Source organism: Euphorbia lathyris, chromosome 5 (assembly GCF_963576675.1).
Source record: "Euphorbia lathyris chromosome 5, ddEupLath1.1, whole genome shotgun sequence".
Lineage (NCBI taxonomy): Eukaryota > Viridiplantae > Streptophyta > Magnoliopsida > Malpighiales > Euphorbiaceae > Euphorbia > Euphorbia lathyris.
In genome coordinates this window covers 6,523,969-6,596,057 of record NC_088914.1, presented here as the reverse complement: position 1 = coordinate 6,596,057, position 72,089 = coordinate 6,523,969, and the positions used below count along the sequence as shown (strand labels likewise).

The following is a 72,089-nucleotide window of genomic DNA, read 5'->3' as shown; positions in this document are numbered from 1 at the left end:
AATTATAGTGTACTGGTAAAATGTAAATTTATATTTGTAACTTTTAATTTTGTTATAAAAAATTAACAAACAATTTCTTAAAAACAAACAGTGATATGCGTTGTCGTAAAGTATTAAACATATATATATATACACTTTACAATTGTAATGGATGATTTATTTTTATCAATTGTTTGATAATGCTTTACAAGAAATCAAATATATATATATATAATGATGGAGCGGCCTGGGCCGGGCCAATTGGGGTTTTTAAAATAAATCCCAAATCCATCCCATTTTATGTGCGGGCTTGTACGGGTTCGGATCGGGTCAAATGATGAATATATATGTCCAAGCTCAATCCATAATGAACGGGCTTGGGCGGGTTGGGCGGGCCAGCAGATCTATGAACAGGTCTAGTTGTTAGTTACAACTTGTTCGAAAAGTAGTTTGAGTTCATGCAATTGAAGTTGTTCTCAAGTTAAGGTTGTTCAGGTTGTTTATACTTCTCCATGAAAATATTAGGAGCAGAAGCCTTGTCACTCCTAATAATTTTCATTTTTCTTAGACAACAAATAAATAATTGGATTTTGAGGAAAAAAATTATTAGAAAAAGCCAACAATTATATGATTTATGCCATGTGTTAATCATTTTTCCAGAGAAAAAAATATCTATATAAGGGAGACACGTGTTAGTCACATGTGCGACGTATGGCTCTCAAACATAGGTAAATTACATTATGACCACTGACCTTTGCTTATTTTTACACTTTCTAGTTTTGTGCTGACTAAATTCCAATTAACCACTCAAAATAACATTTAAAAACCTTTAATTGAAATTAAAGAATGGCTTAATACATTATTTGTCCTCTGAATTTGTCCAAAAAACTTGATTGACTCCCTGAACTTTCAAAGTATTCCGATAGCCCCGTAAACTTGCATAAAATGTAATCAATTGATCACTCGGTTGTAAAAAAGTAAGTTAAATGCGAAAGATGTATTCCACATGTATTAGAATGTTATTACATAATTTAAAAATAAAGTAAAAATAAAATTATTACTTGCTCAACTATAAACTTTGTATTCTCTAATATTACAACTGCAATGTCCCGATCTTAATTGTTTTACTTTTTTTAAAAACGCGTGCAATACATTTTTCGCATTTAACTTATTTTTTTTTGCAACCGAATGATCAATTGATTACATTTTTTGCAAGTTCAGGAAGCTAACTAAACATCTTATGCAAATTCAGAGGGCTACCAGGACACTTTAAAAGTTTAGGGAACCAATCAAGCTTTTTGGACAAGTTAAGGGGACAAATGATGTATTAAAGCATCTCCAACAACCTCTTAAATTGGCTCTTAAGTTAAAATTTGAGGAGATAGAATTAAAAATCAGCTCCAACAGCCTCTTAGTGGCTCCTCAAATCACTAAGAGCATCTCCATCCTCTCTATTAATAGAGAGCCTCTCTCCACCTCTTAGTGCCTCCTAACTTTATTTTTTATTAATAATTTATTATTGATGAGTCTCTCTCCTCACACTATTGGTAATGTAACAATAAATAATAATTTTAATAATAAAATAATAAATAAGGAGTGAATATAATGAGCATTGTTGGAGATGATATATCTTAGCCACTCTTAAATCACTAAGAGTCAATTATTTATATTATTTTTAGAGAGTTCACTAAGAGTCTCTTGGAGATGCTCTTAAACCTTAAAGAATTAAAGTTATTAATGACTCAAAATGTTCAAAAAATTAAAGTTGTCTATATATAATATAAAACAGTAACGATGGAGCGGAGGTGTCACTTCCTCATTTTTTACTGATAAAAAATATAATATAAAATATAATATATTAACTTTAGTTATATTATTATATTTATTTATAAAAAGATTATTTTATCCGTACTATATTTAAGAGTTCTACAGAATTTAAATTAATCCCTAAAATCTCTCTAATTCTCTGCATATCTATATCTAAAAGTTCTACATAATTTAAATTAATCCCTAAAATCTCTCTAATTCTCTACATATCTATATCTAAAAGTTCTACAGAATCTACATAATTTAAATTAATCCCTAAAATCTCTCTAATTCTCTACATATCTATATCTAAAAGTTCTACAGAATCTAAATTAATCCATGAAATCTCTCTAATTCTCTGCATATCTATATATAATATAAAACAGTAACGATGGAGCTGAGGTGTAACTTCCTCATTTTTTACTGATAAAAAATATAATATAAAATATAATATATTAACTTTAGTTATATTATTATATTTATTTATAAAAAGAGTATTTTATCCGTACTATATCTAAGAGTTCTACATAATTTAAATTAATCCCTAAAATCTCTCTAATTCTCTGCATATCCATATCTAAAAGTTCTACATAATTTAAATTAATCCCTAAAATCTCTATAATTCTCTGCATATCTATATCTAAAAGTTCTACAGAATCTAAATTAATCCCTGAAATCTTCGTATTCTCTACATATCTATATCTATATATAATATAAAACAGTAACGATGGAGCTGAGGTGTCACTTTCTCCTTTTTTACTGATAAAAAATATAATATAAAATATAATATATTAACTTTAGTTATATTATTATATTTATTTATAAAAAGATTATTTTATCCGTACAATATCTAAGAGTTCTACATAATTTAAATTAATCCCTAAAATCTCTCTAATTCTCTGCATATCTATATATAATATAAAACAGTAACGATGGAGTTGGGGTGTCACTTCATTATTTTTTACTGATAAAAAATATAATATAATTATATATAATATAAAACAGTAACGATGGAGTTGTGGTGTCACTTCCTCATTTTTTACTGATAAAAAATATAATATATTAACTTTAGTTATATTATTATATTTATTTATAAAAAGATTATTTTATCCGTACTATATCTAAGAGTTATACAGAATTTAAATTAATCCCTAAAATCTCTCTAATTCTCTGCATATCTATATCTAAAAGTTCTACATAATTTAAATTAATCCTTGTTTGGCTCTTTCGTGGGAAATTGCGGGCGTGCCAGATAATTATAGTATTATCAAACTATGGAATGAAATTGAGTGCGCTTTCTAACTTCTAATTATCAAAACGATTGTAAGAATTAAAGAGACTGGAAATTCTTAAAGATTCGATTATCAAAACGATACCGACCTTACAGAAAATGATTGAACAACAAATAAAATAAAGATTGTACTGGGAAATGAATAGACTTTAGATCTGAAAATTAAATCTAAGGGAACAACTAGGAATTGTAAAACTGCTGAAGTCTAGAGATAATTTGCTAGAGTTTTGGCTTGTATGTGTTGAGTTGTTGAGTTGGTTGATTGGGCTTGTTTCATCGTGATTTCTTCCTTTAATAGTCGTTGGAGGTAACTTCCTGCTTGTTTTCACAAGTCACGTTCTCCACATTCAAGTCACGTCTTGAATAACTGCTCCACTTGACTTTCACGATGGATTCCTTATGACGCTTTCTAGTTTTCCTGCATTCTAATTGGCTTACAAAAATACACCTTAAAATATTAACTGGCCTTCTGATGTCCTTTTGATTTACCTTAAGTTTCCTCTGAGGTTCACCTTAGGAAATTGGTTTACCCCGATGTTCACTCTTGAAAAAAAATCTACTTAGACATAAGTTAGGCCAATTAATAAATTAAAAATATATAAAAGCCAAAAACTTAATTTATGGTGCAAACAATTGCCCCCCACAAGCATAGATTTGAGAGACGAAAATTTATGTTTGGATCCCGTAACAAAATCTTTTAGACTTCAGAAAATTTAAAAAAAATAAAATAAAATAAAAATAAAAATAAAATAAAATAAAAATGCAAACCAAAAAATATAAAATAAAATAAATATGAAATTTAAATGAAATAAAAAACTAGAATTTTAGTTGCCGTTGAAACAATTCACAAAATATAAATAAAATTGAATAAAACTAAAAAGATAAGATCAGACTAATTGTCCTAATCCTAACAAAACAAAAGACGGAACCAACTTTTAATAAGATTGGAATACTTAAATAAAGAATAATAAAATAAAGATAAAGATAAAAAACTAAAAAAGAGCTATACTGTAAAACAAAAACTATCAAAGATTCCCATTTAAAATAAAAATTGACTAAAAAAAAAAACTACGATAGGATAAAAGTAAGTTTTAAAACAATCATAAAAAACTAATTCAATCCTAATTGAAAAACAACTCTTTTTTGAGTAAGTAAATGCCCTATCGTAAACCTCTATTTATAAATAATAAAACTATTACCTTAGGCTTCAATCTGTTCCATTCCTTGAGAAGTTGAAGTTGCAGGAGCAAATACTTCCCAAAATATCATGAGTGATAAGAAAAGGAGACGTGATGACGAAACTGAGCAGATGAAAATCAAAGTCTCAGTGCTTCCAAAGGCGTATGTTGCATCAAAGGAATGGAAGAGCTCGACTTAAAAGGAGAGGACGGGCACCGGAACTGAAGGCTCGGGCTCGGGCAGTCAATCATGCTGCTTCAAGCTATGGAGATGACAGGAAAAAAAAAATGGAGTAACAGCCACCCGTTTGAGATTGAGCAGAGGCAGAGTTCAATTTAAGCAACGCGGTTCGAAGCCCCTTTATCACAGCTCTTTCAAACTGTTAGAATGCAGTGCTGCCCTGATTCCTAAAAGTGTAAGGAGCGGATAGAACACCAGAGCTTGATGTTCCTCAAGACTCTCACTCTTGAAGATGTTCCTGGCCATGATTTAATTCACTTTGTTTGCAACTGATCTTTGAATGAAGAGCTTGCTTGGCATGACTTTCTTCAATTGGATTTTAAGAAGAGTGCAGAAATTTCACGAGACCAACTGTTTCCTTGGGTTAACATTTTCCATTGTGCTTCTCATCTCCTTCGCTGAATTTTGTTTTAGCAGAACATTGTCTTTGCTTTTTTTTTTGCAGGTTCTTCCCTCTCAATAGCAGCAGACTGCTGATTCTTGATCAAGTCGTCCCTGGGGCTGCTGTGTATATTACATGTACAGTCCCTATTGTGACGGGAAAGCTTGCTAGTATCCAAAATTAAAGGATGGATCAATCATTGATCGGGTTCCTTTAATCACGGTACTACCAAGTTGTACGTGCATCACCAACTCCTATTGACAAAGTTTCCATCATCCGGCTTGCTTGTACGTGGGATTAGAGCCCCTGATCAGACGTCCATAATCAGTCCCTGTTCTGACGAAGGGTTTGTCGGTGCCAAGAAGTAGAGGCCTCTGAAGTGCACAACTAGTTCCTATTCTGATAAAAAGTTTCATGGTGAGAAGGATTAGAGGCCGGATCAGTTAACTGAACTGATCGGTTTCCTCTAATCACAATGCTGCCAAGTTGTCCGTGTTGCACTACCAAGTATTGGAGTATGAACAAGTATGAACAAATCTGTTAATGAGGTTGATGTGTAGATCGGTGCACTATCGATCCCTATTCTGACTCTGACGATGGGTTTGCCAGTGCCAAGGAGCAGAAGTCAAATCAATCAATTCAATGGAGAAATAGAACTTGTCAATGAAGCTGTTGTAGACATCAGTGCACTACCAATTCCTATTCTGACGATGGGCTTGCCGTTGCCAAGGAGTAGAGGCTGAATCAATCAATTCAATGGAGAAAATCAACATGATTCCATCAAGGGAAAGGTAAATTCTCCTCAGAGAGATTTCTTTGTTAGATAGACTTGATAGACGTTGCTTGATGAATAAATTGCGGCCTTGAGGCCTGCTATTATTTTATTGCAAACAGAATAGCGGCTATAAGCCAGCTTTACAATTTTCAAATTGAAATTGCTTTGCATTACATCAAATACATATTGCCTACATCCTATGGCTGATGCTCCCTCAGTTCCCAAAGGGTGGGATAGAATTTCTTGAGGTACTTTCCATTGATGAACCTCTTATGTGGTTCCCCTTGCAAGCTGGCTAACCAATAAGAATTTCCTTTTAGAACTTGGAAGACTTTGAATGGTCCTTCCCAATTTGGAGACCATTTTCCATATGCTCTATCTTTAGTCCCAACTGGTAAGATGAGTTTCCAAACCATGTCTCCTTCTTCAAAGGTCTTTTTCTTCACCCTCTTATTGTATGCTTTGGTTACTTTCTTTTTCTGGGCGATCATTCGATCAAGTGCTTGTATTATAGCTTCATCAGATCCTTCAAGTTCCATCATCATAGCTTCTGTGTATTCTGCTGGAGTGAGTTCATTTTGTCTGGCTACTCTCAGGGACGTCACTACTACCTCCATAGGAAGCACGACATCATGTCCATATGTTAATGAGAAAGGACTGACGCCTGTGGCACTCCTTTTTGATGTTCTGTATGCCCATAAAGTTTCTGAAAGTAAGACGTGCCATTCCCTGGGATTATCTTCGATCATCTTTTCAAGGATGTTGATGAGAACTTTGTTGGAGGCCTCAGCTTGACCATTAGCTTGTGGATAATGAGGAGTAGAGTGCAACAACTTGATTCCATAATCTTCCATGAAGTCCTTCATGTCATCTCCGGTGAACATGGTTCCTTGGTCTGTGGTAATTGACTGAGGGATCCCGTACCTGTGAATGATGTTCTCCTTGATGAACTTCACAACATCTCTCTAGTCCACTTTCTTCATTGGTAAGGCTTCCACCCATTTTGTGAAGTAGTCTGTTGCCACGATCATAAAGCTGTGCCCTTTTGATGATGCAGGATAAATTTTCCCTATCAAATCAATTGCCCATCCTCTGAAGGGCCATGGCTTGACGACTGCGTACATCTCATCTGCAGGAACTCTTTGAATCTGCCCATATCTTTGGCATTGGCGGCATCCTTTTGCATAAGACATACAATCCTTCAGCATAGATGGCCAGAAGTACCCATGTCTCCTGATGAGCCACTTCATCTTGATGCCTACCTGATGAGCTCCACATACTCCTTCGTGGACTTGTTTCATAACTTCCATGCTGTCTGGAAATCCTAAGCATTTCAGCAAAAGTCCATCTACATTTTTGCGGTACAAGTCACCTTCCATCAACAAGAAGTTCAATGCTCTAATCTTGAGGGAATAAGGTACTCGTCTTCCTGGGTTCGACAAATACTCCTTGATGGGACTCCTCCAGTCACTAGCTAGATTGACATCTGTATTGAATGTCTCCACTTGAATTCCCCTCTCCATGATGGAAGGATGTCTGAGCTTCTTGATCATTATCAACTTATGGGTGAGTTCTTCCGACATTTTCAAACCAGAGGCTATTTGAGCTAGCTCATTAGCCTCCCAGTTCATCTCTCTTGGAACATGAAGAAAGGAAAAGTCATTGAATTCCTCCAGTAGTTGAACAGCGGCTGTATAATATGGAGCCAAGCTGAGACTAGTGCATTTATATTCTCCTGATAGTTGCCTCGGAACGAGTTGGGAATCCCCTTGGATCAAGACTTCATCTGCTCCTAACTCCCTCAAGATCTCTAGGCCAATGACCGCAGCTTCATATTCAGCCTGATTGTTCGTACATTTGAAATCCAGGTTGAAAGACATTGTTGTTTTGGTTCCCATGGGGGATATAATGACTACTCCTGCTCCTGCACATGTCTCGGTGCTAGATCCATCAAATTTCAAAATCCAACGGGATTTTTCAACACTGAAGATTGGTAGATCTTGATCTATTTCATCCTTCACATCAAGACAAGGGTGATCTGCAAGGAAATCTGCAAGTGCTTGCCCCTTCACTGATTTTTGAGGATAGTACACCAGAGTAAACTCTACCAAAGCCAGCGACCACTTTCCAATCCTCCCAGTTATGAGCGGCTTATTCAACATGTACTTGATCAAGTCAGTTTGAGATACCACCAACACCCTTGCCCCAATCATATAATGCCGCAGTTTGGTACAAGCAAAATACAATTGATGACCCGCAAGGCTAAACCGGGTCATATTCATTTCGCAGGCCCAGCCCACACTTAGACCTATGGTCTAAGATCGGATGAGACCCGAATAAAGGAAGCGGGCGCAGCGAGTAACCGCCCCGAATAAGCGGAAACGGGTGAAGCGAGTAACCGCCCCGAATTCCTAAACGGAGCATCAAGACTCCCACTCAGAACCACGTTCGTTGCCATGAAAGCCACGAAAGGGACATGGCCTAAAAAGGGGGAACCGCCCTCAGAACGTGGCCCACTAAGGAGTAACCGCCCTCGGCGGTTACCTAAAAAACACCTATAAAAGGCCTTAAGAACGAGGGAAAAAGGTACGCTCATAATTTTCCCCGCAATACTATTGTCAAATTACCAACCTTCTTACAAAAACTGACTTGATCGTCGGAGAATTTTCCCGGAGATCCTGTCTCCGGTTCTGTTTTGCAGGTAACTCTGGCAGAGAATATCAAATCGGATCCGGCAAGTTATCATTGGTGCGGTGAAGGTGGACCTTTTTTACCAACATTTGGTTAAAGGTACACGAAGAACATGTCAGAACCATCACGAACGACCGGCGTTACCACTAGATCAACCAGTATGAACTCCAGGGGACCACGGATTGCGAATTCGCAACCTGCAAGTACACAGCCTGTGGTGCCTAGCTCATCGGGTCCTTCGGGACAATTGAGTCCCTTATTGGAAGTCCAAGTGCAAACTGAGATGGAAATGTCCAATAGTGATTTCGTGCAGATGGCAGGACAAGTCTTGGCTTCGAACATGAGCCAGGCGACTGGAGATCGAATGATTAATTTACTAACTGCCCTCGCCGAACACAATACCGCCGTGGCGGCTGCTCCTCAAGAACCTGTAGTTATCTCAACACAATCACCGACTATCCCTGTTATATCGGCCCTCCCGCAGCCATCTCAGGCGCCAAATCAAGTGGGCCAAAGTAGTCGCACAAACCCACACAGCCACCCGAGCAACTACTCGCACCCAGATCTCATTACGACGATACATCCGACCTGGCACTCTTCCGCTACAGCAAGTGGAACCTTTTCCTCACAGACATTCGGAGTTGATGACTCCTGGGCGAGAGCACACATGGAACTTTGATCCTATAACGGGACAGCGGTTAGTCCCCCAACAGGCACACGTCTCAACACCGATGGACGGGTGGATGCCACCCAGAATTCACCAGCAGCGGATGGAAGAAGTCCGACGAATACCCGATATTGACTTAGAAGATCAATTACGAAGCATGATGGAGCGAATGGGGTACTCGCCTAGGCCGAGAGCAGAGGTCCAGAGCGATTCACCTTTTGCCCCTTCGTTGCAGGAATTCATTCCAGATCACAGAATCAAAGCGCCCGCGATACCTAAATACTATGGGGATCCAAATTCTGATCCTGAGGCTCATGTCAGGAACTACAGAGAACTAATGGATATTGCAAGAGCGAGTGAAAGCATCATTTGTAGGTTATTCTCGACAACTTTGGGCGGAGCCGCATCTGATTGGTTTCGATCTTTACCCGCAGAATCTATTCACAATTGGCATCAATATAGTCGGGATTTCTGTGCGAAATTTATGGGCTGTAAAGTAGCGGATGTGACGGATAGGCAGCTGAAGGAGATCAAACAGAGGAACTATAATTCCCTCAGGGAATTTGTTGTCGCATTCAACGATATTCTGGTGCGATTGCAAAACCCGGATATCGTGAGCATCCGCAACATCATGGCAGATGGAACCACAGATTGGAGTATGCGGGAGGAAATCATCCGCAACAAGCTGCGCACAGTGGCCGAACTCATGAAAATAGCAAAGGAATTCATGGAAGTGGATGATGTCAACAGGGAACATAGGGCTCAAACCCGGCGATAAAGAGATGCCGCTAGATCCACTTCGGACAATCGACGCCAGACCCAGTCCAAAAGTAATTTTGTTCGAAGAGGCGATCGCCCCTTTCAAAGTGGCGGATATCAGGCACCATTAAACACGACTCGCCAGGAGGTGTTACTTTGGATCGAAAAGAGCCCCCTGAAGAAGGATGTGCGGTTCCCCGAGGTAAAAGGTCGAACCAGTTTGGGGTGACATCCTAACAAATATTGCAGGTTCCACAGATTGAACGGCCACGACACGAACGATTGCTATGAATTGAAGAAGGAGATTGAAAGGCTGATCGAAAGGGGCAAGCTGAATCAATTTGTACGAAAGGAGACTAGTGACGAGAAAGCAACGTTACCACATGAAGAAGAGGCAAGGCCCGAAAAGAAGCAGAAAAAAGGAGTGATAAACGTGATAGCCGGCGGGATCTATGAGCCTCCAACAAAAAGAGCTCGCCGTGAACAGCGAAAAAGCAACACTCATAGGGGGGATGCCCTCAATTACTCATTCGCGCGAATCACGGAGCCGCATGCGGATGCTTTGGTGATTACAATGGCTGTAGAAGGATGGGACATCAAGCGGGTCCTTATTGATACTGGCAGTTCTTGTAATGTTATTACTCGGACTGCATTCAACAAGTTGGGAATTAATGACGAGCGATTGGAACATACATTCATGGATGTAACAGGTTTTGGGGGTCAATCCTCTCAAACAAGTGGACAGATGGTGTTGGAGGCAGAAATGGGCGATAAAAAGCTAAAATGGCGAGGTGATTTAGAATTCGCAATTGTTGATCTCTCATTGGCCTACAACATAATTCTGGGACGCCCATTCCTATCAGAAACGGAGTCACTCATCTCAATGAAGCATTTAACATTACATTTACCAACACACCAAGGGCGAGTCATAGTTGAAGGTGATCAACTTGTATCTCAACAGGCCTATACATTGTCACTTGAACCAAAGCCAGACGAGGAAGATAGGGTAGAGGAGAAGTTGCCAGCGGAAGCATTGGGAGAAACGGAACTATTCGCCATCTCAAGCGACAAAAATGTGCGAATAGCGACGGGCCTCCCCAAAGAAACGAAGAAAGCCATTGCCGAGGTGCTGGTCCAATGTGAGTCGGCATTTGCCGCCCCAAATGAAATACTGAAAGGAATAAGTCCAGACGTAGCAACCCATCATTTGAATGTAGACAAAGGTGCAACCCCAGTGCGACAGAAAAAGAGAGGACATGCTCCTGAGCGGCAAAAGGTGATTGAAAAAGCAGTGGCGGATTTGCTAAAGTCAGATGCAATTCGAGAAGTCACCTATCCGGAGTGGTTAGCCAATGTGGTGCTAGTCAAAAAGCCAAATGGAACGTACAGAATGTGCATCGACTTCAAAGATCTGAACAAGGCATGTCCGAAGGATATGTATCCGCTTCCTAACATTGATATATTGGTAGATGGAACTGCAGGATATGAAGCTTTATCATTCACCGACGTGAAATCGAGTTACCATCAGATACCCATGGAGAAGGCGGATGAAATCAAAACATCGTTCATAACTCACCAGACGACTTATTGCTTCAAGGTGATGCCCTTTGGATTGAAAAATGCGGGAGCAACATACCAGAGGATGATGAACAAGATATTTTCAGACAAATCCGGCGAGAACTTCTCGATCTACATTGATGACATGATCATCAAAAGCAAGAAAATGCAAGACCACCCGCAGGATATCAAAGAAATCCTGGAAGTGCTAATCAAATATGGCCTCAAATTGAACCCAGAGAAATGCGCATTCGGAGCAAGAGCGGGAAAGTTCCTGGGTTTCATTGTTAGCGGCAAGGGAGTTGAGGCGAATCCCGAGAAGGTTAAAGCAGTAATGGAGATGAAAACACCGAGGAGCATAAGAGAAGTACAGAGACTAAATGGGCGGTTGGTGGCATTAGGGCGATTCATATCATGCTCAGCTAGGAGATGTCTACCTTTCTACAATGCCATCAAAAAATCCAAGTCCTTTGAATGGACGCCGGATTGTCAAGAAGCATTCGAGGGGATAAAACGATTACTGTGTTATCCGCCCTTAATGAGTAGGCCGGAGGATGGAGAAGATTTATTTCTCTACGTATCCGTCACCAATATGGCAATATGCACTGTGATGGTGCGAGAAGAAGAAGGGCAACAATATCCAGTGTACTACGTGAGCAAAGTCCTGAAGGATGCAGAACTCCGGTATTCGAAGTTGGACAAAATGGCCCTCGCAGTGATAACCACGACGGCTAGATTAAAACCATACTTTCAGGCGCATACTATCATTGTGAGAACTGGCATCCCAATGCGAAAGGTATTGCAGAAACCTGACGCATCCGGCCGGTTGATGGAATGGTCAATTCGCCTGGGAGAATTCGATATTCGCTATGAAGGGAGACCAGCGCTAAAGAGCCAAGTACTCGCCGATTTCGTGAACGAATTCACCTGGGATGACGATGAATGTCCGAAGGCACAAAAAGAAGAGTGGAGCATGTACACAGATGGGGCATTATCTACAGATGGAGCTGGGCTGGGAGTCGTCATCAAGGGCCCGGAGGTTATTCGCCTGTGTTATGCAGCAAAATTAACTTTCAAAACTACCAATAATGCCGCAGAGTATGAAGCAATGATATGCGGATTAAAGTTGCTCAATGAACTCACCCCAGAAAGAGTGGTAATCTACAGCGATTCCAAACTCATGATAAACCAGATCACAAAAAATTATCTGGTGAAACAGGAGGAGCTGTAAAATACCATCAGGTAGTCGGCAGATTGACACAAGAGTTAACGCACAAGGGAGTCGTTTGGGAGATGGTGCATGTTCCGCGAGGCCAAAATGCAAAGGCTGACGAATTGGCAAAAGCAGCGGCAAGTAGAGAACCATGGAGTCAAAAGGCATGCAATTTGGAAATAAAATCGGCACTAGCATTCGAGGTCGATCAGATTATGGTCATCGAAGAACTGGAAGACGATGAAGATTGGCGGATGCCCATTCGCCAATATCTGGAGCAGGGAGATTTACCGGTTGATAAGAGCTTAGCCAGAAAGCTAATTAGGCAGTCAGCTCGATACTCAATTCGGGATGGAACTTTGTATCGGAAATCGTACACATGTCCATGGTTGAAATGCATTAGTCGCAACGAAGGAGACTACGTGCTGCGAGAATTACATGAAGGAATTTGTGGCGCGCACGAAGCTTCGGCGGCGTTGGTAAGAAAGGTCAAACTGATGGGATACTACTGGCCCAAGGTGGTGGAAGATTCCCAGAAGATGGTTGCGGAATGTCATAATTGTCAAATACATGCGAATGAAAAGCATGTTCCCGGAGCCGAACAAATCGCTATAATGACGGCGTGGCCATTCGCAACATGGGGAATCGATATAGTGGGTCCATTCCCAGAAACGACAAAGAAAAGGAAGTACTTGATAGTCGCAGTTGACCACTTCAGCAAATGGGTAGAAGCGGAGGCAGTAACCGCACAAACACCTGAGCGAATGATCGAGTTCTTACGAGAGAACATTATCATGCGATTTGGAATCCCGCAAAAGCTTATAACCGACAATGGCACCCAGTTCAACTGTGCCAAGTTCAAAGCATACTACGAAAGTATGGGGATCAAAAATCATTTTTCTTCCGTAAACCATCCCCAATCGAATGGTATGACGGAGGTTACCAACAGGGCCATGATTCAAGGCATCAAGAAGCGGCTAGGAGACAAAAAAACAGGTTGGGCGGATGAGATACCCCATATGTTGTGGGCATACAGAACCTCTGTTAAGGCAGCAACAGGCGAAACACCTTTCTCGCTAGTTTATGGAGCCGAAGCAGTCCTACCTGTTGAAATCAAGTCGCCCACAGATCGGATAATTTATTATTGCGACACATAAAATCCTATCAACATTAGAGATGCTTTGGATTCTGTGGAGGAACGAAGAGAAAAAGCTTACATGCGAATGGCAGTATACCGCAATAGAATCAAGAAATATCATGACAGAAGAATGCGAAAAGTAATAATCAACGAGAACGACTTGGTCTTGAAAAAAGCGGATAAAATACAATCCAGAGATGGCAAAGGCAAGCTGGGCGTCAACTGGATCGGACCATACAAAGTATCCAAGAAGCTGGGACCAGCCACTTTTGAAATAGAAGAAATGAGCGGAAAGAAGCTCCCGCGCACCTGGAATCTAGAGAATCTACGCCTATATAAAAAGGCCGAGTAGTTCGAGGAAATGACGAGTACTCTTTTTCCTTTTATGAGTTTTTTCCATTGGGTTTTCTGATAAAAGGTTTTAATGAGGCTTTGATCCCACACAGTTGGTGTACCTATGTAATAAACCTTTTCTCTTTATCAATAAAGGTATTCAATTATTACATTTATTCAATATGTTACGCCCGAATGCGGATTGTTCTTAAAAACACATAAATGTGTTGCCTATTAAAGAAAGGCGGATGCATGATTACGCATCACTCGCAAAACCCTTAGGGTTAAACTCAAAAAACACATAAATGTGTTGCCTATTAAAGAAAGGCGGATGCATGATTACGCATCACTCGCAAAACCCTTAGGGTTAAACTCAAAAAACACATAAATGTGTTGTCTATTAAAGAAAGGCGGATGCATGATTACGCATCACTCGCAAAACCCTTAGGGTTAAACTCAAAAAACACATAAATGTGTTGCCTATTAAAGAAAGGCGGATGCATGATTACGCATCACTCGCAAAACCTTATGATTAACCTTATGATTATATTATTTTCGAAAGAAAAATAATAGAGTAAGGCATAAAATTAAGCGAATAAACGAGTACTCAAAAATTGCAAAAAGGGTTTGACCACCCTAGCGAAAGCAAAAATTACTATGAAGAATTACAAGTATGAAGTCGGCAAAAGGCAAGGATCATACATGAAAATAAAGTGACAATAATCGCACGTATAGGCAAAGCGGCAAGTGAAAGAAAATTAATATATACGGGCAGTTTGTTACATACAAAAAGTCCAAATATAAATTAAACTATGCTACAGCTTCCTCTCCTTCACCCCTATTGCTTTCCTCGCCTCCAGCGACTCCCTCATCTCCTCCAGTGGGCGGATCTACTTCAAGCGAATCCTCAACCCTCGAATCAATAACTGCTTCAGAGGGCGGTACCTCTTGCTCAGGCTGAGAGATGTCCTGCGGTGCCCCTTCTTCCGCATTCTGGGTAGGGACCTCGCCGATAATTGGAGATTCCTGAAAACTCTTCCAATCTAAGAGGAGTACCTCATCCATATCAGCATCCTCGGCTTCCAGCTTGTCCCACTTCTCAGTTAAATCCTTTTCAGGGATGGGAACCTTGGGGCGGTTAAGTACGAGACCCTGATGTCCATGCTCATAAGCGGCATGAATCCGCTCCCCATACCAGTAGATGCGGGCACCGTCTTCAGCCAGAATTTCCTCAGCCCTCTTCTTTTGTGTCTCCTTGGAGTCAGCTAGATCATCGAGGGCCTTTCGCAGCTCATCGGACTTAGCCTGAAGAGATTTAAGAGCCTCCTCCTTCTCGCTCACAGCCTTCTGAAGGGCGCCTTCTAGGACCTTCACCTTCCCTTGGACATCATCATAAAGCGACTTCTGAGTCGCCAATTCAGTACCAAGACCTTCCAACTCCTTGGCTCGCTCGGCATCCCTTCGGAGAATGCCCTCAGCGAAATTGATAATCTGCATATAAGACGGCTCACGAATAAAAAAGGGCGAATAGAAATAGGCGGTTACAATGGATGCAAGATCCTTGAAAGAGAATGACAAGCAACAATATACCTCTACAGAACGCTTCTCGATCCCCTCCACAGAGGTAGGGAGCGGTACTTGTTCGCGCACACGGGAAGTAGAGGGAAGCCGCCCGAGGACATTGCATATGGAAGAGACAATGTCCTTGCAAGAAAAACTCACGGCCATGCCAAAGGTCCTAGTCCACCATCCGCTGATGTCGGGAATTGGCTGCAAAGGCGTAAAGAAAAATATCAAGAGAACAGCAGATAGCTCATGAGAAAAAAAGTAGCAATATAGAAAGAGGGAATAGATCAGGATACCTCATGAATTGGGGTACTGCTCTTTCCTTTGGATGAGGCGGATACGGGTGTACCGCCAACAGTAAGGGACACGGAGGTGTTCTTCTTCTTGGGACGAGAAGACTCTGTATCCGCACTTATCTTCCGCTTCCTCGTCAAAGGAAGATCCTCGGAGGCAGAAGCGGGACCTTGTGAAACGGAGGCCCTTACAGGAAAAGCCGCCTCAATGGAAGGAATCGTTCCTCCAGAAGAATCCGCCCCTACAATGGAGGCAGTTCCCGCCATCCGCTTCTTCCTTCTCGCTAGGGCTTTAGCCTCCCGATCTGCAGCGATTTGAGATAAAGGATCACCCCTGCAAAGGGTTAAAGGAAATCATCAACTTGGAAATAAAAAGTACCTTTTACAAAAACGCGATAAGGGATATAGACCACGCGATCCCCCTCGCGGTAGGCAATCGCTACTCGGCTCCTTAGCATATGGAAGGCCTGATCATATGTCCATACAAAAGGAGGGGTACTCTTCAGGAACTTGATGACGACGGATTCTTCCTCGCTGGGATAACCGAAGTTCAAACTCTTCACATTGGGCCGGCCCCAATGGCGAAGGAAGTTCGGATTTTCCTCATTAAACTTGATAAAAAAGTAAGAGCGATCCCACTCACGGATCTTGTTCAGTTTCTCGTCAAAACCATAGTATCCGCTCTGGCGGATGAAAGTGAAATACCCCGCCGAACTCTTGAAATGATGAAGCTTGGAGAAAATTTTAAGCGAGAAAGGAACCTCCAAACAATCCGCCAGAAATTTATCCAGGGTCAAGTCGGCCCATCCATTTGGATGTAACTACCTGGGTGCGATTCCGTAACCGCCGAGGATGGAAGCAATCTCATCCGCCAGCGGATAAGTGAAGCCGCAGATAATCTGGGCGACGAAAATGGTGAAATACCCCTTTGGGTAATCGCCCGGTCCTCTATCCTCCCCGGGAATGATGGTCTCGAGACCTTGGAGCCAAGGATATTGCACCCGCAAATCCTCAATGGTCTCGCGACAAACTAGGCTTCCCGACCTGTCCCTCTTTGGTAACAAACGGGGGGTTGGGACAGGTGGCGGAATCAACTTCTTAGGGTCAAAACCTAGACCCTCGTCGGTTGTATTCGCCAGGTGGAGGAAGTCAGTGGGGTGGGAATCAGACCCATGAGAACTGGTTGAAACTTCATCAACCATCTCATCAACTTCATGAGAAACCTCGCGGACGTAGCTCTCATCGAACGATGCGAAGTCAAGGTCGGGGTTCGACATGTTGAGGAAAAGAAATAAACAGAAGTAAAAAGCCAAACGAGGTACAAATTATGAAGAGGAAAACTTACATGAGAAAGACAACACAGAGAAATGACGGAAATAAGAGGTCAACGCCGGAAAAGATGACGTCGGAAAAGAAATAACGAAAGAGGAAAAATTCACAAGTTTTTGAATTTTGAATAGACAAGGAAAAACGAAACGTCCCCTATGAACAGACCCTAAAGGGCTCTTGTATCAAACTAAAGGGGAGGCATGTGATGACCCGCGAGGCTAAACCGGGTCATATTCATTTCATAGGCCCAGCCCACACTTAGACCTATGGTCTAAGATCGGATGAGACCCGAATAAAGGAAGCGGGCGCAGCGAGTAACCGCCCCGAATGGGACCCGAATAAGCGAAAACGGGTGAAGCGAGTAACCGCCCCGAATTCCTAAATGGAGCATCAAGACTCCCACTCAGAACCACGTTCGTTGCCATGAAAGCTACGAAAGGGACATGGCCTAAAAAGGGGGAATCGCCCTCAGAACGTGGCCCACTAAGGAGTAACCGCCCTCGGCGGTTACCTAAAAAACACCTATAAAAGGCCTTAAGAACGAGGGAAAAAGGTACGCTCACAATGTTCTCCGCAATACTATTGTCAAATTACCAACCTTCTTACAAAAACTGACTTGATCGTCGGAGAGTTTTCCCGGAGATCCTGTCTCCGGTTCTGTTTTGCAGGTAACTCTGGCAGAGAATATCAAATCGGATCCGGCAAGTTATCAACAATGTAAGGCAGAGTTTCTCAATTGGTGAATATTTTACCTCAGTTGCATTCAAGAATCTACTCAAATAATATATTGCCTGCTCATATCCTTTGGAATTGTTTTGTGCTAACAAGCATCCAATGGAATCATGAGCGGCAGATAGATAAAGTTTTAGAGGTACACCTGGCCTTGGCGGCATAAGTACAGGAGGTTTGCATAGATACTCTTTGATACTTTGGAAGGCTTGCTGATGGTGTTCCTCCCATTTGAATTCATCTTCCTTCTTTAATCGCAACAAATCAGAAAATGTCTTAGATTTTCCAGCCAAGTTGGAGATGAACCTCCTGAGATAATTCACTTGCCCCAAAAACCGTTGAAGCTCCTTTTTTGTTTGAGGGGATTTGGACTCCATGATCGCCTTGGCTTTGTTCTGATCTATCTCCACGCCTCTTTGGTGCACCAGGAACCCGAGGAAGTTTCCAGCTTTCACCCCAAAAGCACACTTGAGGGGATTAAGTTTCAGTTGATGCTCCCTCATCCTTTGAAAACCACATCTCAAGTGATCTATGTGCTCCATTTCTTTTTTGGATTTTATGACAATGTCATCAATGTAAACCTCCAGATTTTTTCCAATCATATCATGGAAAATGGCATTCATGGCTCTTTGGTAGGTGGCACCTGCATTCTTCAAGCCAAAAGGCATGACCAGCCACTCAAATGTCCCAATAGCACCTGGACATCGAAAGGCGGTCTTTGAAGTATCTTCTTCAGCAATGGCAATTTGATTATATCCTGCCACACAATCTAAAAAAGATAAAAGCTCATTATTAGCTACTGCATCCACCAACATATCTGCCATGGGCATCACATACACATCCTTCAGAGTTGCTGTATTAAGGTCTCTGAAGTCCACACAAACTCGTAGCTTTCCATTCTTCTTTACCACCGGTACAACATTAGATAACCATTGAGCATACCTGATGGGTCTTATGAATCCAGTTTTCAGCAACTTTTCAATTTCTTCCTTCACCTTCAATTCTACCTCTTTGGACATTCTTCTGGGAGGTTGTTTATAAGGTTTGAATTCTGGCTTCATTGGCAGACGATGCTCCACCAACTTTCTACTAAGCCCAGGCATCTCATGATACTCCCATGCAAAGCAATCCTTGTACTCTTGCAACAATGCAATGAGTCTCTTTTTGATGTGCGGATCCAAAAGACTACTGATGTATGTACATCTTGGGTTCTCAGAAGTTGCCAAGTTCACTTCCTCCAATGGATCTCTGGCCAATGATCTGTCATCCTCTAGTGGTGAAGGAGCTGGTTTCAATTCATCTATCTGGATGACGTTTTCACTTTCTTCTTCCAGAGGCTCTTCTTCATAGATTACTTCAGCACCTAGAGCCTCCAGACCTTCTTCCTTCTGCAATTCCTCCAACACCTGCTGCACTTGGGCTTTTTGTATGGCAGCGACAGCTACTGCCATTTCTTTCTCATTATGCTTACTAATCATCGATTTCTTCGATGATCGGTTCTCCTAACGCTCCCCAAGCTTTGGATCGAACGATGGCTGATGGTTGGAGGATAGCTTTCCCTTTGTTCTGACATTGCTTCTTCCAGGTGATACTTTTGGGTCCTCCTCTCTTGCTTTCACCTTTGAACTCTATTGGACCCACAGCTCCATCATAGTATCTTGCCTCCACGGAATCAGCTTGAGTTGTAAATGGTTTCCCATTTGCCCAGACAACTTCTACTTCATTTCCTTTCCAAAAAAGCAAGAATTGATGGAGTGAGGATGACACACACCAATTGGCATGAATCCAGTCTCTCCCTAGCAAGATTTGATAACTTGCTGTTGAATCAACAACGAAGAATGCTGCCATAGATGTGTTGCTTCCTACAGTAATATCTACTGGAAGAACTCCTAAGGTTTTGGTGGTTTCCCCTGTGAAAGCTGACACCATAACCTCTGTGGCAATTAGATCTTCTATTGACTTCCCCAAGGTCTTCATCATCCTAAATGGCATGATATTCACTGCAGAGCCATTATCGATCAACACCTTTGATACTGGCTTGCCATTTAGATGTGCCTTGATGTAAAGAGGCCTGATGTGTTTGGTCATGCTATCTGCAGGTTTCTCAAAAACTACTCTTTTTGGTTCTCCTGGGCCACTTGATTGAATTGAGACCCCACTGGTGAATGAATCTCTCTTCTCAGGAATAGGTGAACTCTTCTCCTCTTCAGCATGATTATCCTTTGAATTTCCTAGGAAATCAGCTGGCAATGTCACTGATGCCATTGCACACCTGATCGGTATCACCATGTCACCTATTCGCACATTTTGAATGATTTCCTCCGGCTCCTCCTCTGAAACTATTGGTTCTGGTTCACCAGCTTTCACTTCTTCTTTTTCGTCCGGTTTGCCTACTTCCTCTTTCTCATCATGGTGTCTTTCAACATCTGCCCTCTTACGTTGCATCCTTCTCTTCTGTGTTCTTGTAAGAGGTTGGGGGAACTTTTTATGGCGTACCACGCGCCACTTACCAGAAGTTTCTGCTTGAGGCACCACAAAACGATGTCTCCTCTGATTGGCAGTTGGGGAATACTTCTCTCGGTGAAATTCATTTTTTAGAGGTTTTTGATTCCTCTCAGTCTGAACCCTTCTTTCATAGTGATTCCCTCCGATGCTCTTCACTGCTACTTGAATTTTTGACTTCTGCCCCCCTTGCTCCTTGATGTTAGCCTGAAGTTCATCAGGACCTCTGAGATACTCCTTAGGGATCCAAGTATGGTAACTTCTGCCTTTCTCCTTCTTGGACTCTGTAAGTCTCAAACGAAGGTCTTCTTTCTTCCTATTGAGGACATCTCGTATATCTACTGCCACCATGTTCATAGTCACCACCGGTGGAAAAGGATCTTCATCAACCAACATTGCTTCTTTCTTCTCTGGGAACTTAAGAATTCCCTTGTTGATTCTTTCCTGAACTGCATTCTTGAAACCCCAACAATTGTTGGTTGCATGATTCCAGGAATCATGATACTTGCAATATGTCTTCCCTTTGGTTTCTTCTTTTGCTGGCATTTTATGACCTGCAGGCAAAGTAATAAACTTCTCCTTTAAGAGAAAGTCAAAAAGAGCATCACTCTTGGACACATCAAAGCTGAATTGCGGAGGTTTATCATTAAAAGATTTCTTTGCTGCATCATGTCCTCCGGTGGAGTGGAGTAAGGGGCAAACATGAGTCCCTGTACTTTTAAGATCTGCTACTGCAACCTTATGGTATATTTCTTGGCAATAAGTTCCCATGGCACTCTTCTTTCTGTGACTCTCTTCCCTCAACAGATCTTCGTACTCCGTCACCTTGGCAGCTAACTCATAAAAGTCTCTGAACTCCATTCCTTGGAACTTCTTCCTCAGCTCGATGTCAAGTCCCCTCTGGGCCATCTTCACGTACTCCACCTCTGTGAGATAGACATTGCATCTGTTCCTCATCCTTTTGAAACGAGAAATGAACTGGTCTGCTATTTCATCTCCCTTCTGAGTAAGCCTAGAAAGTTCTGCAACACATACTTCTAGCTCTGCTCTGAAGAATTGAGTGTGAAATTGCCTCTCCATATCGTGCCAACCATTGATGGAGTCCCTAGGGAGAGTAGCATACCAAGTGAAGGCTGGTCCCGTCAGAGAATTTGGGAAGAGCCTCAACTTGAGATGGTTGAAGTTAGGGTAGTTGGCAAGTTCTCCACACTGGATCGTGAACCTTGCTACGTGCTCCAAAGTTGACAATCCATCTTCCCCAGAGAATAGGGAGAAGTCAGGTACTCTGTATCCCCTTGGGTAAGGATTCTCCATGTCAATCGCATGAGGGTAAGGCTTGTGGAACTCAGGGCGGCCAACTTGACGAAGGCCAGGCCCATACAGCTCTTGGACAACTTCTCTCACAGCCTCCATATTGAATGCTGGAACTTGTTGAGGTATGCCATTCTGATGGTGACCGTAAGGCATATGAAGAAATCCAGTGTTCCTTCCATTGTCTCTATAGTTGCCCCCCATGTCCCCAGTGATATGGTGGCCTCCTACCTCCTCATGATACGAAGCTGTGTGGGAGGTAGGATTAGTGTTTCCAAAATATTGAGAAACATGTGACTTACCACTATTTTCTCGGCCTGCTGAACTAGCGGCCTTCTGCAAGACAACATCGTCCCTCAAGGGTGGAATTTGATACTTCTCAGCGCCGGACAACCCACGTCCCCCATTGGAATCTGGGGAACCTTGAGGACCATGGTTTTCTCCATTCTTGATTACCCCTGGTTCTGACAGCTTCTGGAGTATTTTATCCATCTTCAGATCTATGTCACTCCGCAGAGCTTCCATATTCTTCTCGATGGAACTGAAACGCCTCTCCAAGAATGGTGAATTTTGGATCTCTGTAGAGATCCATGATTCTCCTCTGGGGCTAGTAACCTTTTCCCCTTCGATTCGTCCCACCATCTGTGGAACATTGCCTGTTACCATGACCTCCTCTTCTTCAGAACTTGCAACTACAGGATCTTTGTTGCTCTTATCACTTTTCTTCGGCGGCATTGTGATTGAGTCCCACCGAGCGTGCCAATTTTTGTTTGGCTCTTTCGTGGGAAATTGCGGGCGTGCCAGATAATTATAGTATTATCAAACTATGGAATGAAATTGAGTGCGCTTTCTAACTTCTAATTATCAAAACGATTGTAAGAATTAAAGAGACCGGAAATTCTTAAAGATTCGATTATCAAAACGATACCGACCTTACAGAAAATGATTGAACAACAAATAAAATAAAGATTGTACTGGGAAATGAATAGACTTTAGATCTGAAAATTAAATCTAAGGGAACAACTAGGAATTGTAAAACTGCTGAAGTCTAGAGATAATTTGCTAGAGTTTTGGCTTGTATGTGTTGAGTTGTTGAGTTGGTTGATTGAGCTTGTTTCATCGTGATTTCTTCCTTTAATAGTCGTTGGAGGTAACTTCCTGCTTGTTTCCACAAGTCACGTTCTCCACATTCAAGTCACGTCTTGAATAACTGCTCCACTTGACTTTCACGATGGATTCCTTATGACGCTTTCTAGTTTTCCTGCATTCTAATTGGCTTACAAAAATACACGTTAAAATATTAATTGGCCTTCTGATCTCCCTTTGATTTACCTTAAGTTTCCTCTGAGGTTCACCTTAGGAAATTGGTTTACCCCGATGTTCACTCTTGAAAAAAAATCTACTTAGACATAAGTTAGGCCAATTAATAAATTAAAAATATATAAAAGCCAAAAACTTAATTTATGGTGCAAACAATCCCTAAAATCTCTCTAATTCTCTGCATATCTATATATAATATAAAACAGTAACGATGGAGCTGATGTGTGACTTCATTATTTTTTACTGATAAAAAATATAATATAATATATAATATATTAATTTTAATTATATTATTATATTTATTATAAAAAGATTATTTAAATTAAATGTGAAAATAAAATAATAATATTTAATTTATATATCACTCTTATATCATTAATTGTAATTATTAAATTATATTTTTGTTAATATTTATATATTAAGATGAATCCGTGCATCGCACGGGGCAAAAATTAGTATATGTATATATACATACCATACCATGTAATTTAGTTTAATATTATTTTTGTTTAAATCAAATATGAAATATATGAATGCCATATACTTAATTATTTGTATGGGTCCATTGGTTAGAATTTAATTTTCCTTAATATAAGTTTTTTTATAATGTATATCTCATCTATATATAATATATAAAAACGATGGAGCTGAGGTGTCAATTTCTCCTTTTTTACTGATAAAAAATATAATATAAAATATAATATATTAACTTTAGTTATATTATTATATTTATTTATAAAAAGATTATTTTATCCGTACTATATCTAAGAGTTCTACATAATTTAAATTAATCTCTAAAATCTCTCTAATTCTCTGCATATCTATATATAATATAAAACAGTAACGATGGAGCTGGGGTGTCACTTCATTATTTTTTACTGATAAAAAATATAATATAATTATATATAATATAAAACAGTAACGATGGAGATGTGGTGTCACTTCCTCCTTTTTTACTGATAAAAAATATAATATATTAACTTTAATTATATTATTATATTTATTTATAAAAAGATTATTTTATCTGTACTATATCTAAGAGTTCTACAGAATTTAAATTAATCCCTAAAATCTCTCTAATTCTCTGCATATCTATATCTAAAAGTTCTACATAATTTAAATTAATCCCTAAAATCTCTCTAATTCTCTGCATATCTATATATAATATAAAACAGTAATGATGGAGCTGATGTGTGACTTCATTATTTTTTACTGATAAAAAATATAATATAATATATAATATATTAATTTTAATTATATTATTATATTTATCTATAAAAAGATTATTTAAATTAAATATGAAAATAAAATAATAATATTTAATTTATATAGCACCTTTATATCATTAATTGTAATTATTAAATTATATTTTTGTTAATATTTATATATTAAGATGAATCCATGCATCGCACGGGTCAAAAACTAATTAAGAATTACATTGTGAAAGTACATTTTTATTTCTAAAATTATCATTCTTTAACGCTTTCTCTTCTAAAAATTAATTTTCTCTCTCATAATCAAACATTATTTCTAACAAAATTTTAAAAAATTAAAATTACTTAGAATATTACTGAGTGTCTGTTTATTTCCATTTTTTATAACTACTTTTTGGCTTTTAATTCTAAACAGTATATAGTAAAATTTCGAAACATATGGTTTTAATAGAAAAACAATTAACATCTACTCTCTATCAATAACAACAAATAGTAAACAAGAACATATAAATCAAACAGATATTTTTTTATTTCGAAATCATTAACTGTGACTTAAAAATATTATCTCAAGTTTAATGACTATAATGTTAAAAAATATAAAATTGAGTGACTGGTAGATAATTTTTTGAAATTTTAGTAGGCAACCGTAAAAATAAGTAGAGTTTAGTGGCATGAGTGTAATTTATCCTCTCAAGCACTGATAAATTTTCGTTCGCTAATGATTGGACTTAAAATCGGTTCTGACTTTCTCCTGGAATTATACAATCGGAGTTTCTTCTCATCTCAACACCGCTCGATCTATCACCGGCGAAACATGGAATCGGATCAGAAATCGGAGCTTATTGATCAGGTAATCCGAAAGCTCGTAGTAGAGAAGAGAAACGAAGATGAAAATGATCAGCTTCTCCTCTCCAAATTACTCTCTGAGGTAATTACCGCTTTTTAATTCTGGATCTATTATTACGATAACGGAAAGAAGATTTTTGTTTCTAAATCGATAAGAAACTGCACGAGTTTCTCAATCGGTTGCTTATTCTTTTCGGTTGTTAGAATCGGTTTTCCCGCCGTCGCCGGTGGCGGTGGCGGTGTTGTTGGCGTAGATAGAGATTAACTGAGAACTGCGACGAGACGATCTTCAATTTTTTAGAATTTTTTATTATAAGATAAAGCTGTGTTGTGAATTTGTATCAAGATTGGTTTCGTAAAATAAAATAAATAAATGAAAAAAAAAGACACTTATCTCTAAGTACGGTTCATGGAAACCATTCAAAAATTACCATGTTAATATAAATTTATTGACAAAAGGATCTTGAAGTCCCTGAAAAATTCAATTTTAGTACATTGAGCCCTTTTATCTTTATTTCTAACACATTAAGCTTTTAATTTTTCTTTCGTCACTTTAAGTTCTACTTATTGTTAGTTTTAAATATAAAACTCGGTTAGCAAAATGTTACTCATTTAATTTATATTTTAAGGTTCGAAATAAGGATTTTACAGTTTCTTTAGACTCGTCTAAAAAATTGTTAACTTTCGAATCATTAAAAGTATTTTAAAAATTTCTTTTCAAATGTTAAAAATATAAATTTTGGAATATAAATGAACGGTTAACTGAGTTTTAGGTAAGAAGCCAACTTTTCTGGTTATTAGGCGTTTAATGTGATAAAAAAAAGATCGGGAGTTTAGTATTTCGAAATAAAAGATCACAAGCTGAATGCTCAAAAATCGGGTCCTCGTTATGCTTTTTTCTTTTTATATATATGGAGCAGTTGTAGGTGGCCTATTTGATTGTGGTGTTGGTGTTGGTATGGTTGATTCACTTGTTGCTGTTGTTGGTAGATATTAATTGATTTTCTTTCGAATATATAGCTACCAATGAAGCGACTATTTATCAATTCTAACCAACCCGGAACTGAAAACCTAAAACTCTTAACTTGAAACCTGAAACTCTAAACTTCAAAATGGAAACATGGAATCTGGAACCCGAAATCCAAACACTTTATATCTACTATTTAGAAACCCAAAATCTGAACACTTTATATTTACTTTTTAGAGTAGTCGGTGGATATTAGATGATTTTCCCTTCAAAATAGCTATTACCACTGTTTATCAATCTTAACTGAACACTTTATATCTACTGTTTGGAGTAAAACAACAATAACAAAAACTAAATGGGCACTAAATATCGAATCCCGACTTGCAATTTACTTTTAACTGAATAGCTACATGTATTTTTCAATTCTAAAAAACACTATATATATTTTTTAGAATAGTTTGTGGATATTAGGTGATTTTACCTTCAAAATAACTATTTCGGTACTAGAAGAGATATCCATACCAATTCGTGGGAGATGATTGATTTTAAGAAATAAATATGTACAAATGACATTATTTCATGGACGGGTGTATTACACTAGCTATAACTGTTTGAAGTAAAACAACAAAAACGAGCACCAAACAGACACTAAATATCAAATTCCGACATACAATTTACTTTTAACCGACTAACCGAGCTGTGTCTTGTTACTTCTCTTATGTTAAACAGTTTGAATTATCAAAATCCGAAGAATTAGTTGATCAAAAGGAGGTAAATTCTTCTACAATTGTTGAAAAAGGCTCAAAAAATGAGACACAAATAAATGCAGAAGACATAATGAAAGAACTCAAAGAAGTGAAGAAGCAAAATGCTGTAACTCACTGGCTTCTTTCTGCTATGATAGTCCTCACTCTTGCTTGGCAAGTATCTGAAGTTTCTCTCCTTTTGCATCTTAAAAATGGAATCAGTCACCCGTTGAGATTCTTCGGACGTAAGTTACTTCGGACCTTGAGAGTTCCCGGAATAAGTGACCGTGATAAAGAACATGTTAGCTCGTCTGATTCGCATTCCGTTGCTCTTCAAATGCCGGAGTTTCCACATATGGATATGGGAGCTAATGATAAGAAGAGTTGATGAGAATTGAAATAGGAATAATGTCCAAGTATTTGATTGCTGTAATTTAAGCAGTTTCATTGTAGCATTTGCATTGTATTTGTAGTTTGTGGAATGATGCCTTTTGTCATTCACCACCAGATGTGGTGATCAGGCTCTCCGACTATCGGAACCACCCTTATAGGAATGGTTTTCTCTTTTGTTTATATCAGATTTAAGTTGGAGATGATTAATTAGTTTATTGAGTTTGTATTTTATTATAAAATTCATCTTGATTAATATATGGTAGAAGATAAATTATCCTAAGTCAATTAAAAAACGGTTAGTTCAGTTTTGAAAAGTTTTATTAGTTCAGTTTTGAAAAGTTTTATTAGTTTTGGATCACTCAAAGATGGTGGGGAAAGATTAAGCTGAGTTTAAAAAAACAGTTGTGCATGTGTGTAAATTTGGCTCCCAACCCCACAGAAAACTTGAAAATAATAATTTTCAGAATTCATGCACATCTGCTTTTAGGCAGGCGTCAGCTATCTACTAGAAAATACAGAGGTTGCAGTTTTGTCCCACTCGCTGTTGAAATTTATAGGGTAAATAATTTATTAGTCTCATACTTTTTACTTAACACACTGTTTAGTCCTTCTATTTTGAAAAACACATTATAAGGTCTCTAATTTTTGCTAATATTAACCATTTGGTTCTTTTGTCTAGTTTTTTTAGACTTGTAACCGTTTTATTTTAGCATAAATAGACATATATAAAATAACAGAGTAACATGGTCAACTTGTATTGTACTGTGGTTGTCCTAAAAGCTAAGATATATTCGGTTAAAAATCTAAAAAAATAGATAAAAGGACCATATAGTTAATATTGGCAAAATATAAAGACCTTAAAATGTGTTTTTTAAAATAGGACTAAACAGTGTTTTAGTTAAAAACTAGGTGACTAATAAATTATTTACCCAAATTTATATAGGTTCTATTGTGTGGCCTTTAAGATGTTCCTTAGCAAACGGTAAAATATATTATAACTTCCGGACTACAGCCAATCCTTATTAGTTCAAATCAAATGAAATTCTGGACTACACTAATTTGTCAAATGAAATCTAGTCCAAATCAAGAGAGATTCTAGGAATGAAATGTTCAAAATAGCTCTCAAACTTAGGTAGTACTAGATTTTTAAGCTGACAAATTGTAAAATTAACTCAAACTTTTAATATTAAATCCTATTGTATTCAGATTAATTTATAAATTTGAAAACTGAATTAATATTTAAACTTTGATTTGGATAAGATTAAATTGATCTTAAAGACCATTTTGATCCTTAATTTTGAGATTCCAAATATGATTTAACAATCCTTAATTTTGAGATTCCAAATATAATTTAACAATAAAGGGAGTAAGGGTCAATTTTAGTCCTTAAAGTTAGAAGACAAGTAATCTAACTCCTGCACAAACATTTTAGGTATTGAAATCGATTGTATTTAAACTAATTTATCAAATATTACCAACTTCAGAATTTAGTTAATATTTAAACTTCGATTTGAACTAAACTAAACATGTCGCCAACTTCAAGGTCCAAATTGACTCTTAATTTGCAATAGAACACCAAAGATTTGCTTGCTGTAACTTGTAACAGTAACTACAGGCAAAACTCAATTAGCACCGGTCCCAATTTACAGAAAACCTTGCAAGCACAATTATCATTTTTCTAACTTGTAGATAACATAAATTGATACTCCAAATTCTCACCCTTACCCAGAGCACCCGTAAATAGTGTTTATGGAACTTGCCCAATAAATGAAACAAAAAAAGAAAAAGGCATATCATTGGCATATCATTCTCTCTTATCCGCAACGAATACCTGTACAGGTTTCAATTAATTGAGGCTTGAGAAGAATCATGACCAGACTAACATATAGAGAATAAACATGCATCAACTGAAATATAATGGCAGAGATCTATAACACTGATAATGTCACTTTCAACTCCAGTCATTTTAAATAAAAATCCACTTTGAATTGATAATCCAGGAGGAGACCATTTCTTTTCCCAATCCAAATCCAATCACAAGAAAGTACCTACGAATTTCAAAGCATTTCGACAACATATAACGTTTTTCACAATGCAAACATTAAACATGCCCAACCAAAAAATACAGTTTTAATTGAAAAAACCATCTAAAACCGGATAGAGATAAGCAAATTGGTTGTAGTCCTGGACGTTTGGCGCGAGAATGTCTTTAGAATCGGTTGATCTCATCTTCAAGCATAGTTCAACCGGAAGATGTCGTTGAAGACATAAAAACTTCCTTGTGGTGTTGGCATCAAATGGAACATCTGAGACCAAACACAGGAAAAAATAATATGGTTAGGATAACAAGTCACAAAACTATGGTACTAAGGAAACAAATGTAGAAATAACATAAACCAAAACCAGTATACTATAAAATTTTAAACAACACCAAAGCCTTAGAAAATTTTAAAATAATAAAAAAATATTTTCATTTTGAAAGCTTGTAGAAAATGATTTAAAAAACAATGGAGGGATTTACAGTTTATGCAGCAGCATTGATCCACTTCTGGAAAACACGTTACATAAACAAGTTTCCATATTTCAAGAAACGAATTTGCAATTCTTTTACACCACGGAAACTTCAGGCTGTTGCAAAAAAATACGAATGTCTAGTATGTGCTCACAAGTATATTGTATCAACTCGTCCGAAGAAGCACAGACAACAAACACCAATAGCACTCAAAAGAAGGGTATAGAATACATCCAATCAGAGGCTCAGAAAAGATAAACCGGGATTAGCTGTTTGCTCGAAAGAGAAGTTGCTTAATACAAGCAACCTATATACTCTTGCTTGCAAATGCTTAAGCTTTCATAATGAAGACATTGATACATAGAATTCTAACTATTCACAATAAATATTAATGACATCAAACTAGGTTTGAAAAGTACATAAAGCATAATTTAAAAACAAAAAGTTCTTGGTAAATCATGCAGACTTAATGCAAGAATTAACACATTGATCCTCCAAAGTCAACAGCAATCCATCCATACAAAACATGGTCCATTCTGCATCATGTAGACTTAATGCAAGAATTAACCCGTTAATCCTCCAAAGTCGACGGCAATCTATTCATACAAAACGTGCCTTGCAAAAGACTAGGTGCATATATATAATATATGAAAAGTGTCTCACATCCCCTGGAAGAGAATGATTTACTAATGTGGCACCCACTAGAGGTTTGTAACATTAATGTAAAATATCGTACAGATCAAATGCAAGAATTAACCCATCGATCCTCCAAAGTCAACTGCAATCTATACCTAGAAAACGTGCCCCTCAAAGGACCGGGTGAATCTTGTAGATTTAATGCAAGAATTAACCCATTGATCCTCCAAAGTCTACTGTAATTCTTCCATACAAAATGTTCCGCAAATGAATAGGTAAATCATGTAGATTTGATGCTAGAATAAACCCATTGATCCTCCAAAGTCAATGGAAATCTAATACGTACAAAATGAGCTCCGCAAAGGACTAGGTGCATACATATGAACTGTCTCACCACGCGCCTAGATGACAAACATTTACTACTGTTGTCCCCACTACAGGTTTGCAACATTGGATGGAAAAATATTGTGTAGATTTAATGCAAGCATTCACCCATTGATCCTCCAAAGTCAACAGAAATCTATATATAGAAAAAGTGCCCAGTCCTCGATTTAATGCAAGAGTTAACCCGACGATTCTCCAAAGTCAATCTATCCATACAAAATGTGCTACACATACGACTACTTGAATCATGTAGATTTAATGCAAGAAATAACCCATTGATCCTCCAAATTCAACAACAATCTATCCATACAAAAGGTGCTCCACAAAGGACTATGTGCATATATATGAACTGTCACGTGTCCTAGAAGAGAAACATTTACTACTGTTGTCCTCATTAGAGGTTTGCAAAATTGTAAAAATAATGTGTAGATTTAGTGCAAGTATTCACAAATTGATCCTCCAAAGTCAACGGCAATCTATATATACCTAATGTGTCCAGTCCTAGATTTAATGCAAAAGTTAACCCATTAATCCTCCAAAGTCAAAAGCAATCTAGGTGAATCATGTAGATTTAATGCAAGAATTAACCCATTGATCCTCCAAAGTCAACAACAATCTATCCATACAAAAGGTGATTTAATGCAATAATTAACATATTGATCCTCCAAAGTCAACCGAAATCTATCCGTACAAAAGGTGATGTAATGCAAGAATTAACCCATTGATCCTCCAAAGTCTACGGAAATCTATCTGTACAAAAGGTGATTTAATGCAAGAATTAACCCATTGATCCTCCAAAAGTCAATGGAGATCTATCCGTACAAAAGGTGCTCCGCAAAGGACTACATGCATATATATTAACTGTCTAACGTGTCCTAGAAGAGAAACATTTACTATAGTTGTCCTCACTAGAGATTTGCAACATTGAATGTAAAAACATTATGTAGATTTAATGCAAGCATTAACCCATTGATCGCCAAAGTCAACAGCAATTATTCATACAAAACGTGTCTCACAACAAAGACCTAGGAGCATAAAAATGAACCGTCTCACATGCCCTAGAATAGAAATATTTACCACTTATACCTACTAGAGGACTGCAACATTGAATGTAAAAATGAGAGATCCACATTCCATCACATTTATAGTGTAGTATACACCATCCCATAGTACTAAGTTATGCCATCTTGTGATTATATCAGTACACATTCATGGAAAGCTTGAACTAGGTTACTGAAACAATACTCTTTCGCCAACAAAAAAATTTAGCTCTCTCAGGAAACACAAGTAAAAACAGATTGATCACGAAGTACTGCTGAGCATCATGTAGCTTTTTTTTTGGTAAGATGTGTTTAAGCTTAAACAAATAACAAAAACAGGAATATCTCAATTTAGGTAAAAATCTTATGAGCAATGTTAACGATTAAAAACTGTAGAACTGCAAAGATCTAGAACGAAAAAGATCTACCGAACACAATATAAAAAGAAATAAAATCCTGAAACACGACTTATTTAAATTCAATTTCAAGGAGATCGAGATTTCAAACTCCAAATCCATCCACAAGTCCACAAGCAGCACAATTAACCAACTGATAGAATAAAAAACACTACCATTGCCTAAAACCCTAACAAACACAATCCAGAAGGGGATCGAGATTTCAAACTCCAAATCCACCCACAACTCCACAAGCAGCACAATAAACCAACTGATCGATTAAAACACACTTCAATTGCCTACAACCCTAACAAACACAATCCAGCGCATTCCAACAACCACAAATAAAATCAGATCAAATAAGCGAAACAAATTCAATCACCACCATTACCTGGCTAAACTTGAGGGCGTGCTGTTCGCCGGTAAGCTGGAGGTTACCGGAGACAAACACAAGCATGCCACCAGCAGGGCCAGACGGCTGACAATCAACAGTGGTGATGTTGTGCTTACACTGCTCGAAGGGAAGGGTAGTGAGCTTAGCAACGATGTTTGGAGATCCCTGGATCTTCTGTCCCTCGAAAGTCAACATCGATCCTTCCTGGTAAAGGTTCGCTAATCCCGCCCTGTTCATATCGAAAGTGGTGTAGTAGTGCTCGACGAACGCCTTGGCCACCGCGTCGGGATCCATTTCCTATAATTCGGATTCGGACTTCCCTTCCCTCCGTATATGGCGGCTCTCCGGTGAGCTGCTGAACTTTGATTTGGTGGAGAAAAATTTCGAGAGCAAAGAGGAAATGAGAAGAGAAAAGAGGGGTTTCTTATTTATATAATCCAAGGGCTGAGATTGGAAGTTAGAGATTTCGTCTTCTGCTCCAATATATACTATTGTACCGTACGCTCCATTGTGCATATACAGACTGCTATTGCACGTATTGCGTTTATCTAACGCTGCCTGTTTATTTTAGGGTGAAGGTGCAATACCCCCTAATGTTTTGGATCAAGAGCAATTTTACCACTAACGTCTAAAATGATGCAATTTTATCCCTAATGTTTGTAGCCAGAAGCAATTTTACCACTAATTTGATAATTTGGGTCAATTTCAAACACTATTATAAAACACATATATTTTTGTTCCTTATTTTGCACAAATTGCATATCAATTCGTTCTAAAAAGAGGATTTCATATTTTTTATAATTTAATAATAAAATTGGAGATTGATATTTATAAATTTGATAAATTTTTTTATTTTTTTTGTCTAATTCGTACAAAAGACAATATTTTTTTTTGACATCCCAACATATGTTTGTGATTTGTTACTGATAAAATGACGCACGTGTGAAGTGTAGATGACTAGATTCATGACCGAGAAGACAGTTTGATGAATTATTTCTCAAATTGACTCAAATTATCAACGTTAGGGATAAAATTGCTTTTGGCTTCCAACGTTAGGGGTAAAATTGCACCATTAGACGTTAAGGGTAAAATTGCTCCTGACCCAAAACGTTAGGGGTATTTTTGCACCTCAACCCTTTATTTTATCTAATTCTTTTTCTTCAACCTAAATATAATTTTTATAACCTATTTTATCATTGATATCAAGCGAATATAAACTCGTTCACGTGGCACTTATTAAGTTTACACATGGAGTCATTATAACGAAACTACTCAATATCAAAGATTTTGGTTCTGGAAGTCTCTAAAAATCCCATCAAGGATTCACCTATTATAGAAATCACGTCTGATCTCGTAAATCACAGACCTAATGAACTCGAGGGATATTGAGCCTCGATATATGGACAAACGTTCACGTATCGATATATGATACGTAGCATGTCCCACTTCTAAACTTATAACCATGTTCTACAACTCGATCACAGTATAAATAGAGTAAGACGTTGTTCAAGGGATATTACTTCATTCATTCATTAAGCTTACATTACAGGTTTGATTTATTGTTCTGTTTATCCGCAAGTCTTTCCAAAAATCTGGATTAGGCATCGGAGCGGTTTAACGAGACTCCAACCTTCCTTTGACCTTGTTTTTGTCCAATTGCAGGTTTACAAGTGGACTTATAAGATTCAACTACATCAAATTGGTGTCGTGAGCGTGGAACGAATATAGCAATGGCTCGCATAAATAGTTCCATTCAACTTCTCTCCTCTAGTATACTTCATGCATTTGGAGTCTATAGAACGATGGAAGAAGAAACGCGTCGACAACTTCAGGTCGATCACGACCTAGCTCTGAAATTGCGGAGAATACTGAAGCCTTATAGCCATAACAGCAAAAGCTCTTAGACGCAATTTTTAGACGTTTTGCAGGAAATCTGGGATTCGTTCATATGATGTTGTTGGCGTAATGCGATAAGAGCACGCCATCCAAATGGCAAAAGTCAAAGAGAAGTTGGAGATATATGAACAAATGTGATAATACAACCTGATTCTCCTGTGAAATCGACTATGGTGAGAAATAAATGTGACCCTCCTCAAATAGGAGGACCCCTGACTAAAACCGTAAAAGGACCCAACACATATTGTCACGAACGAAATTCGTGACACGCAGACGATGTGAGTGCTTGCTGGTTGATCTTGAAATGTGGGATGTGGGATTAGCGATAAGGTTGAGTACGTGCTATTTAGATGGCATTCTCTCATGAGTTACCGACGGAAGGGTGTACATCTAGGCACTAAACTGGTTCAGGAGCTGATCCCGCTCCTCTGATGAGCCCATGGGAGGGCGAAAACCAGTGAGCACGGAGACGACAAGGCTTACCTCAAGGAGTCCTGGCCGACTTGAGGTGTCGCACGGGAGTTGCCTCTGCGTGAAAACTCTGACCCCGTGACAAATGGTATCAGAGCCGATAGTGTGCTAGCTGTGAAGTTTACCGAGCGCTCCGTTGACCGCGGTGGCGAGTCTAATAGTGGACCGCAAGTGGTGTGCTCGAAAGGAGTACGAGTAGGCAGGAAACCGCAGTGAGAATTCGCCAAGCACTCCGAGGATGCCACGCTGCCGAGTCCTAACAAGAAAAGGACTGAGTGAACGCGAAAGCCGCTCGCACCTTGCGCCTCACGCTCGAGTGAAAGACTACACGGACGGCGACGAGGCCCAATGCCTCCGAGTCATGGTCGATCTCGACGGGGGTGTCGGAAGTGGGTGTTTTCGCCAAACAGCGCGAAACACGAGCAGGCAGGGAATCTGCACACTGATCCAGGCAAACAAAAAGTCGTGCACGAGGACGTTGCACGAATTGAGTGGGGGAGAATGTCACGAACGAAATTCGTGACACGCAGACGATGCGAGTGCTTGCTGGTTGATCTAGAAATGTGGGATGCGGGATTAGCGATAAGGTTGAGTACGTGCTATTTAGATGGCATCCTCTCATGAGTTACCGACGGAAGGGTGTACATCTAGGCACTAAACTGGTTCAGGAGCTGATCCCGCTCCTCTGATGAGCCCATGGGAGGGCAAAAACCAGTGAGCACGGAGACGACAAGGCTTACCTCAAGGAGTCCTGGCCGACTTGAGGTGCCGTACGGGAGTTGCCTCTGCGTGAAAACTCTGACCACGTGACAATATACGTTGAGTCATGATCCATTAACCAAGAAAAGGTTGAATTTCACCATATTCACCTCACTCACTCCTTGATTCCACGAGGGTATTTGTTTATCATCCTTTATTTTGATGAAGAAATGCTTGTCCTTCGAGCCCTTTGCTGATGAGATTCATTTTTTCAATTACTAGAATCCAATCGATTTGGTAAAATAGAAATAGTCCTCTATCTTCAACTAAATAGCTAAAGGCGAGCATAATGCTCAGAAGCCGTTTGGGCAAATAATCTCCAATTCATGGAAGATCTAGTAGACAGCCACCAGTTCCATCCACACGTTTGGATGAAGTTGCACTTGACAAAGCCCTTGATAATCGAGTGCTTCAGGAAGTGGCTCAAAGAGGTAGGTGAAGCCGTTGATGATATGGATGAAGAATATGGAAAAAAGGTTCGTCAGTGACCGATGAACCCTCTAAGTGGATGTTGGAACACTGGACTCACACTCTTTAAGCCAAGAGAACGATTCCTTCCACTCTTCTATTTTTTTCTTGAGCTATAGAGGAAACCATTTCTCTGATTCTAGGAGTAATCATTATGGGCTTGGAGGTAGATGCCTTCGTTTCAGAAGCTATGAAGAAAGATGAAAATGAAAGAAGAAGAAAAAAGAGAGAGAGAGAGAGAGAGACTTGTTTTCTCTATAAAAAGAAGGAAAATGGCAATTGTAGAAGAATAGTCAAGATTTTTTGAAAAATTGGTAAGATGAGGTTTAAGGCAACATTTCATATTCATGAATTCTCATAGGGTCATGTGTCACGTTTCAACTAGTGAGCCAAACCTTAAAGAAAGTGAAACAATGTGTAGCCTTGGGAAGGAAAGAACATGCACTTAAGAGATTAGATTCAGTTTATGAGAGACTTCTGACAATATAAGTGAATATTTGATATGGTCTTAAGCAGACCCTCATTCTTTGCTTAGGCTTACCGAAATTCTAAGATGTGTTTCTACTCTTAGGCTGCTTTCCATACCGCCAGGCTTAGGGTTTGCTTAATCAAAACTCCTTTCTGGCATAGGATTACTATAACCCCTTTTTTTCTTCCGAACCTGATAGATCTGATAAGAGCACCAGAAAGGTATATTCTTTGGCTTTAAGGGTAGAGCAGATACTGACTCCTACTCTTATCCCGAAGGGTGACTGACGCACTAGCTGTAAGGTTACTAGGGTTGCATACATCACTGGTTTCATTTCCTTACTTGGTAACTCTCAAACCAACCTTGATCGTAAGTAACAGGTTTTAAATAATCGGAATAACATCTGTATAAGCAAAGCAAGAAGAGCTCTGCTCTTAGCAATGATCTGGCTAGGGTTACTTCAAAACTGCGCATTCTGTAATAAGACCCTCTTCATGGGCATTCCCCGAATTTAAGTAGAATGCATACCCGACAATCTACGATCTTCCCAGCACCTTAGTTTATGTTGAATAGGCATAATAGTCGGACTTCCGGCTAATTGGCAAATTAAGTTATCCGTGCAGCAGCTTGAAAGCATTCTTCGAAGTCGGTAAATCAAGCCCAAGCCTAACCTAAGCCAAAGCCTCCGTAGAAGACTTTATTTTTCCATGTGTAAGACCACAAACAGTATTCCCTCCTAAAACTCAGCTCTGCGAAGGCCTTTCGGAGATTGACATGACCTTTCTTTCGTCGTTGGCTAAATACTTTTAGAAGCTTGGCTTCCTGTAGCCGACTTCAGACCTTCATCCTTCGTTGATTCCCTCAAGACCTCCTATATTGCTCCATATAAGGTCGATTATATGATCCATTCCCTAAATAGGAAACCTTGTGAGCGCAGATTACTTCTATCTAATAAGGAAAGGTGACTTTCTCGATTCATTTCCTAATATAATACAGATTCAATTTTCTCCTAATTAGATTAAGAGTCCTCACTCATATATAAAAAGGTCCAACTCTCTTCGTAAAAGATGCATACATACACTACTCAAAGTTTCCCTCTCTAAAGTTCTCTGTTACTTTTTCTCATTAAGACCGAAACTGATTAAAGTATCGGAGTATCGCTCGATAGGGATATGCTTTCAAACTGCGCATTCTGTAATAAGACCCTCTTCATGGGCATTCCCCGAATTTAAGTAGAATGCATACCCAACAATCTACGATCTTCCCATCACCTTAGTTTATGTTGAATAGGCATAATAGTCGGACTTCCGGCTAATTGGCAAATTAAGTTATCCGTGCAGCAGCTTGAAAGCATTCTTCGAAGTCGGTAAATCAAGCCCAAACCTAACCTAAGCCAAAGCCTGCGTAGAAGACTTTACTTTTCCATGTGTAAGACCACAAACAGTATTCCCTCCTAAAACTTAGCTCTGCGAAGGCCTTTCGGAGATTGACATGACCTTTCTTTCGCCGTTGGTAAATACTTTTAGAAGCTTGGCTTCCTGTAGCCAACTTCGGACCTTCATCCTTCGTTGATTCCCTCAAGACCTCCTATATTGCTCCATATAAGGTCGATTATATGATCCCTTCCCTAAATAGGAAACCTTGTGAGCGCAGATTACTTCTATCTAATAAGGAAAGGTGACTTTCTCGATTCATTTCCTAATATAATACAGATTCAATTTTCTCCTAATTAGATTAAGAGTCCCCACTCATATATAAAAGGGTTAAACTCTCTTCGTAAAAGATGCATACATACATTACTCAAAGTTTCCCTCTGTAAAGTTCTCTGTTACTTTTTCTCACTAAGACCGGAACTGATTTAAGTATCGGAGTATCGCTCGCCAGGGATATGATCAAGCTTTTCTATTCTTTTATAGGTTCACCCTCATACTTTAATATTAAACATATTCTTCCGAATCCACAAACCACAACTTCCGTATATCTTTTAAAGGCGTAATTTTCTACTCTATTATAATTAAAAAAATAGGGTTAAATTTCAAATAAAATCATGTGGTTCACATTTTTTGCAGATATATCTGTGGTTGGTAAAATTTTCAATTTTCCAAATTTAGCTGATAACGACCTCAAAATGAAATTTTTTAAGAATTAAATGATATTTTAATCAACTTCAAGTTAATATTTAGAGAGAGAACTCCAAATCTGATGATTTTGAAAAATAAAAAATATGGTTCCAGAGTAAATATGATATTAAACAACTTTAATTTTTGAAAGTTTTTATTTTGATGTCGTTATCGGTCAAATTTGAAAAAATAAAAAATTTGTCAACCACAAGAACCGATCCACAAAAAATGTGAAACAATAGGGTTTTATTTGAAATTAATCTAAAAAATAATTAGAAAAAAATCAGTTGAATAAGTTTGTAGAGTGATAATTTTCCTAAATATAAAGTTATATACTATTAAAAAAAATAGCTTACACAAATTAAAACAATTAACTACTAAATTAAATTAGGCAAAAAATAAACCGTCGACAGCAGGGTTCGAACCTGCGCGGGCGTAGCCCAACAGATTTCAAGTCTGTCTCCTTAACCACTCGGACATATCGACTTGTTGTTTTAACTTGGAATAATAAATACTCTAGTTCAATATGTGAACAAAGGCAACTTGGAATGCAACAAAGCCAGTCAACTTTATTTGTTACTGAACTCAAAGTTATGCTATTTTAATTTTAATGGTTTATTATAAGAAAAATATAAAAATAAATTTTCTGATTTGTTGGATTTATAAAGATAATTCAAGTAGTTTAAAAGTTTATAAATAGAGATATGTGTTTTTTTACGGGTTACAAACTTAATTATTCCTTTAAAAATTATTGTCGTGACTATTTATCCCAAAATAGAGCGATTTGGAGCAATTAAAAAGATTGACGTTGGAATTATCAAAAATTCAAGATCTAACTTTGTAGATTAAATAAATTTAATACATATATTTGCCCTTATGTTTTCTCGAAAAAACAGATTTGCCCTTAAATCAAATAAACCCACAAAACTATCTTTGAATTTTCCATAAACCTGCAATTATATCCTAATCTGACGGAACTGCTAAACGACGATGACATCAAACCTTCTTATCTCCAGAAAAACTTCAGAAAAGAACAACCAATCACAAACAGAAAAAAATATGCATATTCAATTTCGATTAAAAGCAAGTTAGAAGAACAGATTGGTCAAAATTCATTTTCATAAAAGCTCAATCAACCTAATAAAATGGCGTCTAAACCTCCTAATTAATCCAAAAGCAATAGCAATAGAAAACAATAAGAAACCAAATGAATTTTAATTGTCGTCATCCAATTTTTTGGAGACAAGAAGGTTTGATGTCATCGCCGTTTAGCAGCTCCGTCAGATTAGGGTATAATTGGAGGTTTATGGAAAATTCAGGGATAGTTTTGTGGGTTTATTTGATTTAAGGGTAAATCTGTTTTTCCGCGAAAACATAGGGGCAAATATGTGTATTAACCCTTAAATAAATTACAAGTATTGTTTGGTTGAAAAATTGATTCACATATCCCTTAACTGCAAAATTTACAAAGTACAGACATTTGTTTGTAAACTTTTAAACCAAGAGAACGGTATTACAAATCAGTCAAACCACAAAGTTTATTTTTATACTATTCTCTTTAATATATCAATAGCCTTCTGAAGTTGAATCAAAAAATTTGGCGGCTTAAACTTACAAAATGTCTTGTAAGCCCTTTAAACTTACTTAAAATGGTCAATTGACCACATTATTTTTAAAAACGGCCTATTAGTCTCCTAAATCTACTTACAGTATTCAATTGATCTCTTAAACTTACTTAAAATGATATACATTTCAATTTGTCCAAACCAATATTTGTTTGTCACATGTAATTCATAAACTATCGAATTAATAAAAAAAATTAAAATATTTATGATTTGTTAAAATTCAAATCCGTATAGTTTAACACTATAAAAATGACAATTAACGACCTCAAAATGAAAAATGCCAAGAATTAAAGTTGTTTAGTACCATATTTATTATACAACCAAATTTTTTATTTTCCGCCAAATTTTTTAGGAAAAATTACAAAATTGGATCAAATGGGAGACTCATTTACATATTTATACCAATTACCAAACCTACCACATATCTATATTTTGGTGAATTTTCCAAAATACATCAAATCTTTCATCTTCTCCCTTCTTTCTATCGGTTTCAATCTTTCATCTCTCCTATCAAGTGTATCGATTTCAACCTTTTAGCTTCCTCCTTCCTATCTATTTTGCAGAATCACCTCCATTTTCTTCATCATCATGTATGTCTCTTCTTCCTCTCTTTATGTCTTGATTTTTCATCTTCCTGTTTTTTTTTCGTCTCTTGATTTCTTTCTTCTTGTGCCAATCGAAGGCATCATTATTTAACATTATTCTGCGTGTTTTTTTTTGCGTTTATTATATGGTTATTGTCGATTTCAATGGTAAACGGCGGAAATAAGGTAAATATCTATTGTTTTATCTTCTCCCTTTTCCAGAAAATGGCTTGGCGAAATGAGTTTTGCGAAGTTTGTGAAGAAAAAATAGGTTGAAAAATATGATTTTGCTTCGCAGAAAATGATTATGCGATGTCTGCGAAGAGAAAATCATTTTTAGCATGATTTTTTTCACTTTGCAGACTTCGCAGTTTTCTGTGAAGCAAAATCGTCTTTTTGGGTTAATTTTTAATTCCCACACCTCGCATAATCGTTTTCTGCGAATTAAAATCGTCCTTCTTTTCGCTAACACAACTTACTATCTCTTTTAGCTTAAATACAAAAGCAATAATCACATTAGGCGGTGTACTAGGATGTAGGAGATGGTATATTGGAATGTAGGGGAGATGGTATATTGGGATGCAGGGGAAGAAAAGAAAATTGACCATTATCATCCCAACAGACCATTGATTCTGTAAAGTCCGGAGTTTAGGGTTTGAATTATTGTTACAATTTTTAATGTTTGTGAAGTAAGTCATTTAGTATCACCTTCGCAAGCTTATGCAAAGTAAATTTCATGTTCTTAACCAATATTTTTTTCGCAGACTTCACAAATTGCAAAATATACGAAGTCAGACTGAAGAGAGAAAGAAGAAAGAGCAAGAAACTTCTAAATGTTATATATATATATAAAAGGTAATTTGGAAAATTCACCAAAATATAATCTAGATATATAGTTGGGTAATTGGTCTAAATATGGAAATAGACCTCCTATTTGACCCAGTTTTATAATTTTTTCAATTTTTTATTTTCCAAAATCATCAGATTCGCTCTCTGCTTACCAAACACCTAATGACATCTGGAAAATACATAGCAAAAAGATGTATAGGCACCGAGGAGAGAACATGTTTAAGCAAAATAAACACCTAATGACATCTGAAAAATACATAGCAAGAAGATGTATAGGCACCGAGGAGAGAACATGTTTAAGCAAAATAAGCCACTATTAAGACAATGTTGTTCGTAGTGTCATCGGTCAATCTCTGGGACACTAGCAAAATTAAAAGGTTGAAGAATTAAATATTATCAAGCTTGGGAAAATAACACAGAAATTCATTTCTTAAAAACTATTTACAACTATATCAAATCATAATTTTGGATTATATCAAACTAGTAAAATCAGTACTTTTAATATATTTTAAAGATTAGAATTTATAAATTAAAAGTCTAAAATATATTTTCTAAGATTTATAATTTATAAATTGGAGTATAGATTTCTTAAATTATGTTATAAAATCATAATATATAGAGAATAATGACATCTTAATAATTAAATTTGGTAATATGACTTAGATCTTATAACCGAACAACAACGATAAATTGCTCAAATTTGATACAATATCACTATGCAAGTTAACATTTACAACAAATTTTTTAAGAATATAGCTACACATCAATTCTTATTAATGACAAAATATACAAAGATATATGCATTCTCTCTTTCTTTGCCGAGAAGCTGCATTTTTCGATCATCGTTTTCGACTGAAAAAACTGTGATCTTTTCTATCATACAAGTAGATAATCGCCAAGGAAAGAGAGAAAACTATCGAACATCGACCATTTTGTTTTATTACTACAAGTAGAAAGAAAGGGAGAAGAGAAATGGTAGAACCATCGAAAAATGATCTCGGAATGCAATTATAGCAACCCCCTAGACCCTCTTCCCGGACGGAGAGCTGTTCGAAAAATGATCTCGGAATGCAATTATAGCAACCCCCTAGACCCTCTTCCCGGACGGAGAGCTGCATAAAACAACCCATCCCAGAGTAGATTTCGGTGGTCAGGAATGCAACGGAACCCGTATACTGCATTTCTCCTCCATTTTGAATGTGGTATCAGACTATCAAATTTAATGTCCTATTCTACAAACTGTGGTCTCTGCACAAGTCTCACAATTGACTAATCCTACCAAACAGCTACCATATGAGTTCCAACTTTACAGGAGAAAAAACGAACCGGTTTTTTTCACTTTGTGGTTCACCGAACAATCGATACAACTCAAGCCCTAATCAATCAATCAATCATGGCTTCTATATACATTCTCTGCAGCAAAACAAATGTTTTCCTGTTGCAAGCATCAACAAAGTCAAAAAAGCGTGTTTAATTAACAAACTGAAGTTGTAAAATGCCACCGTATTTTGAAGTTTGAGTTTCACAAAAACATACTGAATTTCACATTTGATTTCAATATAGTTATTCCGGCCAATTTGTATACAAAAACTCAATGGAATGTTGACGTGGGACGAAAAACAGTTGTCTATATGCTAACAAAAATTGACTTCAGATGTGCCACTTCGCACACACGTGGCTGCCACGTTTTTGGCACGCCATCCATTTCAATTGTGTTATGTGTCACATCAACATTTCAGTGAGCTTTTATAAGCAAATTGGCCGGAATAACTTTATTGGAATCAAATTTGAAATTCTGTGATTTTATTGAAAGAAAATCGAGTTCAATAATCTTTGTGAAACAAACCTTTAACTTCATTAACCATTGATGCAATTGTAGAATGCATCGACGGTCATTTTGGAGTTTGTTTTACAAAGATCAATCAACTTCATTGTCAGTTGAATAAAATCATTGAACTTCACATTTCAATAAAATCTTTTCCGATGTTGATGTCGCACGGAAAACAGTTGACTGTATACTAACTCAGTGACATGCCGGACATATCTGACTTTTATGACAGAAACGTGACAGCCACGTTGTACCATGTAAGCCACAAAAAGAATTAAAAAAAATCACATCTTTGTTTAACATGCTGCTCAGTTGGCATATAGTCAACTATCCTCTCTGTCACGTCAACATTCTAGCGAGTTTTTGTGCAAAAAAAATTCCAAAATGACTTTACCAAAATCAAAAGTGAAGTTCAGTGATTTTTGTGAGACAGACTACAAACTTCAATGACCGAAACTGTAATTTGCCGATTAGTTGCGGGTCAATGGAGAACTTACTTTTGGGAGTAACTCTTGAAATGTTCAAGAGTATCTGAAATGACCCAGAGAACAAATGCTTGGTGCCAATATTTCAAGCATGTCTTGAGTACAAGTCATCTTCTTCTTCTATAAAATCACATCGGAAGTTGGCTGAAAAAAGCGCGAAACTTCCCTATACAGTTGTTCAGCTTCAAATGGCTTAGAGACATATCCATCCATTCCCCATTTTAGGCATGCCTCGTGTGTAGCTTGGATCACGTCCGCAGTCATTGCAAGAATCGGCACATGCCAATTCGGAAGATTCTCGAAGGCTGCGGCTGAAGAACCTCCGTTTTGAATAGAATTATTGAACTTCTGTTCCTTATCACGAATTATCGTAGTAGCTTCAAACCTACGAGGGAGAGACATTACAGAGTTATTAAAATTCCATCATAGCTCTAACACAGGCAAGGCAGATCTAGAAACAGTTTTATCCATAGTTAGTAAAGGTGCAAGGCGCACTAAGGCCCCACGAGCTCCTAAAGCATAGGCGCAAGGGAAACATATGGTCGTCTCGAACCTTAAAAATAACCGATTAGCTCCTTGAAGTTGCTTAAAGTGACATGATTAATCCCCTAGTAAGTGGAAATTTGGGCAAGTTGAAGCGCCACTTTAAGCAAGTTCACGGAGCTAATGAGCTATGTCCAAAATTCAGGGGCTAATTGGATTATTTGGCTAAGTACAAGTATGAAGCCTATATAAAATCATAAACAACAACAATTAACCTTTCTAAAATGGAAAAGGATAAATAATTTATTAGTCCCTACATTATTACCTAACATGTTGTTTGTTTAGTCATCGTATTTTCAATATACATTCCACGATCCTTAACTTTTGTCCTATCCAATAGTAAAGGGCAAATCAGTAATTTAAATGGATAGAGAGACTAAACTGTTAAATTATTTACCCAATGGAAAAAATGTTTAATTGTAATTCTAGCATGAAATAAATTCCAAATTAACTATTAACTCTTCCATAATCATAATTCATTTTAATGGATTCTAAATCTAAATACTAACTCAACCAAACCCTAAGTTAGTTCGATTTTCTATGGTTTTCAAAAATTAAAACCAACCGATAAGTGACAAGAAAAATCTTTAAAAGGGAAACTGTGTAACATACCCGTCCATTTCCGGCATCTGAATGTCCATGAAGCAGGCATCAAATTGGTGGGGAGGGGTAAGAAAATTAATAGCCTTTTCCCCACTCCCTGCGCAGACAACCTCAGCTCCATATTTCTTCAAAGCACCAGCAGCTACTTTAAGGTTCACACTGTTATCATCTACAATAAGAATTTTTCTTCCGAGAAGAAGATTGCTGAGTTCCCCATTTCGCGGAACGCCCTTGTTTCCAACACCCATTGCTCGTTGTAATGACGCGGCCAACATGCTTGCCCTCAAGGGCTTCATGATGACACTTGGTGTATAAACACCAGAAGCTGCAGGGTTCGTTCTCGGGGAATTGACAGTGTTAGCCAGAAGAAACAATCTCGGAGCAATGCCATGATCGATTCTCCTTAAATCATTGACAAATAGAGTTGAAATGTTTGACTCGTTTTCCCAAACTTCCTGTTCGATAAGAACCACATTGATGACTCTACTCCCGCTACGTATGCTAGATATAGCTTCATTCAAATCAGAAACAACTTGAACATGTATTCCGAGCCGCTGGACATGGTATCTCGAGACCTTGCCCCGTACGGTTCTGGGATCCACAACTAAAGCTGTCATGCCCCGGAATTCTGGTGAGGCAATGTTAGACTGATTGCTGATTTTTGGTGTCCTGTACTCTTTCGAATTCGAGCAACCACTGGCGAAAACAGCAGTGAATGTAAAGGTGGTTCCAACCTTGGGTGTACTTACGAATCCGATTTCCCCATTCATGAGGCCAACCAAGCACTTGCTTATACTAAGGCCAATACCAGTGCCTCCGTATTTCCGGGATGTGGATGGACCAACCTGCATAAAAGGAATGAAAATGCGAGGTTGGGCTTCGAGAGGGATCCCTTCTCCAGTATCCTCAACAGAAACTATTAGATTGATTGATGATGGCAATGTATGGATGGATCCTTCTTGAGTGAAAGCCCGAAATCCTGCCCAGCTCCGGCATCTATCTGCGACAGGAAAGCCACTTAAGGTGTTCTTTGGTGATTTCATCTCATCAGCAGAGTCAAGCACCTCTTCCACAAGATGAACAGTGACAAAGATGTGGCCTTGATGAGTAAACTGGGAAAAAAAATAAAGTTTTCGAGTTACAAACAACAAATATAAAAACATTGTAAATTAGCATTTCAGGAAACAATTTCTTATCTACGGACTACATTGATGGAAGAAAAACGAAAACTATACTGTTGCATTTGAAATGAAACATGATAGAGGCTCAATCCGAATTGAGCTTGATGCTTACTTTTATTGAATTCCCCATGAGATTAATGATGATTTGCCGAAACCTCCCTGGATCGCCAATTAGGGTTTCAGGAACATTATCAGATATATAAACTGCCAACTGCACTTCCCAACAATCAGATCATGCCAACAAGAAAATTCATATTAGATGAAGAAATATTCATATTTGAGAATTTTACCAACTAAGCAAATACATTACCTCTACTCCTTTCCCCTGAGACTTGTCAGAAAAGAGTGACAGTACATCATCCAAAACAGCTCGCAGATTGAACTGCACATCCTCGAGCTCGAGTTTACCGGATTCAATTTTTGCTTGATCTAAAACTTCATTGATTAGGGAGACCAGAGCTTTTCCACTGGCTTGTGCAGTCCTGACATAATCTTGTTGAGTTACATCTAGATCTGTGTCCATGAGCATATCTAACATTCCTGGAAAAAAAATTAAGCAGAAATATACAGCCATCAGCCCACAAATTCTTCTATTTTGTAGTTAATATCAAACCGCAGAAACTGGGTTTTCACAACTCACCTAAAACGCCGTTCATTGGAGTTCTAATTTCATGGGAAACTGTAGCAAGGAACTGCAGAAATTGAAATTTGATTAGGTTTTATACTATTTAGTATTACTAAATGAGCTGTAACCAAGCCAAATAAAAAGCATCAAGTACCTGAGACTTTGCAATGTCAGCTGCCTCAGCTCGTTTCTTAAGCTCCATCATCTCGTGATAATCATCTTCAACTTTGGCAATTCGATTTACAGTTGCATGGAATATATGTCCAATAAGCAACGCAATCACAAGGATGCCGATTGAAGTTGTTAGTGCTAACCAAGGCCATGGTGCTTTTTGTTTGAACCTGCATTAAGGAAACACTAAATTATTACTAACATCCATTTTAAACATTAATCTTTTAATTTAACTCAAATTTAAAGAGCCTATGTCAAATGCAATTTCAACTCGAAAAGACGAAAGAGTTGTTTGTTTATTACCTGCAATGCATCTCATGCTTTCTGTGGGGATCACCAAAATTAAGGCTGCTAAGATGCTGCAACCCATCTTCTGATAAATTTGAGCCATACATACTGATCGGATGAGACAGGTTAGTGGTGTCATACACATCCACCAGGATAGTTTGTTTGCTTGCGAGTTGATGAAGCAACTTTTCCACAAGCGATTCAATATCGAAGACTCCTCCAAGATACCTGATTAGAAGCAGCAGAAATACTGTAAGAAATCCTCTGAAATATTATTATTATTATTATCATTGTATAAGTTTATATTTTCCAGTCTGTTCAGCATAATTTGGAAGGCATTTCGACACTGCAAAATTAAAACATTGTTTTATCGTTTGCATTGCCCCCTATAGACTGAATGGTAAGGCAAGAACACCCATTCTTACACTATTTCTGCAGTGTGCACTTGAGAGTGAAATAATTGATGTTACCTAGGATGACATGAACTCCAATCCAAATTTCCTAAATACGAAGCTTTAATGCTGATGAAGCATTTAAATGGCTTCATTCTGATTGTAATTCAAATTTGTTGTTTTCCTATTTAGAGTTTAGGAAACAATTAGTATTCCTATTTATGTTTTGTGAATATAAACTTGATCGAACTTGTTCGTGTTAATTTTGGCCTTCGATAACCAAGCCCACATCAATAATTGAAGGAAAATATAAGAACTTTTCCTAATTCCTATCAAATTTGCAATGAACAAAAATTATACCCATCAGTTGCTTGAATCCTCTCATTAGGAGTTGCATTTGAGGGGAGTTCTCCCTTGTAAACAGCAAATGTCAAAATCACCCCAAGGCGGTTAGTTTTCAGTAACCTAAAAGGGGCCGTCAGGACTCCTGTTCCTGATTCTCTAGCACGCAACACATTTTCACGGTCTTCCTGCAGGGACAGGTATAATCAGAACCCACAAGTAAGCATCAGCATCAACTACAGTTGTCAAATTTTGACAAACAACACGATTTACAGACACAACCCTCCTGACATGACTTGTTTATTCTTAGATCTTCCATCTATCAGCTTAAGCTTTTGGGTTAATGAGTTCCTAGACATGGTATCAAACCCTTTTAGACCAAGTGGTTGAGGGTTCAAAGTCTCAAAACTCCACTCAATTTATTAATGAAATTTCAACATGGTAAGATGGACTTGTGTTGTACACGCTTAAAGCCAAAGGGGCATTCATGTGCACGGTGTGCAGGGAGGGATGTGTCAGATATAATAATAAAAGCTATTATTGGGCTTTGCCTATCATCTTAAGCTTTTGCATTGATGAGTTCATTGATAATGGTATTAGAGCATCTTAGACCAAGTGGTCAAGGTTTCAAATCCTGGTAACTCCATTTGTTAATCACATTTTAACACATGATAAGATGGATTTGTGTTTTAGATGCTTCAAGCCCAAGAGACATTCACATGCGGGGGTGTATATAATAATAGGAGTTTTTCTTGGGGCTTACCTATTAACATTTGTCATCTTTGTTGCATTTTTATAATATATAATCATGTGGAGTAAACAGTTTACATAACAAGTTTTGACCCTACATACAGCATATAAATTGAACTTCAACAAACATGTAGAACAAAGTAAAAGAGCTTACTGTTCCAGACAGCATATCCAGAGAAACCACATGAGAAATGGTATCTTGTGCAAAGATGACAGGGGCATATTCTTCTTGAATTGGGGATGGCTCCAATATTTCTGGGTTATAATCATCCTTGCGAACTGGATTTTGTTCGAGGGTATCCATCCTTTTAATAGTCCAGCCTTGATGTTTCTCAAATTGTTCCCTTTCAGAGTGGAGAACCCTAACAGCATATGCTACTCCACTTGTGAGGGGCCTCTCAAAAGCAGTTCTTTCTGTATACCTTGCAAAAGTCCTCTACAATAATGAAGTTAGTTTGTGTTTTTGACTGGATAACAGTAATTACTAAATAGGAACTTCATATATATTATTATAATTAATTGAGGATTAAATGCCCTAAATAGAAAGATTAAAAGCTAGATACATAAATCAAAAACAAATAAAAATAATCATAAGCAGTGGCGGAGGGAGGGGTGCACGCGAGCTCCGTTGCACCCCAGCCACAGGAATTCACCCTAGGAGGGATGATTCTAGGCGGCCCTGAGAGTTTGAAAGTGTTGCAACTGCACCTCCAAATTTGGAACTCAGGCTCCACCGCTGATCAGAAGGCTAAGGATATGTTTTCTATTTATAGCCTATTTGGTTGAGCTGTTTTTGTTAGCCGGTAGATATTAGTTGATTTTTCTTCTGAAATAGCGAGCAACTGTTTTTCAATACCAACCAAAATCTTAGATTAAGCTACAAAAAGGAGAATCAAACAGGCACTTAGTATCCATTACAGAAGAACACAATTGATCTGCTTTTGAATTAAGCTTCAATATTCTCAAATGAAACCATAACCAAATTGACCAAAATTACCAAAATGAACTAATTTCTGATAGAGGAAAACATAATTTTCCCTGAAAATGATGTAAGCACAATCCAATTGGCATGAAAAGCCAAAGTAGAAAGGCAATTATGGAAAAGAAAATTGAATTATCATTTCTGAGATGTGAAGGGAGATCTAAATAACCTGATCAATAGCAGAAGGGTTCTTTCCATGGTGAAATGTTGAGATCAAAATAGACATAGCCTGCACATGATTCATGCTCACATTAAACTGATCCTGCAGCATCCTAGCTCTTTCATCACACATACTTGCAAGTGTCTCCTTCCTCTTCTCACTTGCTTGTGAACTCATAAACCATAAGATCCACGAAGAAGTAATGATCCAGCCAATTACCCATGCCAACAAAAGCTTTCTCCACCACGTTTTTCTAACTCTTTTCGACCCGAGATACTGGTAATACTGATAGTGAATCCGGCAACTACTCCCGGAGATCTTTTCCCAGACCTTAAACCACATCTTGCCACCATCACAAAGGAAACTAGTTTTGGTCTCCACAATTCCACCATTAATGAACCAGTTCATAGAAATTACAGATACTATCCAGCAACATAGCAACCAAAGTAGATGCCCCACTTTTAAACCAAACCCAAACACATGAAGCAAACTCATCCAAAACAGTAGCCAATCAAAGCTACCAAGAAACAGTAGTATTAAGAGAGAACTAGTGGGTCTTACTGCTAATTCCAGGTAGGAAATTTAAAAAACAAAAGGTGCGGAAGATAGGTGGAAAGAGACCTACTATCAAATCTACAGAAAATTGAGAAAATTCTAACTAAGAAGAGTAAATTAAATTCCACCTAACCAGAAAAATTCAATATAAACAAAACAAGTAGAATCGAAAAAAGAAGAAGATGCTATCTTATCCACCAACAGGAACTGAAAATTCAGATTTGAGTATTGCTGAATTGAAGTAAGATAAGGCATACACATCCACGAGAAAGAATCAAAGAATCCGTCAGATTCGCAGTTTCTAATTCCAACCAGAACTCGAATTCTTATTCTATTACCCCCAAAACCCAAAGCCCCAAACACTCAATAGATTCAAAATTCAGATATCCAACAACTCCAAAACAACAAACAGTAATCAATCTACAATTAAAACTCTACAAAGCGATCTTCAATTCCTGAAAATCGGACGAAGAACATGAAATCTGTCAAGAACAGGCATGTTTGTGAATGTGGCGGAAACGAATGTATCAGAAGAACAGCAAGAAAAGAAACGGGATTTTGATGTAGAAGGTGAAGTTTCAAGTGATAGCAGAAGCAGAAGTAGTAGTAGGAGTAGAGAAAGAAGGAAGGAAGAGTGGATTCATTGACACACTAACAAAGAAAGAAAGAATCTGAGAAAGGAAGATGAGAAGAATATGGTTGTAGAAATGTCTGCTAGTGTAGGCCATTATCTCTATCCATACCATCATACCCAAAATAAATAAATAAATAAATGTGTTAATTAATAAATAAATAATAATAATAATAAATAATAATAATAATCATGATAATCATTGATAATTCATTTAATATTTAATAAGAAAAAACACCTTGAGGCCCTTTGTCTTTTCATTCTTTATGCATAGGGCCGTTTGTTTTACTTGTTTGTAGTTTGCAGTTTGTTTTTTGTTTTTGCGGTTTGCTGTTACTGATTAGTAACTGATATTACTTGATTTTTCTATTAAAAACAGTTATTCTCCTGTCTAGATTTAAATGGCAAAACCAGTTCCGAAAACAAATGGACATGTAATGTGTCATTACATTTGGTGTAATACATATGTGTGCTTGGCATAAAACTTCAATAGTTTCTTTGAAATTCCAACGTTACAATTTATCTCTTATTCTCATTAGAATTTGTTGGATGTAGAAAATGGAGACACGCATCGCCACGTGTCAAAATGTTCATCATGCATCAAAAGAAAATGTCAAATGAAAAAATAATTAAAAACTTTTAAAAGTATACGGGGCAATTGAAGTTTTTAGATTGTTAAATGCAGTTGATGTTTTCTCTTATAAGGATGTTATAGTAAAATACGATTATGAATTGATAAGAATGTCATAGTAGAATACGATTAGGAATCACGTATACTATCCTAATTGTATGTTTGGTTTAGGTCTTGTATTAGCAGTTGGTTTACTAATTATAGTTGGTTTAGGTTTGTCCAACCTTGTTTCTGTATATGTTTCAAAACGTAAGTAAGAATTGTTTTGAGTGAAATATCACTTACATGGTATCAGATCACTAAAGGTTTTAAAACAAAAAAATACGATTAGGGACACCAAATACGATTAGGATAATACATGTGATTCCTAATCGTATTCTATTATGACGTTCTTATCATTCTCTACTCTTAAGACCTATAGACCTTCAATGTATTTTGTGATGTGTCAGTTGTTCATGCTCGTTTATATCAAATCCATATTTTGATTCTACTTTGGTTAAAGTCTACTGTCATTTGGTTTAATTATATGCTTGTTTGTCTCTTCATTTTATTCGTGCTTCAATTGCCTTATCTTTATTCAAACTCATATTAGCATACCATACCGTAGTTCTACCTCCGGAAAGTGTAGGAATGACAACACCACGTAATTTATGGGTCCTTAATTTCTGAGTTTATGTTTGACCATTATCTAGCGGTGCTAAAAAGATTGATTAGCACAAAAGAAAATTAGCAGGAGTAAATTAGGAATAACGTAATCACTTGCATAAATCGAATTAGAACTTTAGAATCATCTTAGTTAGGTCAATCTCATCACACTTCAACTTATTCACGCACTGGAATTCATGCCAAAATTTTGTCTCAGTTTAGTTAAGAGTATGAGTAGTTAATTTAAATACCAAAATTTCAATTCTATCATTCCTTAGACATTAAGTAAAGCTTAGTAGAACATTACTTGTTATATGCAGATCTCATGGATTCGATACTCGATCTTGAAGAGAAATTTATTACTTGATACGACAGGATACACTTATCCCTAATCGTGTGAGAAGATTGTACTTCAGTCTGACTCTACATTAAAAGAAAAAATGTACTAAATAGAAAGATTAGAAGCTTAAAGTATAAACTAAAAAGAAAAGGGGGAGAGGGTATACGTAAGATCCGCAACATTTTATCACTATAAACCACTTTATCAGAGATGGTTCACTTAAAAAGAGAGTTTGAAAATGTTGCAATTACACTTCAAGATTTCAAATTTCAGCTCCGCCACTAATCACAATGCTAGGTGTCGTTTAGTTCCCCTTTTTGTTGCTTAACTTTAAACAGCAGATATAAAATGTTTGATTATAAATAAGAAACAATTATTGATAGTTAGTTTGAAAGGAAAGTCAACTAACACCTATCAGTTATGATCAACCGTGAAACCAAATAGACCCAATGCATTTTGTATTTGTGTGCTTAATGTATAATTAAACATCTAAAGTCATACCTTTTATTGTTTGACACCCTAAACTTTTACTTGAACTTTTGACATATTTAAACTTGACAATTTTGAACATCTGGCACTTTTGGTTTGACAAGTTTTAAAGTTTATATGACAATGAAGTCAAACTTTCACCGAAACATGTGTATGTTATATCATCAAATAAGGGTGCACGGTCGATCTTGTGAGCTATGTGAAACAAGAGACAACGACTGTTCTTGATTAATAATTAAACGGTTGGAATTGGAAATTTAGGATTTTGAAAGAAGAAGAAGGCTAGAAGAATAAATATTGCAAAAAAACTAGAAAAGCAAAAAAAAAAAAAAGATAAAGTGATGAGTTGACGACATTTACTAAGTGATGTGGCTAAATCTTGAAAGTCCATATGTCAATCTGCAACTGCACAAAAGTAATGTCAAAAGAGGATTTTTGTTCGAAGAACCCGCTCTAATACCTAAACCAGTTTATGAAAAAAGTGGATGATGATCACAATTAATTAAAAAAAATTGTAATGCAAACTTAATAGAATGAATAAACTTGTATACCTTGAGCCAAGTTTACTCTATTTATACTGATGTTGAGCTATAAAAGACGATGATGATTTTTGGATTGTGGTGGGCTACATGTCTCACGTTGATAGGAAAAGTATGCCCCAGATATCAGGGGCATGATATCCCTCAAGCCCGATAGGCTCGTGATTCTCGGGATCCGACATGATTATAGTAACGACTAGATCATTAACTGGACCTAATGAGACTTCTCAAGCTAAGCTTACTGACATGCAGTCGTACTACGTGATTTCGTTTAGGAGATGTCGCGTCCCCCCTAGTTTTAAGAGTCGGTATGGGCCTCTTAGGCTCCACATGACAGAGTTATATTCGTCTGATATTCCTAGAACTTCGTGATCTGCGCATGTATTGTTGGATCATCAAACTTCTTTATGGGCCTGTTTAGTTTATCTGTTGTGTGTTGTTGTCATTTGTTGTTTGCTATTACAGTTTGCTGTTGGAAAAAGATATTTTTCCAAAAAGTATGGATTTCATGTTTTTGTAAAAAGCTAATTTTCATGTATAAAATGGAAACATGAGATTTCTAACCAAACACCTAACACTCTCAATTTTTTTAAGTGAAAAGACAAATATGAGATGAAAAGTAGGTAAACAAACACCCCTATATAGTATCGATTTTTTTAGACAATTGCCTCCTTCCATGCTGAGCCCTAGGCAGTCGCACTTTCAGCCTAGGCTCAGGAACGGTCCTATAAAAGTAATGCATGTCCAAAATTCATTCAATTTACACTTGTGATAGATTCAAATATAAATTTAGAGTTATACAAAAACAACAACAACAACAAAGCCTTAGTCCCGAAATGATTCGGGGTCGGCTAACAAGAACCATCATATAAAATTGTGCAATCAAGTCGTGTCAGCGACACAAATTTTCTCTCTCCACTCTGTCTTATCCACTACCATATTCTCCTCAATCCCTAATAAACTCATATCACTCTCGACCACCCTCCTCCAAGTTTGCTTAGGTCTTTTCCTATCCCTCACCACTACATCCCTTTGCCACTCTTCAGTCCTCCTAATTGGCGCATAAAGCGCTCTTCGTCTTAAATTTATAAATTTAGAGTTATAAACAATAAAAATTTATAAATTTAGATGAACATTACTATTATTTTCTATTTATATTAAATGGGTAGAAAAGGCATAGTTCCACTCAAAGAAAGAAATAGGTGCTTTTTTCACAACTTTCCTTTCTTCCTTTCACTCTCTTCCTATCTATCCATTCATTCATTACCCAACCCAAGTAGCCAACTTCAACACGTTAAGTCGTTAAAAACTCTTTTAAGGAAATGACGAGAATACCCTTGGAGAGATAAAACTCTTCGTTTTGGCATTAGATGCCTTGTACTTTTTTTGGCTAAAATTACCATTATAGGTCTAAGAGTCAAAAGATTAGGTAATGAAAGGTGAAAAATAGGCCCCACGATTATAACCTCTCAAGGTGTTATTATGTTATCCATTTTTTTATTCTTGGAATCTAATTCTCAATTTTGTATGATTGATTATTGTAAACTTATATGTACTATCTAAAGTATCTAAGCCCATTAATTAGCCTAATACATTAGGCTAATTGGCTCCTATACTTTCAAAACGTTTTATTTACCATTGAGAAGAGCCAAATTTAACTCTAACGTTTTAAGAGAAGTAGCAGATTTAACTCTAACGTATGAAATTGTACAAATTTTGTTAGATGTGATTAACCACAAAAAAAAGGAACACAGAAAGTATATGAACAATAAAAACTAAAAATTAAAAAACAGAGTTTAGACAAATCTGAGGCATGTATTAACAGTCTCCTTAAGACGATTTTGTCGCTATTGACGATCGACTCACAGGATACAACAGATTACGGAAGCGATCTCAAACCATGTGTAGATTCGTTATCACCGGAGTAGGAAAACAAGACAACATAACGTACATAGAGTAGAAATTATTCAGAGAATAATTTTTTCAACACAGTTGAGACTCTAGTCTCTTAATTTTGACAGTTCCATTCTATATAAAATAGAATTCAAAAAACACGTCTGTTTACGAATGAACACGACTGTTCATGGATAAACATCGCTATTCACGTACGAACACGACCGTTCACGAACGAATACGACTATTCACGAACGAACACGATCTCCGGTCAGTAGGTTAGTTGGGACAAATCTGCTGTCTTTTTTGGTTCTCAAGTGAGTTCTCCGAGGAGGGTTCGTCTCGCTCACTGCCTTGGCATCCGTTTAGAGTCTCTCCCTTTCAACTATTTAGGAGTCCCTCTATTTATTGGAGCTCCAAGGGCTCGTCATCTCAGCAGCCTTGCAGACAAATTTCTCTCTCAATTTAGCAAGTGGAAAGGTAGCTCTCTTTCTTTTGTTGGGCGCTTAACTCTAATTAAGTCTGCTATTACTTGTTCTCTAGTGCACTCTTTCTTGATCTATAAGTGGCCAGTGGGATTGTTGAATAAACTCAATCGAAGTGTTAGAAACTTCCTTTGGACGGGTTGTATTGATCAGAGGAAGCTAATCACGGTTCCATGGCAAACTTGTTGCAAAAGTTTGGAGGGTGGAGGTTTGGGCATAAAGGACTTTAGGATCTTCAACCAGGCTCTATTGGGTAAGATGTGTTGGGATTTAATTCAAAGCAACTGTCTAGCTATTACTCTGTTGAAATCTAGATTTCTGGTTGTCTCTAGTTTACCTAAAGCTACCATTTCTCCTTCCTCGATTTGGTCTTCCTGTAAATTTGTTTATTCTTCCATTTGGGACCAGACCTTTTGGTGGATTGGTCAGTCTTCTAAGCTCAATTTCTGGACTGATCGATGGATCATTCCTTCGGTGGCGGACAGATTGGGACTCGATCCTTAGGAAAAGTGTTTGCGCTATAATTCCGTTGATGACCTTTTGGTAAATTCGGAGTGGCTTGACTTAGGTACTCTACCTCTTGTTGTTCAAAACAGTATTCGATCCATTCACAGGGGTAGAGATGATATTGATTTCTGTGCTTGGCAGCCCTCTACGAAAGGTATTTTCTCTGTCAAAGATTTCTACTCGATTCTCAGTCCTAGTTCCTCCTCGGTGGACTGGTATAAATTTGTTTGGAATGCCCACACTCCCCCTTCTCGCTCATTCACTTTCTAGAGAGTTTTGCATGGACGGATTCCGACTCATGACCTCCTGCAGCGTATTGGATTCTCCATTCCCTCTCGTTGTGCTCTATGTGGTAGGGATGATGAGTTCATTAACCATCTATTCATTAGCTGCTCTTTCGCAGATTCTATTTGGAGGGTCCTTGAGATTCATTTTGATTGCACTTTGCCTCGGCATTCCTAATTCATCCACTTCTTTAGCAATCTTCGTAGCATTCATTTTGGCTCACAGGTGTCGATGATCTGGCGTGTTGCTGCTGTCACTTGCATCTGGTTAATCTGGCATTGCAGGAATGAAGCAATCTTTAAGGAAGTTTCCCCTTCTATTCAGCATTCGAAGATCACCCTCTTTCGAATGATTCGAGAGTCCTTGGCCACTTCTAAAGGTTTTTGCTCTTCTCGGAGAGATGCTGCTATCTTATCCCGTCTTTTGGCTTCTCCTAGGCCTCCTCCTACTCCCAACATTATTCCGGTCCATTGGCTTAAACCTCCTCCGGGCTGGGTTAAAGTCAAGGTGGACGGCTCTGCTTTTGGCACTCATGGCGAGGCTGGAGCGGGATGAATTTTTTGCAACCATCGAGGATTTCCCAAAGGTTGTTTTGCTTTTTCTACCACGCCCTCTTTTGCTTATATGGCTGGATTGAGAGCCGCTATTTTTGCAATTGAACTTGCTTGGGAGAAAAATTGGCATCAGCTTTGGGTTGAGTCAGATTCAATATACGTAGTTAATCTGCTTAGACACCGCGCCATGGATGTTCCTTGGAGTATTCGACAAGAGTGGTTACATTGTCTCAGCATTTGCTCTAGAATGAACATTATCTTTTAACACATCTTTCGGGAAGGAAATAGAGTTGTTGATGCATTGGTAAAGTTTGGAGTCTCTTTCTCCTTGATCAATTGGTGGCCTTCAGCTCCTGCTTTTTGCCACAGGTTTATCAATGGTGGCATTTGTAGTATTTCACAATTGCGTTTTTCTTAACTTTTCCTATCTTTTCTCCTCCCCCCTTCTTTTGTTTGTGCTCATTCCTCTTCTTTTGTTCAAACACTCAATTTTTTCTTTTATTTATATATTGAGGGTTTGTCAGTTCTTGGGTCATAGGTGCTCATCCCGTCCAAGTTCTGTCTCGTCCCAATTTCTATCAAAAAAAATTATATATATATATTTTTTTAGAAATGCTTGTAATTTCATTAGATAAAACATGAAGAAGTACAACAAGCAAAATGTAAGGAATAAATCTCACATGATTACAAACTAAAGCAAATACAATATTCACGAACGGATAGAAATGACTACAAAGAGCAAAAAGAGCCCATAAAAGACACAAAAAATACAAAACAACAATATATTTCTCGTTAATCCAAATCTGTAGAAAGACATCTGCAATCCAAACTTCATCCTTTAGACCATTCCGAACATTCGGATCTGGATCCTTTTTTTTATTGCAACCACGTAGATAATTTTATTCATTTTTGCCCAACAAATTAAACCCTGACGTTTTCAAGAACGATCAATTTTAATTATGTGTTACAAAAAATTTAAAAAGACTGGTTTAATTGTCACATCAGATATTACAAACAAGATTGCTGATAAATTGAAGCAAATTCGTATATTTTTTTTGTTGGCTGTTTATAACTATATTAATAACGCAGTAAATACTTTAGACGGTTTGATAAAAAAAATTGTGATTAACTTATATGTAACAGAATTAGTTGTTAGCATTTTGAGAATTTTTTTTTGTCGTGTAACTCAGAGGTTACAGGTTCGAGTCTTAAGAGCGGCTCTTGCCAAAAAATTGGCAAGGAAAGGCTTGCCTCCAGTACATCCTTGTGGTGGGACCCCTTCCCGAACCCTCGCTTAAGCGGGGACGCGTAGTGTACCGGGCCGTCCTTTTATTGTTAGTAATATACTAGATATCTAAGATATAATTGATGTTTGGAAGGTCTGAAGTAACATAAATCACAATCAAACCAGTACTTTATAATTTTCGATAACGTATGCCTAAAATTAATCTTATTTGGAAATGCTAGAATCATTTTATACGTTAAGGCTAAATTTGTATTTCTTATAAAATGTAAGGGTTAAATTTCACCTTTTACTCTTTATTATATGTACTTGTTTAGAGTATTCTATTGACTCATTTATGTCCAAGTATTCAGCAATAAGAGATTATGGATTATAAAGTAAATCAGATAAAGATGGCAATTTCGGATTTTACATCAAAATTATATTATATTAGTATATAATATATATATTTGGTATGGTTATATTGATTTAAATGTTAGAAAAACGATAGTCGGATATGTAAATTGTGTTTAGGAGATAAATATATCATTATAGAAAAGTTCGAATAGCCAATATATCACTTTAAAAAAGAACAGTGAGTTTTTTTTAAAGCAAAAGGAATTTCATTAAACAAAAGCAGCATATAAAGCTCGATGAACTAACGAATGGTGGTTATGCATCTACTCCATAGGTCCTGAAAAAGAATGGCTAGTTCTAACTAAGACATGGACTATTTTATTCGCAGAATGACTAATAGAACTGACTTTCACATCAGTGAATGAATTTAATAAGATTTTACAATCATCAATCAAAATACTATAGGAAGACCGGAAACCTCGCTCAACTAAATGAGCAACAACTATCATAACATCTGGCTCAACCAAAATCTCATCCATACTCTTGTCCTTTAACCAGTTTAAGGCCTCTCAAATAGTCATGGCTTCCCCATCACGAGTCTGAAACTCCCTAGGCAGGCAATGCGAAAACGCTCCAAAAACTCACACTTATCATTTCGCACAACAACGTCAATCCCTAAGACCTCATAACCAGCAACTACCAGAGTATCCACGCTCAATTTCGGCTGAAGCGAAGAATGACGCTGCCAAGAACGAACAGACCCATCAACAATCTCAGCTAGGACGATTCTACAGACATTCGACAAGGACACCCTATCGGGCTGCTAATCCACTACTGAAGAACATGTCATCCTAAAAACACCAGCATCACTCATTTGAATATCATTCCACAAAATTAACTTTTCTAAACAAGTACTCCCTTCATTCTACATTATTTATCACATAAAGAAAATATTTCTTATTTCATATTATTTATCCGTTTATGTTTTTAATGTAAATCTTTTCTATTTTACCTTATTAAGGAGTTTTCAATTTATGAAGAGTGGAATAATTTAATGAGCGTTACAGAAAATGATGACAATAAAGACAGATATATGTTATTTTGGTGTATTTTTTTAATAAATTTAATATAAACTAATCATTTTCTTAATATGTATGATATGATATGATCAAATGTGATCAATAATATGTACGTGCAGTGGCACAGTTAGGAATTCAACCACAAAAGCTAGTTTTAGCATTACCATTAAGGCAAAAAAACCATTCATGTATATATACAAAATTAAAACCAAACTATATGCCATTTCAATTTTATTGCAAAGTGCTAAAAGAATATGTTTTACAAAGTTAAAAAGCATATAAATCCCTAAATTAAATTTCCAAACCAACCTCCTAATTACAAGCATTTATCTAATGAAATTACAAGCACACTTATATTAAATTCCCAAATAAAAAACGCTAAATTAAAACCTTTAAATCAAAATCCCTACATTTAAATCCCCAATCTTTAAACACAGCCCTAAATTTAAACACTTGTTAATTTAAAAACCAAAATTAATTTATCAAAAAGGAGACATGATGCGAGCATCCAACCGACATGTGAGAAGACGAGTGATGGACGAAGTCAGGTCAAAGGACAACACATCAAAACAAAGATAAAACCTTTTCCTGAAAAACAAGGCCATATGTCGTGTGAATTACACGATACTTCTTATTTACAACTCATGTCACTCCTTTATCTGTATCCCATTTTACCCTTTAAATTTCATCCATTTTAATTGTATGTATTTAACCTTTATGTAATCTCATTTTTAGGTTTAGAGATGATATAAGTTCATCTCTTTCATTTGTAACACTTAACTTTTATCAATCAAATTATTATTTTTCTCTTTGAGAAGTATTGGGATTTATCCCTTTCCTACAATGGCAATTTTACGATTTCTACGAATTTAGCTCGTGAATATTAAGATTAACTCCTTTTAATTTAGCTAGAGAAGAAACCTAAAATCAACTCGTTCTTCATTAATCCATATCAAGACAAAATAATAGCCCTTGCTACTGGTCAGAGGAGGAGGTGGTTGTTATTCTGGATACTAATAATATACTCGTATTCTTAGAGGTAGTATCGACGCTAGGAGGGCTGGAGTCCCATGCGTTGGGATGCATCCGCCACTGGAAACGTGAAGAGTAATAAATAGAGTAAAGATATATTAAACCCTATTAAATCGATTTTGATCACATTGACCTCAATTATCATGTAGTATTTGGTCATTCGTCATTAGATTTATCGGAGATTCAAAGTATCATAAGACTTAAACGATGATAAATGACCAAATTTAATCATTAAGATCCATGTGAACACTATATTGTTAAACATAGGAGTCACAGATTCAATTTTTATTTAGTGTTTATATTATTCTAAAAAGGATGATTACTATTGAAAATTTATTAATGTCAAAACTATACTAATGAATAACACGTTAGCTATTATTATATATAATAAAAAACTAAAAAGTAAAGCCACAAAAATGAATAATAAAAATAACCTTATTTTAATGCAAAATGTTGTTGTAACCAACTCTCCCTAACCTATGAATGATAGGGTAAGCAAAGCATCTTCTTTTAGCTTTTGTGCAAGTTCTTTTTGTTGAGCCATAGCTTCTATAAATAGATATAAAATGTTTTATTACTATTTTGAATTGAAAGAAAAATTAATAGATATAAAATATTTGATTAAAATTAAGAAATAATTATTAATAATTATTTAAAAAATATCATTTAATATTTATCTATAACAATTAATAACAGTTGAACTAAACAGATTTAAGACATTTAGAAACGTGTTATACTACTAGAATGATGTTCTATATTTAGTGTCGTAATCGAAATTTGAATTGGAGCTTCTTACATAGTGTATTAATAGAATTGAGATTGTGCAATTAGAGGATATTTGTTTACTTTATTTTCTCTCGTGTTTGCCTTTTCATATTAAAAAGTAGGGTTTTAGATGTTTGGTTAAAGAATTACTCTTAGTGTCTTATAAATGAAATCAGCTTTTTCCAATCCTATTTTTTAAAAAACAAATATCAAATCGTAACAGCAATAAGTAAACTAAACTGACTCTTAATATATGACACAAAGTAATAAGGTCCAATTATTTTCTCTTTATATACTTTTTCTTCGGTTATCATAACTAATTTTACGATTAAGGATGTGTTTAACATTGCTTATCCATATTCTAAAAGTATATTTCCTAACTAAAAAAGTGTTTTGTTAAATGCAAAACTATTTTTAAAAAAAAAAGTTGAGAATGCTGGAAAACTGATTTCAGAAAAAACTACAATGTGTAACTTTTAGTGAAATTAGCTCTCGCAACTTGCCAGGAAAATTGATATTAAATTTTTTTCGGACAAAAAATAGTCATAACTTTCAATATAACCTAATATTATATATTTTGATTTTTAGAACTTTTAATGCGTTCTTACCAAACACTTATCACTGATACAACACTTTCTCATATAATAATTTTCCGTCTTAATACGTCATTTGCTCCCTGAACTTGTCCAAAAAACTTGATTGGCCCCCTGAACTTTTAAAGTCTCTCGATAGCCTCTTAAACTTACATAAAATATTCAGTTAGCCCCCTAAACTTGCGTATAATGTAATCAATTGATCACTCGGCCGTAAAAAAACAAGTTAAATGCGGAAGATGTATTCCACGCATCTTAGAATGTTATTACATAATTCAAAAATAGATTAAAAAGGAAGTTATTGTTTGCTCAACTATACAACTTGTCTTCTCTAATCTAAGAACCGTATACCCCGATTTCGGCTGTTTTACTTTTTTAAGACTCGTGCAATACATTTTTCATATTTAACTTACTTTTTTACAACCGAGTTATTAATTGATTACATTTTGTGCAAGTTCAAAAGGTTAACTGAATATTTTATGCAAATTGAAAGGACTATCATAACATTTTGAAAGTTCAAGGGACTAATTAAACTTTTTTTTTTTTGATAAATTCAAGAAACAAATGATATATTAAGCGTAATTTTCCTTGTAACAGATTAAATTGTGATAACTTGCTGGATCCGATTAGATGATCTCCACCGTAGTTACCTGCAAAACAGAACCGGAGACAGGATCTCCGGGAAAACTCTCCGACGATCAAGTCAGTTTTTGTAAGAGGGTTGGTAAATTGATAATCGTATTGCTGGAAAAATATGAACGTACCTCCCCCTCTGGCCTTATGGCTTTTTATAAGTGTTCTGAAGTAACCGCCGAGGGCGGTTACTCCTTCTAGGCCACGTCCCTTACGTGGCAATAAACGTGTTTGAGTGGGAGTTTTAATGCTCCGTTTAGGATGTCGGGGCGGTTATTCGCTTTACCCGCTTCCTTTATTCGGAGCCTGTTTGATCTTGGACCATGGGTCTAAGTGTAGATTGGGCCCGTGTTTATGATTCGGCCCGTTTTGGCTTCGCGGATCATCACATGCCTCCCCTTTAGTTTGGCAAGAGCCCTTTAGGGTCTTTTCACATGTTATAGGGGACTCTTCGTCTTTGTCTGGATATTCGAAAGTTGTTCTTTCAAAATTCGAAAGTTGTTCTTTCCTTCTCCTGTCATTTCTTCTCCGGCGTCAACCCCTTAGTGTTCGTTCTTCTCTGTATTCTTTCCCACATGTAAGTTTTCCTTTCCGTTACTTGTAATTCGTTCGGCTCTTTACTTCTGTTCATTTTTCTTCATCAATATGTCGAACCTTGACCTCGATTTCGCACCGTTCGATGAAAATTACGTCTGTGAGGTGTCTCATGAGGTCGATGAGATGGTTGATGAAGCTTCAACCAGCTCTCCTGGGTCTGATTCCCATCCCGCCGACTTCCTCCACCTAGCGAATACAACCGATGAGGGTCTAGGTTTTGACCCTAAGAAGTTGATTCCGCCACCTGTCCCAACCCCCCGTTTATTACCGAAGAAGGACCGGTCAGGAAGCCTAGTTTGTCGCGAGACAATTGATGATTTGCGGGAGCAGTATCCTTGGCTTCAAGGTCTCGAGACCATCATTCCCGGGGAGGATAGAGGACCGGGCGACTACCCAAAGGGGTATTTCACCATTTTCGTCGCCCAGATTATCTACGGTTTCACGTATCCGCTGGCGGATGAGATTGGTTCCGTCCTGGGCGGTTACGGAATCGCACCTGGTCAATTTCATCCCAATGGATGGGCCGACTTAACTCTGGATAAATTTCTGGCGGATTGTTTGGAGGTTCCCTTCTCGCTCAAAATTTTCTCCAAGCTTCATCATTTCAAGAGTTCGGCGGGGTATTTCACTTTCATCCGTCAGAGCGGTTACTATGGTTTCGACGAGAAGCTGAACAAGATCCGCGAGTGGGATCGATCTTACTTCTTTATCAAGTTTAATGAAGGGAATCCAAACTTCCTTCGCTGCTGGGGCCGGCCCAATGTAAAGAGTTTGAACTTCGGTTACCCCAGTGAGGAAGAATCCGCCGTTATAAAGTTCTTGAAGAGTACGCCTCCTTTTGTATGGACGTATGATCAGGCCTTCCACATGCTAAGATGTCGAGTGGCGATTGCCTACCGCGAGGGAGATCGCGTTGTCTATATCCCTTATCGCGTTTTTGTTCAAGGTACTTTTCTTTTTTTTTCATTTCCAAGTTGATGATTTCTTTTAACCCTTTGCAGGGGTGATCCTTTATCTCAACTCGCTGCAGATCGGGAGGCGAAAGCTCTAGCAAGAAGGAAGAAGCGGATGGAGGGAACAACTTCTGTTGCAGGGGCGAATTCTCCTGTGGGGGCGGCTCCTTCTGTTGAGGCGGCTTCCCTTCCAATCGCTTCCGTTTCACAAGGTCCCACTTCTGTTTCTGAGGACCTTCCTTTAACTAGGAAGCGAAAGAATAATGCAGATACGGAGTCTTCTCGTCCCAGGAAGAAAAACACATCTGTATCTCTTACTGTTGGCGGTACACCCATATCTGCTTCATCAAAAGGAAAGAGCAGTACACCAATTCACGAGGTATCTTGATTTATTGTAATGTTTATTATTCTTTATAAGCTATCTGCTGTTCTTCTGATCTCTTTCCTTATGCGTTCGCAGCCCATTCCCGATATTAGCGGGTGGTGGACTAGGACCTTTGGCATGACCGTGAGTTTCTCCTATAAGGACATTGTTTCTTCCATATGCAATGTCCTTGGGCGACTCCCCTCTGCTTCCCGCGTGCGAGAACAAGTAACGCTTCCTACTGCTATGGAGGGGATCGAGAAGCGCGCCATAGAGGTATATTGTTGTTTTGGGGGTAGAAGCTTGTCATTCCCTTTCGAGGATTTTGTGTCCATAGTAATCGCATGTTTTTATTCGCCCTTTTTATTCGCGAGCCGTCTTATATGCAGATTATCAATTTCGCGGAGGGCGCTCTCCGAAGGGATGCTGAACGAGCCAAAGAGTTGGAGAACCTTGGTACTGAATTGGCGACTCAGAAGTCGCTTTATGATGATGTCCAAGGGAAGGTAAAGGCTCTTGAAGGCGCTTGTCAGAAGGCTATGAGCGAGAAGGAGGAAGCTCTCAAATCCCTCCAGGCTAAGTCCGACGAGCTGCAAAAGGTCCTTGATGATCTAAATTCATCTAAGGAGGCTCTAGAGATGCAAAAGAAGAGGGCTGAGGAGATTCTCGCTGAAGATGGTGCTCGCATCTATTGGTATGGGGAGCGAATTCATGCCGCTTATGAGCATGGACATCCAGATCGAATACTTAACCGCCCCAAGGTTCCCATCCCTGAAAAGGATTTAACTGAGAAGTGGGACAAGCTGGAAGCCGAGGATGCTGATATGGATGAGGTACTCCTCTTAGATTGGCAGAGTTTTCAGGCCTCTCCAATTAGCTGCGAGATCCCTAATCAGAACGTGGAAGAAGAGGTACCACAAGGCGTTTCTCAGTCTGAGCAAGAGGTACCTCTCTCTGAAGCGGTTACTGATTCGAGGGTTGAGGATTCGCTTGAAGCAAATCCGCCCACTAGAGGAGATGAGGGAGTCGCTGAAGGCGAGGAGGGCAATAGGGGTGAAGGAGAGGAAGCTGTAGCGTAGTTTGATTTATATTTTGAACTGTTGTATGCAACAAACTGCCCGTATATATTAATTTCTTTTACTTGCCGCTTTACCTACATGTGCGATTGTCGTTTTATTCCTTGTTGCCCCTTATTTTCATATGTTACCCTTGTCTTTTGCCGACTTCATCCTTGTAATTCTTTGTAGTTAGTTTCGTTTTCGCTAGGGTGGCCAGACCCTTTTTGCAATTTTTTGAGTACTCGTTTATTCGCTTAATTTTATGCCTTATATTATGATTTTTCTTTCGAAAATAATCATAAGGTTAATCATAAGGTTTTGCGAATGATGCGTAATCATGCATCCACCTTTCTTTAATATGCAACACATTTATGTGTTTTTAAGATTAACCATAAGGTTTTGCGAGTGATGCGTAATCATGCATCCGCCTTTCTTTAATAGGCAACACATTTATGTGTTTTTGTGATCATGTTGAAAAGGATCCGCATTCGGACGTAGTATATTGAATAAATGTAATAATTGAATACCTTTATTGATAAAGAAAAAAGGCTTCTTATTACATGGGTACATAAACTGCGTGGGATCAAAGCCTCATTAAAACCTTTTATCAGAAAACCCATTGGGAAAAACTCATAAAAGGAAAAAGAGTACTCGTCATTTCCTTGAACTACTCGGCCTGTTTATATAGGCGTAGATTCTCTAGATTCCAGGTGCGCGGGAGCTTTTTGCCGCTCATTTCTTCTATTTCAAAAGTTGATGGTCCTAGCTTCTTGGATACTTTGTATGGTCCGATCCAGTTGACGCCTAATTTACCTTTGCCTTCTCTGGATTGTATTTTATCCGCTTTTTTCAAGACCAAGTCGTTCTCATTGATTATCACTTTTCGCACCCTTCTGTCATGATATTTCTTGATTCTATTGCGGTACACTGCCATCTGCATGTAAGCTTTTTCCCTTCGTTCTTCAACAGAATCCAATGCATCCCTAATATTGATAGGATTTTGTGTGTCGCAATAATAAATTATCCGATCTGTAGGCGACTTGATTTCAACAGGCAGGACCGCTTCGGCTCCATAAACCAGTGAGAAAGGTGTTTCGCCCGTTGCTGCTTTTACAGAAGTTCTGTATGCCCATAGCATATGGGGTATCTCATCCGCCCAACCTGTTTTTTTATCACCTAGCCGCTTCTTGATTCCCTGAATCATGGCCCTGTTGGTAACCTCTGTCATACCATTCGATTGAGGATGATTTATAGAAGAAAAATGATTCTTGATTCCCATGCTTTCGCAGTATGTTTTGAATTTGACACAGTTGAACTGGGTGCCATTGTCGGTTATAAGCTTTTGTGGGATTCCGAATCGCATGATAATGTTCTCTCGTAAGAACTCGATCATTCGCTCAGGTGTTTGAGCGGTTACTGCCTCTGCTTCTACCCATTTGCTGAAGTGGTCAACTGCGACTATCAAGTACTTCATTTTCTTTGTCGTTTCTGGGAATGGGCCCACTATATCGATTCCCCATGTTGCGAATGGCCATGTCGTCATTATAGTGATTTGTTCGGCTCTGGGAACATGCTTTTCATTCGCATGGATTTGACAGCTGCAACATTCCGCAACCATCTTCTGGGAATCCTCCACCACCTTGGGCCAGTAATATCCCATCAACTTAACCTTTCTTGCCAACGCCGCCGAGGCTTCATGTGCATCACAAATTCCTTCATGTAGTTCTCGCAGCACGTAGTCTCCTTCATTGCGGTTAATGCATTTCAACCATGGACATGTATACGATTTCCGATACAAAGTTCCATCTCGAATTGAGTATCTCGCTGACTGCCCAATTAGCTTTCTGGCTAAGCTTTTATCAACCGGTAAATCTCCATGTTCCAAATATTGGCAAATGGGCATCCGCCAATCTTCATCATCTACCAGTTCTTCGATGATCATAATCTGATCGACTTCGAACGCTGGTGCCGATCTTATCTCCAAATCGCATGCTTTTTGACTCCATGGTTCTCTACTCGCCGCTGCTTTTGCCAATGCGTCAGCCTTTGTGTTTTGGCCCCGCGGAACATGCACCATTTCCCAAACGACTCCCTTGCGTGTTAACTCATGCGTCAATCTGCCGACCTCTTTATGGTATTTCACCAGATCCTCCTGTTTCACCAGATAATTTTTTGTGATCTGATTTATCATGAGTTTAGAATCGCTGTAGATTACCACTCTTTCTGGCGTAAGTTCATTAAGCAACTTCAATCCGCATATCATTGCCTCATACTCTACGGCGTTATTGGTAGTTTCGAAAGTTAACTTTGCCGCATAATACAGGCGAATAACCTCCGGGCCTTTGATGACGACTCCCAGTCCAGCTCCATCTGTGGATAATACCCCATCTATGAACATGCTCCACTCTTCTTTTTGTGTCTTTGGACATTCGTCATCATCCCACGTGAACTCATTCACGAAATCGGTGAGTACTTGACTCTTTAGTGCTGGTCTTCCTTCATAGCGAATGTCGAATTCTCCTAAGCGAATTGACCATTCCATCAATCGGCCGGATGCGTCAGGTTTCTGCAGTACCTTTCGCATTGGAATACCAGTTCTCACAATGATAGTATGCGCCTGAAAGTATGGTTTTAATCTAGCCACCGTGGTTATCACCGCGAGGGCCATTTTGTCTAACTTCGAATACCGGAGTTCTGCATCCTTCAAGACTTTGCTCACATAGTACACTGGATATTGTTGTCCTTCTTCTTCTCGAACCATCACAGTGCATATCGCCATACTGGTGACAGATACATAAAGAAATAAATCTTCTCCATCCTCCAGCCTGCTCATTAAGGGCGGATAACATAGTAATCGTTTTATACCCTCAAATGCCTCTTGACAATCCGGCGTCCATTCAAAGGACTTAGATTTTTTGATGGCATTGTAGAAAGGTAGACATCTCCTAGCTGAGCATGATATGAATCGCCCTAATGCCACCAACCGCCCATTCAGTCTCTGTACTTCTCTTATATTCCTCGGTGTTTTCATCTCCATCACCGCTTTTAATTTCTTCGGATTCGCCTCAACTCCCTTGCCGCTAACAATGAAACCCAGGAATTTTCCTGCTCTTGCTCCAAACGTGCATTTTTCTGGGTTCAATTTGAGGCCATATTTGATCAGCACTTCCAGGATTTCTTTAATATCCCGCGGGTGGTCTTGCATCTTCTTGCTTTTAATGATCATATCATCTACGTAGATCGAGAAGTTCTCGCCTGACTTGTCTGAAAATATCTTGTTCATCATCCGCTGATATGTTGCTCCCGCGTTTTTCAGTCCAAAGGGCATCACCTTGAAGCAATAAGTTGCCTGATGAGTTATAAATGATGTCTTGATTTCATCCGCCTTCTCCATGGGTATCTGATGGTAACTGGATTTCACGTCGGTGAACGATAAAGCTTCAAATCCTGCTGTCCCATCTACCAATATATCAATGTTAGGTAGCGGATACATATCCTTCGGACAAGCTTTATTCAGATCTTTGAAGTCGACGCACATTCGGTACGTTCCATTTGGCTTTTTGACTAGCACCACATTGGCTAGCCACTCCGGATAGGTGACTTCTCGAATTGAATCTGATTTTAGCAAATCCGCCACAGCTTTTTCAATCGCCTTCTGCCTTTCTGGAGCGTGTCCTCTCTTTTTTTGTCGCACTGGGGTTGCACCTTTGTCCACATTCAAACGATGGGTTGCTATGTCTGGACTTATTCCTTTCAGCACTTCATTTAGAGCTGCGAATGCCGACTCGCATTGGATCAACACCTCGGTAATGGCTTTCTTCATTTCTTCTGGGAGTCCTGTCGCTATTCGTACGTTCTTGTGATTTGAGATGGCGAATAGTTCCGTTTCTCCCAACGCTTCCGCCGGCAACTTCTCATCAACCTTATCCTCTTCATCTAGTCTTGGTTCAAGTGACAATGTATAGGCTTATTGAGATACAAGTTCATCACCTTCCACTATGACTCGCCCTTGGTGTGTTGGCAAATGTAACGTCAAATGCTTCATTGAGATGAGCGATTCCGTTTCCGATAGGAACGGACGCCCCAGAATTATGTTGTAGGCCAATGGGAGATCAATAATTGCGAATTCTAGATCACCTCGCCATTTTAGATTCTTATCACCCATTTCTGCCTCCAGCACCACCTGTCCACTTGTTTGAGATGATTGACCTCCAAAACCAGTTACATCCATGAACGTATGTTCCACTCGTTCGTCATTAATTCCCAGCTTGTTGAATGCAGTCCGAGTAATAACATTACAAGAACTGCATGTATCAATAAGGACCTGCTTAACGTCCCAGCCTTCTACGGCCATTGTAATCACCAAAGCATCCGCATGTGGCTCCGTGATTCGCGCAAATGAGTAATTGAGGGCATCCCCCCTATGTGTGTTGCTTTTTCGTTGTTCGCGGTGAGCCCTTTTTATTGGAGGCTCATAGATCCCGCCTGCTATCACGTTTATCACCCCTTTTTTCTGCTTCTTTTCTGGCCTTGCATCCACTTCATGTGGGAGCGTTGTTTTCTCGTCACTCGCCTATTTTCTTACGAATTGACTCAGTTTGCCTCTCTCGATCAGCTTTTCAATCTCCTTCTTCAATTCATAGCAATCGTTTGTGTCATGGCCATTCAATCTGTGGAACCTGCAATATTTGTTAGGATATCTCCCCAAATTGGTTCGTCCCTTGGCCTCAGGAAACTGCACATCCTTTTTCAGGGGGCTTTTCTCAATCCAAAGTAGCACCTCATGACGAGTCGTGTTCAATGGTGTTTGGTATCCCCCCCTTGAAAGGAACGATTGCCCTTTCGAACAAAATTATCCTTGTAATGTGTTTGGTTTTGATGCCGTCGACCATCTGAAGTGTGTCTAGCCACCTCCCGTTCTCGCCTTGTTTGAGCTCTATGCTCCCTGTTAACGTCGTCCACTTCCATGAATTCTTTTGCTATCTTCATGAGTTCAGCCACGGTGCGTGGCTTGTTCCGGATGATTTCCTCCCGCATGCTCCAATCCGTGGTTCCATCTGCCATGATATTGCGAATGCTCACTATATCAGGGTTCTGTAACCGCACCAGAATATCATTAAATGCGACAACAAATTCCCTTAGGGAATTATAATTTCTCTGTTTGATCTCCTTCAGCTGCCTATCCGTCACATCCGTTGCTTTACAGCCCACGAACTTTGCACAGAAATCACGACTGTATTGATTCCAGTTGTGAATGGATTCAGTAGGTAAAGACCGAAACCAATCAGATGCCACTCCGCCCAAAGTGGTCGAGAATAATCTGCAAATTATGCTTTCACTTGCTCCTGCGACATCCATTAATTCTCTATAGTTCCTGACATGTGCTTCAGGATCAGAATTTGGGTCCCCATAGTATTTAGGTATCGCCGGCGCTTTTATCCTGTGATCTGGAATAAATTCCCGCAACGATGGAGCGAAGGGCGAATCGCTCTGCACCTCTACTCCCGCCCTAGGTGTGTACCCCATTCGCTCCATCATACTCCGCAGTTGATCTTCCAATTCAATATGGGGTATTCGCCGATCCTCTTCCATCCGCTGCTGGTGAACTCTAGGTGGCATCCACCCGCCAATTGGTGTTGAAAGTTGTTCCCGCCGTGGTTCTAGCCGCCGTCCAGTTATAGGATCAAAGTTCCAAGTGTGCTCC

At 38.0% G+C, this 72,089-nt stretch overlaps 3 protein-coding genes and 1 non-coding gene across 5 annotated transcripts; 1 reads left to right on the top strand and 3 right to left on the bottom strand.

Moving 5' to 3' along the window:
* Positions 1-24,991: 24,991 nt before the first annotated feature.
* Positions 24,992-27,441, top strand: LOC136231030 (uncharacterized). The gene is made up of 2 exons (XM_066020258.1): positions 24,992-25,202; positions 26,817-27,441. Exons 1-2 carry the CDS (start codon positions 24,993-24,995, stop codon positions 27,219-27,221), a joined length of 615 nt encoding a protein of 204 aa, XP_065876330.1. The 5' UTR covers position 24,992; the 3' UTR covers positions 27,222-27,441.
* Positions 27,442-29,169: 1,728 nt separating this feature from the next.
* Positions 29,170-33,074, bottom strand: LOC136229370 (nuclear transport factor 2B). Its single transcript, XM_066018111.1, has 2 exons — positions 32,585-33,074; positions 29,170-29,532 (listed from the first exon to the last, which is right to left on the bottom strand). Exons 1-2 carry the CDS (start codon positions 32,879-32,881, stop codon positions 29,458-29,460), a joined length of 372 nt encoding a protein of 123 aa, XP_065874183.1. The 5' UTR covers positions 32,882-33,074; the 3' UTR covers positions 29,170-29,457.
* A 6,100-nt stretch (positions 33,075-39,174) lies between these two features.
* Positions 39,175-39,256, bottom strand: TRNAS-UGA (transfer RNA serine (anticodon UGA)). Its single transcript has one exon. It is a non-coding gene; the product is annotated as a tRNA-Ser (tRNA).
* A 3,209-nt stretch (positions 39,257-42,465) lies between these two features.
* On the bottom strand, positions 42,466-51,316 carry LOC136229715 (histidine kinase 3). 2 transcript variants are annotated; one of them, XM_066018620.1, is made up of 11 exons: positions 50,188-51,316; positions 49,191-49,472; positions 48,305-48,474; positions 47,568-47,780; positions 47,248-47,434; positions 47,109-47,160; positions 46,779-47,008; positions 46,581-46,679; positions 45,297-46,399; positions 44,154-44,526; positions 42,466-43,263 (listed from the first exon to the last, which is right to left on the bottom strand). In XM_066018620.1, the coding sequence occupies exons 1-10, from the start codon at positions 50,671-50,673 to the stop codon at positions 44,262-44,264; spliced, it is 3,087 nt and encodes a 1,028-aa protein (XP_065874692.1). In that variant the 5' UTR covers positions 50,674-51,316; the 3' UTR covers positions 42,466-43,263; positions 44,154-44,261. The 2 variants fall into 2 exon arrangements, with proteins under 2 accessions (XP_065874692.1, XP_065874693.1); XM_066018621.1 differs by having other exon boundaries at positions 49,191-49,458; positions 50,188-50,369.
* Positions 51,317-72,089: the final 20,773 nt, after the last annotated feature.

Excerpts from the sequence above, each read along its gene's own strand:
- LOC136231030 (XM_066020258.1), top strand. The coding sequence starts at position 24,993 with ATGATTGGACTTAAAATCGGTTCTGACTTTCTCCTGGAATTATACAAT. Across the intron at positions 25,203-26,816 it reads TCTCCAAATTACTCTCTGAG|TTTGAATTATCAAAATCCGA; the intron begins GTAATTACCGCT and ends TATGTTAAACAG.
- LOC136229370 (XM_066018111.1), bottom strand. The coding sequence starts at position 32,881 with ATGGATCCCGACGCGGTGGCCAAGGCGTTCGTCGAGCACTACTACACC. Across the intron at positions 29,533-32,584 it reads ACGCCCTCAAGTTTAGCCAG|ATGTTCCATTTGATGCCAAC; the intron begins GTAATGGTGGTG and ends GTTTGGTCTCAG.
- LOC136229715 (XM_066018620.1), bottom strand. The coding sequence starts at position 50,673 with ATGAGTTTGCTTCATGTGTTTGGGTTTGGTTTAAAAGTGGGGCATCTA. Across the intron at positions 49,473-50,187 it reads ACCCTTCTGCTATTGATCAG|AGGACTTTTGCAAGGTATAC; the intron begins GTTATTTAGATC and ends TCATTATTGTAG. Across the intron at positions 48,475-49,190 it reads TGGATATGCTGTCTGGAACA|GAAGACCGTGAAAATGTGTT; the intron begins GTAAGCTCTTTT and ends CTGTCCCTGCAG.